Below are 72,089 nucleotides of genomic sequence, written 5' to 3'. Positions count from 1 at the left end.
TAGGTTCAGCGTCTACCACTTCCCAGTCAACATGTCTAACCACTTGTCTAAAGATTCCGTTAATGTTGCTTTCTTGTCCATAACTGGTAAAACATCGTGTTAGTGAGGACGAGCCCACGGAGCGGAAAGGGAAGTTAGACGATATTTCGGTCACTCCGAAACGTCTTCAAATTTTCGTGTGTGTGTGTGTGTGTACAGCACACTCCAACCCCTGAGTGGACCTTCAAGCCAGTGGAAGGCCTCGGTCACATGAATATTGGCTCCGTAGAGTGGGTCACCGTATTACCTTGATGATTCAGGTATTAATCTGTTGTGGGGAGGCATCATGGGGTCGGGTCCACGCTGCTGCACTTACAGCTGCATTTCCAGGAAGAGCTTCGTAAAGAGAGACATGACAGGTTGTATTTCTCTCTTGTGATACTCATCAGCAGGGACAGGTCAGCCAGGTGCTCGGGGACCTCCAACGAGCACCTGACAACAGACGGCTGTCGTAAGGTGCTTGGGAAGAGCCCAGGTGACTGAACCAAAGGCTAGACATCTAGGAGCACCCGACAACAAGTAGCTGTCCTCAGGTACCTGTTGTCGCCTGTCCTCAGGTACCTGTTGACGCCTCCTAAGTACCTCAGGTACCCGGGAGGCGTCCATGTGACTGAACCAGCAGCTGGAGACCTACAAGCACCTGAATACAGGCAGATGTTGTAAGGCACTTGGAGAGGGCCCAAGAGACTAGAAGAAAATAATAAAAGTCTCGTTAGCGACTTACAGATTATATAAACAATGCATTTACTAACAGAAATAGTAAGAGGACACTAAAAGTATTTCCCTGAAACTGAGACAAAGATCACAATTATCAGAGTAGATACCATAGCACCAGGTTAGGGAAGCAACTCCAATTTCTAACTCGTTGCTACAGGTAATGATACTCGGAAGCCTAAGAGTGACGAGATGCTTGACAGGTATAAGAGAGATACGAGGTTCGGGGCCCCCCCCCCCCCAAAAAAAAAAAAAGAAATGAAGGGAGCCTGCTCGTGTGAAACATTTGTCTTAATAAGTGACCAGTGGACGCGTATCTACAACAGTCAGCCTAAGCTACTGGCTGGGTAAATACTTCAAGGAAAAGATTTTACGGTTAGAGCCAATTATAAGGCAAACATGACGTGAAAGCAGTGACTGGGATGGACGAGTAAGACACATTGTCGAGAGTACAAATGCCCACCTGTTCCACACCTGTCTCATTATTCTACTTGCCACTACAAAACAAATGGGGTTCATTTATTTGGTGCTTGGGTTGCAGAGTTCAGCAGTTCTATCAGCCTTTAACCTGATATAAAATAGAATTATGGGTGCATAAGGCTTGAGAGAAAGATGTTAAACAATTGCAGGAGAATACGAGTCAACAAATCTGACAAAGACAAGGTCATATAAGAGCATTAGGACAAGTGACCCACTACACCTAATGCAGCCCGTCTCCATTCTTGTGTTCGGATCTTCTTGCGTCAAAGTTGGCAAGGTTAAAGGCCTATCAACCGCACAAGGGATATTTACATCACTTCTACTATATACACAATCAGAATAATATAATCAAACATAAATTAGAATAAAAACGAAGTATGGACAGAGAGGGATACGCACACCTCATCATATATACACTACTCAGTATCTACACACTCACGGATATACACAGTTAGGTGGAAACACATTACCTGGTGAATATACACCAAGCGATATACTCGGAGCACTTATGCTTAGGAATATATACTATATACACACACAGTTAAGATCTGTCTGCGATATATATATATATATATATATATATATATATATATATATATATATATATATATATATATATATATATATATATATATATATATATATATAAAACGTCTGGATAAAAACATCAAAAGAAAATGCTTTTTTATTTATGTCCTTCCGGCTGCGTCAGAGATAATAGTGACGTCACAGGCAGAGTTGCCAAATAGGTCAGGGTCCCCAGTATTGCCAACAAAGATAAATTGATAAAACATGAAGTCAATGTTTCAACATGTCGAAAAAAAAGAACATCACAGATTCTCTCAACACCCATATTAAAACATCACCGAACATTAGTGATATTAAAATGTTTTTAGACCGAGTGTTGTTTACTAGTTGGCATGTGTGTTGGACGTTGCCAGTTTGTGTGGGTGGTCAACACGTGCTGTCATGGCCTTTTTTTTAGGGAGGGGCGGAGAAAATAATATGTTTGGCAGAGGGTGTATGCACCTACACATGGCCAGAACATGGGGTGTAACTTGATAGCCCAGCACACTACGAGATGTAAGGTTACGCAGGGCAGTAGGACTAGAGAGGGGACAGGGTTCGATACGGCGTAAGCTGGTCAGTAGCCCTATAAACCCCCAACAAGAAGACTTAGAGAGGTCTATGTACATGCAGTTATATATATATATATATATATATATATATATATATATATATATATATATATATATATATATATATATATATATATATATATATTATATATATTATATATATTATGCTGAGAATTTACTTTCACTCATCTCAGAAATTAAAATTACGTGCAACCTCAATCACCCGATTGGTTAGAAACCCCATTAGCCAACCTACTCTACTCAAGTCAATGTTACTGATTTCCTTATGGTTGATTTCGTGGAACTGAGGGATTATCCAGGTGGGGTCGACTGGAGTGACCTGTGGCTGGTGATTATCCTGTGACTGGGTATATGGCTGCCAATGTGACATTTTTCAAAACATTGCACAAGCTGCCCAAATAGGGAAATTAGATCAAACGAAAATTACCCTAAATGGAAAAATAGCACATTAAAATATCTAAGTCAAAACTAGGGAATTTACAGGAGAATAAAAAAAGTAGAGTGACGTTTGAGTAGCCAATATATTCAGTTAAAGAGAGAAATAAGAAGATGAAATTATAGTCAAAAGAGAATCAAAGTTCAACCCAAAAGGTTTTAGATATACAGAATTAAGATTAGGGAGATAAGCCCACTTGAAAGTTGCTCTGGTCAGCTCACTGTCAGTGACAAAAAGTATGTACAGTCTTAAACACTTATCTCAGTTTTTATGCAGGTAGATACTAGCGAAATTCCAGAAATAAAAAATAAAATTATGTACGATCAGTCACTAGTAACATGGTTCTCACACAAATTAATTGTTCTCAGGGGTTATAAAGGAATGTAAGGAGAAAGTTAACATATCATTAGCTAGTCTTTTCAGCATATCACTACAAAATTGGTAAAGTGCTGGATAAGTGGAAAATGGCAGCAGATAGGGTGTTATCTTCGAATAATAGACTAATTAGCCTAATTTCCACTGTGGGGAATATTGATGGAATCGGTCGAGTCAAGTCGAAGCTACCTTGAAAAAGATAGACTTATCAATAATTCTCAGCACAGTTTTACAAAGGGGCGTTTCTGCCTTACGAATTTACTACTATTTTACAGTCATTTGAGTACATAGATCATGGTAATGAACAAAAAGGCACAATACTGTGATTGGAACAATACACAAGTAACCTGCATACATAGAGAGAGAGAGAGAGAGAGAGAGAGAGAGAGAGAGAGAGAGAGAGAGAAAGCTTATGATAATGTTTCGGTATGTCCTGGACTATTCACAAGTCACACAGAAGAGAGTTCGTGTTCATGTAGGTTTGCTAGGACGGGTCCTGACCCGGGTCTTCTCCATGCGGTGACCCGGCAGTGGCTCCCGAAGGAGTGTTTACACGTGATGTACCGTTGACAGCCCTATGGCTCTAGAGGCACCGTGAGCATTTGTCAAGTGTAGTACTGGTAGGTAAGACACATAGGCAACAGTTAGGCAACTTTATTCCGAAACGTTTCGCCTACACAATAGGCGAAATAAAGTTGCCTAACTGTTGCCTATGTGTCTTACCTACCAATCTGTCGGTATTGTATACCATTTTGATGTTCAAGTGTAGTACTGTTTACAGCCCTCTGGCGGGGACAGCCCTATGACAAAAGCACGGTGACTCAACTCCAACCCTGGCACTCAGTTCGCAGCCCAAGTGCCAGAACGACTCAGATTCTCTGGAGGTGTGTTGAACACCTAGTTATCACTGTTGCAGAAGAGAGTGAGCCAGTATATATATAGGCGAGGAGAACAGGGACGGCAGAAAGAGAGGAGGAAAAAGCAGCAGTGATGTTAATGCTGGTAGTGCAAGCAGTAGTTGTAGTAGAAAGTAGGGCAAGTAGTTTATGCCACAAGAGATAGAAAGGGGAGTGAAGGGGGGCAATAGTAGCAGTAATAATAGAAAAGGTAGAAGCAGAAGCGGTAATAGTTAAGAAGTTGATGAACTAGACACGTGTATTACTAGTAAAAGTTGGATAAGTCTAAAGACAAGAAAAGGAGCACTGCAGGAGAGCTAAGGGCCCTTAAAGGGTAGGACCAAGAACACAAGGTAAGGGGGGAACTGAAGGAGAGAACACAGTAGGCAGAAGAAAAGAAAAAGAAATGAAAAAAAGGAGAGGAGGAGAGGTAGGGGGAGAAGAAAGGATCATGTTAAGTAAAAAGACACAAGTGCAACTAATGTGAAAATTTATTGTGGCAACGTTTCGCTTTCCAGGAGCTTTGTCAAGCCGTAATGTCAAGTCACGGGTGTTCTGAAGTTTGGAGCAAAGGAGAAAGGAAGGCATTGCGGAGACAAAGCCAGGACTAAGATTCATACAAGGAAAGTTGTGTATGAGGGATGCTTCAAGAAGACGACGACTGTGAAGGCTAGAAGTAAGATAGTTTAAGCAGAGGACCAGTCAATAAGATGACTGTGATCTTTAACCGGATAGAAAAAGACATTACTAGTGTCAGCAAGCCTAACACTTATTTTGTACTCTTTAAGTCTGTCAGAAAGATAGTGGCCAGTTTCTCCAAAGTATTGATGGGGACAAGAGCATGAAATATAGACACCAGGGGCATTAACTGCGAGGGTAAATGGACCAAAACATCGCCATAAGCTTTTCTCTCTTCTGTGCAAGGATTGTGTGTGTGTGTGAATGATGGTAATGAATATGATATTGTGCATATGGACTTGAGTAAGCCGTTTGATAGTTCCACATCGGAGATTATTAAGAAAAGTAGTGGCACACGTAACAGCAGGGGATTTTTTTCCCCGGATCAGTTTGCAACCTGATAAAGCCCACTGCGTGAGGGAAACGTCGTCGGTAAAGGATTACATTATATTGCAACTGTGTCTTTATCCGTATGTTTTCATATTGGTAATCAAGACACATGTACAACAGTTGGGCACCTTTATTGTTGAAACGTTTCGCCTACACAGTAGACTTACTCAGTCAAATACAGAGATAGCAGATATAATAGTGAAACGAAGATGTAATCAGTCCCTTAACCACAAGTTGTACATGTCTTAATCATCAACTTGTCGGTATTTTATACCGTTTATCAACAATATTCTAATATTGGTTTGTCTTGTGATTAGCATGTTTGTAAACCAGCCTTGTAAACCAGTTTGTAAACCAGTTTGTAAACCACTGCTTTATGCACTGTAAACTGTATGACACACGCAAGATAGCGATTTACATAAATAAATCCACTGGGAAGGATTGCAATACGATTTTGGAGAGGGAGAAAAACAGAAATTTAAGCCACAGGAAAAAATAGGTCATAGGATACAAAACAGAGATGGAAAATTAGTCACGGAGACGAAGAATGAGTCGTGGATACCCCCAGATGAATGACGGAGATGCAGATGATTCACGGAGACCTAGGCTAGGTGATTCATCTAAGGTAATGACTATATAAGTAATCATCCCTGATGTCTACCTGGAGGGTATTCCGGGGGTCAACGCCCCCGCGGCCCGGTCCATGACCAGGTCTGGTGGATCAGGGCCTGATCAACGAGGCTGTTACTGCTGGCCGCACGTAGTGCAACGTACGAACCACAGCCCGGCTGATCCGGCGCTGACTATACGAGGTATCTGTCCAGCTCCCTCTTGAAGACAACCGGGTTTACATCACAGAGAATCGGTAATAAGAACGTAAGAAAGGAGGAACACACTAGCAAGCCTGTTCTAGTTTTTAGTTTTAATTATAATGCAACAAGCCTACTAGCCCATACTAGGCAGGTCTTTTTTAAAACCCAAACCTACTAACAAAAGATTTGCCCAACCCATTTTCAGTATAATGTAAGAATTTAAGGGAAAACTTTTGTATTTTCATCAGTTCTGCCACTGAAATTATAAACAGTAATACTTGCCATTAAAAAAAACATCTGTTTACAGTGGGTTTGTTTACACCACGACACCAAAAAAAAAAAAAAAGTTTAGTGCCATAGCAACTGAAAGACAAACGTAGTATACAAGGAAGGTCTAGAAATAAGTTGTCAGTATAGCCATACTCTAGACGAGACATATTCATCTTGTCACAACGTACACATCTCACTGGGAGACCAGGGTGCCAGCACCTCAGACTTGCCAAGGATGATCTACGCTCATGGTGTCGATCCACAGGCTCTCCTCTTAATAAGTTATTCTTTCACTGTTGCAAAAACTAAGTCACCTTAAACAGTGAAAATCTGACAGTTATATCTACCCACCTCAGTGGTTGTCTGTACGCACTGCAGAACTTTTTGTCGTACATGAATGGTATACAGTACCGACGAGATGAAAATTAGACACATGGGCCACATCTGGGACTCGTTATTGTAAACGTTTCGCCATCTAGTTTTTTTATCAATATAAATTCAAGGACATGACTGGAAGACAGTAGAACTATATACAAAAGATGAGATAATCAGTCACTCAACCTTGGAGTTGGTGTGAAGTTCACCGTAGTCGTGAAGATTCACGACTACGGTGAACTTTTTTGTCGCCTTTGCTTATATTTTTTTCGGTTATGATATAATTAGTTACGTTTTCCGGATAGAGACCAACTTAACTTAACCTTACAATATAGCCTAACGTAACCTACCATAGCGTAATGTAACCTAATGTAACCTAGTGTTACCTAACCTAACTGAAGAATTTTGTGTAAGCCTATGCGAGAAATACGCATAGATGCTTATCCACCAGCAAGACATTAACACCAGCTGCACTGCGTTGAATGCTACTTATGATTATTTCTTAATTCACTCTTGACAGTTGCCCGTAATCCCAGTAAGCTTGTAATGTATGATAACAGAGCCAGCCTTGACAACTGCATTCTTGTGTCTGGCAGCAGTGAAGGCTTCCAACACCTTGTGGGCGGTGATATTCTTAATGAACGGCACACTAACCTTGAGAAGATTCTGGGGTTACCACCCCATTCCCAGTGGCCCGGTCTCGGGCCAGGCCTACCAGTTGCTGGTTTGATTGACCAGGCTGTTGGTGCCAGCCACGTGCAGCCCAACGTACGCACCACGGACTGGCCGATCAGGACCTAGTTTGAGGAACTTGTCAAGACACTACAGCTCCAAGTGTTTTCCGGCAACATTGATGCGCCTTCTTTCGACATACCTATTTGTACTCGCCTGATTTGTGATTTCAGGGGTTGAGCTGCAGCTCCTGGCCCCGCCTCTTCGCTGGCCACTTCTACATGAGTGTGTGCACTCCCCTGCCTTGCCAGACCAGTGCCACGGAAGAGAAACTTTCACTTGATAAGTGTACAACCAGGAGTTATGATGAGAGTAAGACACATTTGCAACATCTGGGTATCTTTATTGTAGACGTTTCGCCATCCAGTGGCTTTATCAATACTGATTACCTCATCTTCTGTACATAGTTCTACTGTCTTCAAGTTATGTCCTAGAATTTGTATTGATAAAGCCACTGGATGGCGAAACGTCTACAATAGATACCTAGATGTTGCAAATGTGTCTTACTCTCATCTTGTCGGTATTATATACCATTCGTACAGGAGTTATGATAACGAGCGAACAATCTTGACTTCCTCTGAAGATTTTCTTCTTACAGTGTTTGTAAAAATATGGCTCAAGGAAAGAATTTTCTTAGTGCACTACATCACCAAGCTTCAACTGGTCATGCCACTCCTAACGTAGCATGACCAACTGAAGCTTTCATTCTCCCTCCGTCTGGAATACCAGTCTCACCAGTAGTACGCATGTTAATACATCCACGGAACAAGCGGTTTTAAAGCAAATAACATCTCATTTCTCTTTTACAGTCATTCAACAAAATAGCGTTTATGGAGCCTGGTGAAGATGACAGTCCCAACAAGATTTGTTACTAGCAAACTACAAGCGAATCTCAGCCACCTGTGTCAACATCACCATTCAGTCAACTGCTGTGCCACAACCGCAATGGCAAGGACAAAAAGTATACTAGCAAATTTATCCACATGTTACTTTGTATGATAATTTGTGTAACTATTTTGTGTATCTGTACCTAAATAAACTTAGCCAAGATGTTTAAGACATGGCATTTACTTTCAGTAAGCATCTTAGCCACTTAGCTCACATAACTGATTCTTTGAATAAGCAATTTTTTATTTACCAATGGAAAAAAGCTGTTGCTAGGATATATATAAAAATCAAACTTTGATCTGCTCACCTTGACACCGACATCGGCTGCAGCTTTTTTAATAGTTTTAAGATGCTGGCAACTTTATCCCCAGTCGTCTGGGGTGGTAGAAACAGCTGGACTTGGGCCAATATTCACTACCAGACCTCCAGCTCCAGATGGTCTCTCACTGTCGTGAGGTTCACTGTGAATATTCATAAACCGTCAGCCAACCGGTTAGTCATCCAGGCAGCCAGTCCATAAGGACCCTAATGGAAATAAGTCCCTTTGAGTTTTTTGGGTTATCCTAGTAATTTACACTATGATAATTGTGGCTACGTGTACCTGTGCCTAAATAAACTTACTAACCAACCAGCCAGACAGCCAAACAGTCAGACAGACAGCCAGGCAGCCAGCCAGTCAGCCAAGCAGTCAGTCAGTCCCCAGATCTCATTAGGGTTCCTTCATCTTGTCAGCGGTGGTGGTGTGGCTGCCTTTGATGCAGCCACGGTGGTTCCGTCTCCACACACTGCTCCTGACAGGTTTCCAGCACGCGGTGGGCCAACACCGGCTCTTCGGGACCGCCAAAGCAGGCTCTTTTTTTTTCGTGCTATATGGCCAGGAGGGACGCCATAAAAGAGGGAGAAAAGGTAGATTTGTCCGCAAGTGGCCCCCATCAATACCATTTCTCTTCGCAATACACCAGCGGCTAAGGTGGGAGGATGGAATATCTTTTAGGGCGGCGGTGTTTGGTAATGCTTAAGGAGTGGTGGAGGGGCGGGAGGGAAGAATGAAAAGGAGGGGGAGGGGTCGTCTGGATGGGTAGGAGCGACTGTTTGAGAGGAAGCGGGGATGGAGGTGAGGGTGAAGGTTGGGAGGGATATGAAGGAATCGTTTTGGAGGGGAAGGGGGAGTTTTGTGAGTTGTAGAGGAAGGAGGATGTGAGGGGTCGTTTGGAGGGTTTGAGGCGGTTGTTTGGGAGGGAGCGGGGGGGGGGGAAGGGAGGAATCGGAAAGGTCGTTTGAAGGGGAAAAGGTTTGATAGTTGCGAAAGGAGAGGGGATGGTGGAGCGAAGATACAAGTCGTTTACAGGTGGTGGGGAAGAGGTTATGCTAGAACCTGATACCTAGCACTGTTAAACCAATGGATGCTTCACTGATACCTTTGCATTGTTAAACCAGTGGGCGCTTCACTGATACCTAGCACTGTTAAGCCAGTGGATGCTTCACTGATACCTAGCACTGTTAAACCAGTGGGTGCTTCACTGATATCTAGCACTGTTAAGCCAGTGGATGCTTCACTGATACCTAGCACTGTTAAGCCAGTGGATGCTTCACTGATACCTAGCACTGTTAAGCCAGTGTTTACATAATCATTAAAACTAAAAAAAAAAACATGATACCATGACTGGAAGAATGCACAAATACCTCCAGGTAACCTCCAGGTATGTGCCGGTTATTTGCATATAATTTATCTTAGGCTTCTCTATATGATTTATGGAGTGAAAGTTGGCATCTTATTCCAGATGAGGTCTGACAAGAGCGTTAGTCAATGCTGTTTCTCTGCTCAAAATTCTGATCTCTTAAAATTTTGAATCCTGTTGGTTTTACTGGTCATGGTCGCCGGATGTTGTCCAGCATTCATGCAATGTTTACGTGGAGGTAGTAAAAGTTTATTTTATTGCGCATTTCGATGATTCAGAGCGGTTTAAAGCATTTTCTGACATTCTTCATTTTTTTAAGCTAAATTACGTTTTGTTTTTCGTTGATCTCCAGCAGTGAATTTAAATGTTTTACACTGTAGTATCCAAAATTTATTGCTGTTTACTTGAAAGCGTCGGCATTCATCTTCCTTCTCTTACCACTACCTGGAGTCTACCCGGAGGGTGTTCAGGGGATCAACGCCCCCCGCGGTCCAGTCCTTGACCAGGCCTCCCAGTGGATCAGGGGCCTGATCAACCAGGCTGGTACTGTTGGCCACACGTAGTCCAACGTACGAACCACACCTCGGTGGATCAAGTACCATTTCTCTCCTGGTTCATCTCAATACTTATAGATGCAGCCAATGAGGTATTTTTTGGGGGGGATTTCGTGTCGTTCGCGAATTGTATGTGTGTGTGTGTTCCGTTTCAATATTATTTATGTAAATTGTAAATTGTTAAAAGGACTGATTTGTGAGGACACTTTTCCGTTCAGTACCACTCGTTGTTTACTGTTGATGATCCAGACTCGGATGATCCAGACTCGGATGATCCAGACTCAGATCCAGACAGGAGTATTTCTTGTACTACGCTTTTTTATTGTCAGAAAATTTTCTTATGTTTTAAAACACACATTTCTGCATTTATATTTTGTGAACATAAATGCAGAAATCTCCCAAATGTTATACAGGATGTATTGTTTCAAAATCCACTTTGACTGCCAGTTATTAGATAATCTTTTATGAGTATTTTGTGATATTTCGAATCATTGTCTCTGTTGCTGGATAACAAGACATCGATCATCTTGTCGGTTTTCCAAAGAAATATTAATGTAAACTCCATTGATGGAGAAGTCAGCGTCTCTTCTCTCTCTTCTCGATGTTAGTCTTTGCAAGTTTCTCCATATACCTTGTACATGTACTTGTAGAAATATATTATCTTGTTTATGACAGAAATGGTAATCCCTCTGTTCTGGTTGTGGGATGACGCTGTGGTGGTAAGATTTGCTAGTTTAGGCTAGGTTAGGTTTGTCAGGAAACAGGACAAGTGTTTCCTGACGCGGGTCTTAGTCATGTGATCCAAAGCTGGAGCTTTTAGTCATCTGACCGAGGCTCTCCACTGTCTACTAGTTTCTAGTTATTTAGCGCCCTCCCATCCCTATCAGAAATACTGTTGTTGGAATGCAATTTGGTTTTCGTTCAGCATATACAAATCTAGTTTCTTACATTTCTGTAGACAGCCTGTACTGTCTGCTAGACATCTAAATTCATATCCCAGCACTACCGTGCTGCCCTCTCAGGCCTGCCCAGGTCAGACGCGAGCCCATCCGCCCTCACTCCACGGCCTACCCTCAAGGGTTCAACAACTTCCCTCCACGGACTGGCTATCGGTCACTCCCTCACTCTGCCCATCTACCTATGCGTCGATTAATAAAGTCAAACCTAGACTACGGCCGTAACTCTGCAATCTACGCTACCCTACTAGTAGCCTACAAGAAGGTTCGGCACTAAACCGCTGTTCAACAGCAAGAACAGCATTAACACTTCGATACTACCTGGAGGGTATTCCGGGGATCAATGCCCCGCGGCCGGTCCATGAACAGGCCTCCCGGTGGATCAGGGCCTGATCAACGAGGCTGTTACTGCTGGCCGCATGCAATCCAACGTACGAACCACAGTCCGGCTGATCCTGCACTGACTTTAGGTATCTATCTGTCCAGCTCCTCTTGAAGACAACCAGGGTCTACTGGTAATGCCCCTTATTGCTGGTGGGAGGCTGTTGAACAGTCTTGGGCCCCGGACACTTATTGCGTTGGGAGGGTTCGTGGAGATGTGATGGTTGGAGTTAAACACAGTCGTTGGATGTTAACATATATATTAGCAGAGTGTGAGAGGGGGCCCAGACTGCCTGTGTCGGCCGTAGACCTAAGCGTGGAGAACTGAGGGAGAGGACGAGCGCGCAGCGCTCACAATCACAACGGCATCACGTGACGTCACACAATTCAAGTTTATTCTTTAAAAGGGTTACAATGTGGGTTTACAGGTTTTGGGTATTGTGTGGTTTACATGTTATAAAATACTAATTACAGAGGGGCCACTAGGACACCTAGCATGGCTAGGCATTTCAAGCAGACTTAGATTAATTCTTAACATTAAATCCTTACAGATTATGGTATTAAGGCTAAGTGACTACATCATAATTTGTGAGTTTAGCACTGTGAATGCTTTTGTTTTGGCACAATACAAAGTATTTATATTGGAGTATCATAAGCAAACTTATGACTAGTTAGGATTTATTATTTTAAGATTAGTATTTCTGGGTTTATAGTCAGTGAGTGAGTGTAATTGTGAACCACCAGGTGGTTATCATGTAGTTAGTTGTCAGGGTGGATCAGGAGATAAGATGTTTTCTAACTGTAGTTTTGAAAGTGATGAATGTGTCTGCAGTTCTAGAGTTTTCAGGTAGGGTGTTCCAGATTTTGGGTCCTTTGAAATACACTGAATTTTGTAATGGTTTAGTCGAACACGGGAATGTCATAGAGATGTTTGTGTCTGGTGTTATGCCTGTGGATCCTGTCAAAACTATCAAGAAAGCATTTTAGGTCAAGGTTAATATTGGAATTTAAGACCTGTAGATATAGATCGCACAGTATTAAGTGTGGATGTACTGAACAGGGAGTAAGTTTAGATCTATGAAGAGTGGGGTGTTGCCAGGGATGGGATTTAGTGATTATTCTTACTGCGGCTTTTGTTGGGTTATTATTGGCTTTAGGTGTGTTGCTGTTGTTGAACCCCAAGCACAGATAGCATGGGTGAGGTATGGATACATAAGTGAATGGTATAGTGTAGAAGGGCAGTTTGCGGCACGTAGTATCGTATCTTGGAGAGATCCCCACCGTTTTGGATACTTTTTTGTTATGTGTTGGATATGGGTGCTGAAATTTAGGTTGTTGTCGAGGTATAGGCCAGGAATTTGCCCTCATTATGTCTGGCAATTAGAGTGTTGTCGATCTTAATGTTAAGTTGCGCAACACCTGCTCTGCTACCAAACATAATATAGTAGGTTTTGTCAGTGTTAAGTGTAAGTTTATTGGCTGTCATCCAAGTCGATATTTTGATCAGCTCCTCGTTAACAATGGTGTTGAGGTGGCAAGATTAGGGTGAGAGATGACATAAGTCATGTCGTCAGCAAGAGAGTGGGTTTCAGGTGTTGGGATATGTTTGGAAGATCATTGATGTAAATGAGGAAGAGCAGGGGACCAAGGACACTTCCCTGCGGAACTCCAGTATCAAGTGACCGTATTGATGAGGCTGTGTCTTTAATGGTGACATACTGATACCTATTAGAAAGGTAGGATTTAAAATATGCAAGCGCATGGCCTCTTATACCATAATGGTCAAGTTTGTGGAGTAGGATGCTGTAGTCTACTGTGTCAAACGCTTTTCTTAGGTCAATAAAAATTCCTAGCGGATATTCCTTATTTTCCAATGCTGTGTAAAGCAGGTCTAGCATTTTTATAATTGCATCATTAGTGCTTTTATTTTTCCTGAATCCAAATTGGCAGGGGTTGATATGTGCACGAGTTTCTCGAAGATTTTGGATAGCAATGGTAAGTTTGATGTTGGCCTATTGTTGTTTACGTCTGTAGGGTCACCACCTTTATGTATTGGTGTAACCCTTGCTGTCTTGAGTAGTGTCGGGAAGGTGCTAGTTTCTAATGACTTGTTAAAAAGTAATGTAATAGCATGGGAAAGGACATGGGGCCACTCACTTGTACAATAATGGTGGGACGTGAGACAGATTCCCCGAGTTATTTTTAAGTGACTTTATGATCGCGGTGACTTCCGTGGGCTCAGTTGGTACAAGATAGAAGGAATTTGGGAAATTCCCATCTAGGTACCCCCCGGCACGGGCATTGGTACGTGGGATTTTACTGGCGAGAATAGATCCTATGTTTGAGAAGAAGTCGTTTATCTTGTTAGCTGTATCAGTGGGATGCATGCTAGTCACTGAGCCTACTGAAAGGGAGCCTAAATATATACATGGATGAGACGATCTACAATATACTACACAAGTATACGTCTAGGGGAATTCAGTAGCTATACTGATAATTGCGTTTTCTCTTAGTGTACCAGTGACGCCCCTACTTTTCACTGGGCGTATGTTGGCATCGCCTAGTAAATCTTTTGCTTTAGTAGGGAGTGATTTCTGTGTCCATATTAGGGACCAGTCCCTCCAGAATGTTCCAGCTGTATATTATATCTCTTTCGCCTGCATTCCAGTGAGTACAAGTCAACTGCCCTGAGACTTTAGAAAACATACTTCCTGATATTCTTGTTTCTCTTTTAATCTGTGTTTTACGTATCTATCGAAGTTCTTTTATTTATTGAGAACATGAGAAAAAAGAAACACTGGGGCGGGCCTACTGGCCCATGCGAGGCAGGTCCAAGTCGCCTACCGGTTGTCCAAGTATTACGTGAATTCTGTCCCAGCCCGACCTATCAATTCTTTTAAGTATCTTGTATGTCGTAGTCATGTCTTCTCTACTCTTAGGATTTTTCAGGCTTATTTCCTTAACTCTGTTTCCATCTTTCTCCTTATGGCCATTTCAAAGTAAATTCTCTCTCACTCTCTCTCTCTCTCTCTCTCTCTCTCAATCCAGAATTATCTAAAAAAATCATAATATATATAGCGAAATATACAAATCTCAAAATAGTAAAGGAAAAATATCTTTAAACACAATATTTTTATATTTTTTATTATATACCTAAAATCGCAAAGACAAAAATAGTTTTTACTAAATAAAAAAGTCAAATAATTCGACACATCTGTGACGAATTATACATTAAATAAAAATAATCAGAAAGTCGCATTTTACAATTCGTAAACAAAAACAAAAATAACGAAAAAAAAATCTGCAGCTCTCTAAATCGCTTCCAATGTTTTGGAAAAATCTGGACGAGGAGGATTATATCCCGGCGCGGTAATCCTCTATGTACACATCACGGATTTAATTAGCGATGAGAGGCTGGGGTATCTGTTTGTGTTTAAGTGTGGGTGGGGGGTTAGTGAGGGAGAGTGGTGGAGGGGATGCTAGTGAGGGAGAGTGGTGGGGGGTTAGTGAGGGAGAGTGGTGGGGGGTTAGTGAGGGAGAGTGGTGGGGGGTTAGTGAGGGAGAGTGGTGGGGGGTTAGTGAGGGTGAGGGGTGGAGGGGATGCTTGTGAGGGAGAGTGGTGGGGGGGTTAGTGAGGGAGAGTGGTGGAGGGGATGCTAGTGAGGGAGAGTGGTGGGGGTTAGTTAGGGAAAGTGGTGGAGGGGATGCTAGTGAGGGAGAGTGGTGGGGGGGTTAGTGAGGGAGTGGTGGAGGGGATGCTAGTGAGGGAGAGTGGTGGGGGGTTAGTGAGGGAGAGTGGTGGGGGGTTAGTGAGGGAGAGTGGTGGGGGATGTTAGTGAGGGAGAGTGGTGGGGGGTTAGTGAGGGAGAGTGGTGGGGGGCTAGTGAGGGAGAGTGGTGGGGGGTTAGTGAGGGAGAGTGGTGGAGGGGATGCTAGTGAGGGAGAGTGGTGGGGGTTAGTTAGGGAAAGTGGTGGAGGGGATGCTAGTGAGGGAGAGTGGTGGGGGGGTTAGTGAGGGAGTGGTGGAGGGGATGCTAGTGAGGGAGAGTGGTGGGGGTTGTTAGTAGAGTGGTGGGGGCTGTTAGTGAGGGAGAGTGGTGGGGGTTAGTGAGGGAGAGTGGTGGAGGGGATGCTAGTGAGGGAGAGTGGTGGGGGTTGTGAGGGAGAGTGGTGGAGGGGATGCTAGTGAGGGAGAGTGGTGGGGGGTTGTTAGTGAGGGAGAGTGGTGGAGGGGATGCTAGTGAGGGAGAGTGGTGGGGGTTGTTAGTGAGGGAGAGTGGAAGGGGGTAGTTAGTGAGAGAAAGTGGTGGGGGATAGGGAGGGAGAGGTAGGGGATTGTTAGTGAGGGGGGTTGTTAGTGAGGGGGAGTAGTGTAGGGTTGTTAGTGAGGGAGAGTGGTGGGAGGTTGTTAGTGAGGGAGAGTGGTGGGAGGTTGTTAGTGAGGGAGAGTGGTGGGAGGTTGTTAGTGAGGGAGAGTGGTGGGAGGTTGTTAGTGAGGGAGAGTGGTGGGAGGTTGTGAGGGAGGGAGAGTGGCGGGGGGTTAGTGAGGGAGAGTGGTGGGGGGTTAGTGAGGGAGAGTGGTGGGGGGTTAGTGAGGGAGAGTGGTGGGAGTTGTTAGTGAAGGAAAGTGGTGGGGGGTTGTTAGTGGGGGAGAATGGTGAGGGTTAGTGAGGGAGAGTGGTGGGGGGTTGTTAGTGAGGGAGAGTGGTAGGGGGTTGTTAGGGAGAGTGGTGGGGGTTAGGGAGGGAGAGTGGTGGGGGGTTGTTAGTGAGGGAGAGTGGTGGGGGGTTGTTAGTGTGGGAGAGTGGCGGGTGGTTAGTGAGGCAGTGGTGGGTTTGAGCTGGAGGGTTTGTTGGAGTGAGGGGAGACGATCAGAGGGGGGTTGACGGGGTTGGGGATGCGTTGGATGGGATGGGAAGGGGGCTGAAGAGTTTGGGGATGCGTGGGATGAGATGTGAGGGAGGTTGAAAGGGTTGGGGATGCGTGGGATGGAATTGGTGGGAAGAGTTTATTATAGGAAGCGTGGGGATGGGTGGGTGTTGTGGGGAAACAAGAGGGGAAGAGTTTGTTGGGGAGAGAAGATGGGAGTGGAGGGTCCCAGACTAGGCTTCCAGCTTGCTGGCCTGATCGACCAAGCTATTGGTGCAAGCCGCTCGAAATATAGCAATAATAAAAATAATCCTTATTTCTACAAGTAAATGTACAACGTCTACAGACCATAGCTGACATCTGTGACATTATATACAAAGCTCCAGGTTATGTAGAGCATTTCGGGAAAATTAGGTTAATTTTGCCCCCAGGATGCGATCCACGCCAGTCGGCTAACACCCAGGTGCTTATTTTACTACTAGGTGAACAGGGACAACAGGTGTCTTAAGGAAACGCACCCCAAATGTTTCCACCCGCACCGGTGATCGAATCACGGACTTCAGTGTGTGAACCACATCCCGGCTGGTCAGAAACAGACTTTAGGAGGAACTAATCAGGTTCTTAAAGACAACTAGAAGTTATTAATGACTTTTTTTTATGCACGGAGGGTGAGTGTTGAGAATTCTAGGTCCCCTTATGCTTACTGAGTTCTCTCTACTGGGCCTCTTGCTTCCGAGTGTGATACTAATGTGCAGCTTGAAGACCAATTTCAGGTTGATCCTTGGCTTCATATCAAGAAGCATAAATAATAGGAGTCCTCAGGTTGTTCTTCAACTCTATACATCCTTGGTTAAGCCTCATTTAGATTATGCTGCACAGTTTTGGTCACCGTATTACAGAATGGATATAAATGCTCTGGAAAACGTACAAAGGAGGATGACAAAGTTGATCCCATGTATCAGAAACCTTCCCTATGAGGATAGACTAAGGGCCCTGAATCTGCACTCTCTAGAAAGACGTAGAATTAGGGGGGATATGATTGAGGTGTATAAATGGAAGACAGGAATAAATAAAGGGGATGTAAATAGTGTGCTGAAAATATCTAGCCTAGACAGGACTCGCAGCAATGGTTTTAAGTTGGAAAAATTCAGATTCAGGAAGGATATAGGAAAGTACTGGTTTGGTAATAGAGTTGTGGATGAGTGGAACAAACTCCCGAGTACCGTTATAGAGGCCAGAACGTTGTGTAGCTTTAAGGGTAGGTTGGATAAATACATGAGTGGATGTGGGTGGGTGTGAGTTGGACCTGATAGCTTGTGCTACCAGGTCGGTTGCCGTGTTCCTCCCTTAAGTCAATGTGACCTGATCTGACTAGGTTGGGTGCATTGGCTTAAGCCGGTAGGAGACTTGAACCTGCCTCGCATGGGCCAGTAGGCCTGCTGCCGTGTTCCTTCGTTCTTATGTTCTTATGTTCTTAAGAGTCAAAGCCCCCGCGGTCCAGTCCCAGACCAAGCATCCCGGTGGATCAAGGCCTGATCAACCAGGCTGCTGTTGCTGGTCTCATGCGGTCTAAAGGTGTGTACCCCGCTGATCTGTTCCTGATCAACGGGACTGGTACATAACTGTGAAACGAAAACAGGTACATCCGCACAATGCTGCTACCATACTATGATAGTTACACAGTGGGAACAAAGCTAGCTATGTTACTCTCGTATACCATCAGGCAGGATGGGTCACATTTCTGAGGTAATGAAATATCTCAGCCCAAGCCGGGAGATTTCAGTAGAGCGATGAGGTCATCGTCAGATATTCCATGGCGGCTGTTGCATAGATTTCCCCTATTGGAAACATAAGGGGAAAAAATGCCATCAACCATTGCTCCTATAAACTTTGATTTTGTTACGCAAAAAAAAATCTTTAGGGACAAAGCCGTAAAATTTTCAAACGCTAATATAATGATCGCAAAATAAACTGTTTCGCAATAAATGATGTTTAAAACAGTCGTAGAATTCAAGTTCATACATAAAAGTATATATAAAAGCTGGGTCTAAGAAGTCCCTCCCCGTATGTAGTTTACCATGATTTCCAAAACGCCCTTAGACTTCCACTAAGTCAAAGATTGGTGGGCAAAATAATGACGGTTGGTATGAGGGGGGGGGCTGGGCTGGGTTAACTTCAGTACCGAATCAAAGACTGGCTCACCAAAGAGGAAATAGCGTGTGGTTCTGAATGGAGAAGTGTCTGAGTGGGTAACTGTAACAAGCACGGAGCCCCAGGGATCAGGCCTCGGGCAAAGCCTTTTCACAATTTACATAAATGATCTCGAGACTGATATCTAACTAGAGTCGCAAACTTTGTGGGTAACGAGACGTTTGGAAGAGAGAGAGAGAGAGAGAGAGAGAGAGAGAGAGAGAGAGAGAGAGAGAGAGAGAGAGACACAGACAGACAGAGAGACAGACTCTGCCTCCAAGGTAAATATGGGAGAATTCGCGGGGACCTGTATAAGCTGGCACGGCACAGTAGCTGGAGAGGTGGAAGACGGGTTTCAAGGTACACTACGAAAAGTTAGACGTTTCGTTATTTAATATATATATATATATATATATATATATATATATATATATATATATATATATATAATGTAAAGTTTTGTAGTAGTAGTATTAGTAGCAATAATAAAAATAATAATAGCAACATTCGGAGCACTAGTATTAGAAGCACCAGCAGTGACATTAATATCAATAGTTCAATCAATACAGTTGATTAATTAGCGCGCGCGCGCACACACACACACACACACACACACACACACACACACACACACACACACACACACACACACACACACACACACACACACAAAGGACCCAGGAGAATAAGGAGAACAGTCGTAGAGCCAGAAACGAATATGCACAGATAAGAAGGGAGGCCCAAAGACAATATGAAAATGACATAGCAGCGAAAGCCAAATCTGTCCCGAAACTGTTGTACAGCCACATCAGGAGGAAAACAACAGTCAAGGACCAGGTAATCAGGCTAAGGAAGGAAGGAGGAGAGACAACAAGAAATGACCGTGAAGTATGTGAAGAACTCAACAAGAGATTCAAAGAAGTGTTCACAGAGGAGACAGAAGGGACTCCAGAAAGACGGAGAGGTGGGGCACACCACCAAGTGCTGGACACAGTGCACACAACCGAGGAAAAAGTGAAGAGGCTTCTGAGTGAGCTAGATACCTCAAAGGCAATGGGGCCAGATAACATCTCCCCATGGGTATTGAGAGAGGGAGCAGAGGCGCTATGTGTACCCCTAACAACAATATTCAATACATCTATCGAAACAGGGAGATTGCCTGAGGCATGGAAGACAGCAAATGTAGTCCCAATCTTTAAAAAAGGAGACAGACATGAAGCATTAAACTACAGACCAGTGTCGCTGACATGTATAGTATGCAAAATCATGGAGAAGATTTTCAGAAGAGTGGTGGAACACCTAGAAAGGAACGATCTCATCAACAGCAGCCAACATGGTTTCAGGGACGGGAAATCCTGTGTCACAAACCTACTGGAGTTCTATGACATGGTGACAGCAGTAAGACAAGAGAGAGAGGGGTGGGTGGATTGCATTTTCTTGGACTGCAAGAAGGCGTTTGACACAGTTCCACACAAGAGATTGGTGCAAAAAGTGGAGGACCAAGCAGGGATAAGAGGGAAGGCACTACAATGGATCAGGGAATACTTGTCAGGAAGACAGCAGCGAGTCATGGTACGTGGCGAGGTGTCAGAGTGGGCACCTGTGACCAGCGGGGTCCCGCAGGGGTCAGTCCTAGGACCAGTGCTGTTTCTGGTATTTGTGAACGACATGACGGAAGGAATAGACTCTGAGGTGTCCCTGTTTGCAGATGACGTGAAGTTGATGAGAAGAATTCACTCGATCGAAGACCAGGCAGAACTACAAAGCGATCTGGACAGGCTGCAGACCTGGTCCAGCAATTGGCTCCTGGAGTTCAATCCCACCAAGTGCAAAGTTATGAAGATTGGAGAAGGCCAAAGAAGACCGCAGACGGAGTACAGTCTAGGGGGCCAGAGACTACAAACCTCACTCAAGGAAAAAGATCTTGGGGTGAGTATAACACCAGGCACATCTCCTGAAGCGCACATCAACCAAATAACTGCTGCAGCATATGGGCGCCTAGCAAACCTCAGAACAGCATTCCGGCATCTTAATAAGGAATCATTCAGGACCCTGTACACCGTGTACGTTAGGCCCACATTGGAGTATGCGGCACCAGTTTGGAACCCACACCTAGCCAAGCACGTGAAGAAACTAGAGAAAGTGCAAAGGTTTGCAACAAGACTAGTCCCAGAGCTAAGAGGTATGTCCTACGAGGAGAGGTTAAGGGAAATCAACCTGACGACACTGGAGGACAGGAGAGATAGGGGGGACATGATAACGACATACAAAATACTGAGAGGAATTGACAAGGTGGACAAAGACAGGATGTTCCAGAGATTGGACACAGTAACAAGGGGACACAGTTGGAAGCTGAAGACACAGATGAATCACAGGGATGTTAGGAAGTATTTCTTCAGCCACAGAGTAGTCAGTAAGTGGAATAGTTCGGGAAGCGATGTAGTAGAGGCAGGATCCATACATAGCTTTAAGCAGAGGTATGATAAAGCTCACGGCTCAGGGAGAGTGACCCAGTAGCGATCAGTGAAGAGGCGGGGCCAGGAGCTCGGACTCGACCCCCGCAACCTCAACTAGGTGAGTACAACTAGGTGAGTACACACACAAACACACGCTAGAGCACCTCTAATACCTACAGTTTGACCTCCATTAATATCTTACCTCATCAATAACCGTGACTAGTCATACCATGACCTCGTTACTGAGAGGGCAACGAATGAATTGATTAACGACCCTTTACGATATAAGATTCTACAGCTCTTAATATTATCCGCAAGATTGTTATTGTGTACGTATATATATATATATATATATATATATATATATATATATATATATATATATATATATATATATATGTGTGTGTGTGTGCAGAACAACCACTGTGAAATAGTGAAATTCCAAGGGCTTTCGTGATTCTTCATATCAAGGAACTGTAAAAATAAAGATCAACAGAAAGTCACATAAAGACGAGACTACACCTCGCGGTCAACTTACAACACCTGACTTTTTTATTATGATGTAGGTAGTCAAGAACCTGTCACACACAGCTTATATTCTACCCAATAAACAACAGATATCTATATTGCCGTATTTTCATGGCATATAAGGCGCACGAGTATATAGGACACAGACGATGTTTGCAAGCAGTTGTAACATAACGTTAGTAAACAACTGTTAAAGCGTAACACAAAGCCGACCCTTGACCCTGACATTGAGCATATAAGACGCAGTGTGATTCTTTCAAAGACTGGGGAAAAAAAGAGCGCCTTATATGCCGGAAAATACAGTAACTGAAGCCCATCGACTAACGACAGCCATTACAAGTGCATTGTACACCTATACTCATGCAGTCAGGGACATTTTAGATAATGGGACTAATCGTACACGATTAGTCTCATGAGGCTAAGAGGAAGTGAATTTGGCAAGAGGCAATTTGAGGAACTCAGCCAGAAGCTAGAACTCGACCCTTGCAACTATCTTGGTTAATATGCGTGTGAGTACCTCTCGGAGTACATAACCTCTTTTAGCTGGGTAGCAATTAAGAGGTTGAGGGTTAATTATGGTCTTAGATATTTAGAGTATGGAGTTTTATTGGCTTGTGCTTAAGGTAAAAGCACCTGTCGAGCAAAATCGGAGGGGGGGGGGCGGCAAGACGGCGTGTATCTGGCCGAGACAACGTTGAGCTCTGTGTAGAGCATTATCGTAACTTGATGCAGCTCTACACCGAGCGAAACGTTCTTGTGACAAGGGGCTAGTTTCGGCAGCGTGTGACTAATCTTCATTAGTCCCCCAGGGGAGATGATAGGCTCCTGATTCAAGAAACTAGAGCTATCCTCCCTTTGCTTGGATCGATCCAGTTTCTCTCTCTCCAGGGGCTGAATGACCCATAGGGGCTTAGTTCTTGATATAAAGGAAATGCGAACATAAGAACATAAGAACGAAGGAACACTGCAGAAGGCCTACTGGCCCATGCGAGGCAGGTCCAAGTCTCCTACCGGCTTAAGCCAATGCACCCAACCTAGTCAGGTCAGGCCACATTGACTTAAGGGAGGAACACGGCAACCGACCTGGTAGCACAAGCTATCAGGTCCAACTCACACCCACCCACATCCACTCATGTATTTATCCAACCTATTTTTAAAGCTACACAACGTTCTGGCCTCTATAACTGTACTCGGGAGTTTGTTCCACTCATCCACAACTCTATTACCAAACCAGTACTTTCCTATATCCTTCCTGAATCTGAATTTTTCCAACTTAAAACCATTGCTGCGAGTCCTGTCTAGGCTAGATATTTTCAGCACACTATTTACATCCCCTTTATTTATTTCTGTCTTCCATTTATACACCTCAATCATATCACCCCTAATTCTACGTCTTTCTAGAGAGTGCAGATTCAGGGCCCTTAGTCTGTCCTCATAGGGAAGGTTTCTGATACATGGGATCAACTTTGTCATCCTCCTTTGTACATTTTCCAGAGCATTTATATCCATTCTGTTATACGGTGACCAAAACTGTGCAGCATAATCTAAATGAGGCCTAACCAAGGATGTATAGAGTTGAAGAACAACCTGAGGACTCCTATTATTTATGCTTCTTGATATGAAGCCAAGGATTCTATTAGCTTTATTGCGAACACTTATGCACTGTTGTCTTGGTTTCAGATTACTGCTAACCAGAACTCCTAAATCTTTTTCGCAGTCTGTAATATTAAGATCTACATTATTTAGTTTATATGTGGCATGGTTATTGTCCTGTCCAACATTTAGAACTTTGCATTTGTCTATATTAAACTGCATCTGCCACTTCTCCGACCACTGCATCAGTCTCTTCAAATCTTCCTGGAGTGCTCTAATGTCCTCGTCAGAATGAATTCGACGGCCTATTTTGGTGTTATCGGCAAACTTGCTGCTGTCGCTCTTTATGCCCTCATCTATGTCGTTTATGTAGATTGTGAACAGCAAGGGGCCCAACACTGACCCCTGTGGAACACCGCTCGTGACGCTTCCCCACTCTGATTTCTCCCCATTTATGCAAACTCTCTGCTGCCTATTTGTCAACCATGCCTCTATCCAGGAAAAAATTTCTCCTCCTATTCCATGTGCTTTAATTTTCCTCAATAGTCTCTGATGTGGGACCCTGTCAAAAGCCTTACTGAAGTCCATATACACAATATCATATTCATTACCATGATCTACCTCCTCAAATACCTTAGTGAAAAAAGTTAATAAATTCGTAAGGCAGGAACGCCCCTTTGTAAAACCATGCTGAGATTCGTTGATTAATTTATGCTTTTCAAGGTGGCTACGAACTGCCTCGGCAATTATTGATTCCATAAATTTTCCCACTGTGTTCCATGTTTGTGCTGATGTTACTTGTGTTCTGTTACCGGTGTTGCTGTTACTGACGATACTGATTTTCCTGTTACTAGTGTTATTGATGTTACTGATGTTACTGGTGTTACCTATGTTGCTGTTACTGGTGTTGCTGTTATTTGTGTTACTGATGCTGTTATTGGCGTAACTTATGTTGCTGTTACTGTTAATGTTACTGGTGTTACTGATGCTGTTACTGGTGTTACTTTGCTGTTACTAGTGATAATGTTACTGTTGCTAATGATACTAATAATAGTGCTGCTCTCTCTCTCTCTCTCTCTCTCTCTCTCTCTCTCTCTCTCTCTCTCTTTCTCTGTGTTATTGTCCTATCTATTTCTGATAGCGTGCTGGTGTTTTTGTATTGTTGTTATTGTTCTCTAACACTGTTGCTGCTACTTTCTTGTACTTGTCACTGTTGTTACTGTTCCTCCTTCCACTGTTACTGCTACTATTCCCTCTACCGTTGTTCATCATATTTTACACTTGCTCTATATAAATGTGTGTGTGTGTGTGTGTGTGTGTGTGTGTGTGTGTGTGTGTGTGTGTGTGTGTGTGTGTGTGTGGGAAATGCTTTTTAATGAGAATTCAGATAGCATTAAAAAACTTTAATTGCATTCGTATTTATCTTTTGAAAAAAAAAAAAAAAAAAAAAAAAACAGGAACAGGTTATGGCTGTCCTGTGACGCAAGACTTTCATTTTTTCTTCCTGTTGAAATTACGGAGACAACGTCACGTTGACGTCAGTTCGAACGTAACAAAAAACGGGAACAGAAAAAAAGCGACTAATGTGTGTGTTTTTTACACGATTAAAGAGAGAGAGAGAGAGAGAGAGAGAGAATTTAGTAATTATATGATTGATTCAATAATTACTGATAATTTGGTTAATTTATTATCTGGTATTTATACAAGTTTATACAACATACAAGTTTGTGTCATTGAAATATTGGAATAGAGTACAGCGCCTGGGTGTCTTTATTTGAAGATGTTTCGCCCATCGGTCCCTCTCAGCCTTGTCCTGCAAGGCTGAGGGGACGGATTACCTTCTCTTCTACCGTCTCTCATTTCAACACCTTCAAATAACCTCTGTAATGAATTGATAAATCCATTGATGGGTATTGTGCCTTTTATTCTCTCTTGCTTAGCCACGGTACTGTGCCTTTTATTCTCTCTCGTTAAGCCACGGTACTGTGCCTTTTATTCTCTCTTGTCAAGCTACGGTACTGTGCCTTTTATTCTCTCTCGTTAAGCCACGGTACTGTGCCTTTTATTCTCTCTTGTCAAGCTACGGTACTGTGCCTTTTATTCTCTCTTGTCAAGCTACGGTACTGTGCCTTTTATTCTCTCTCGTTAAGCCACGGTACTGTGCCTTTTATTCTCTCTTGTCAAGCTACGGTACTGTGCCTTTTATTCTCTCTTGTCAAGCTACGGTACTGTGCCTTTTATTCTCTCTCGTTAAGCCACGGTACTGTGCCTTTTATTCTCTCTTGTCAAGCTACGGTACTGTGCCTTTTATTCTCTCTCGTTAAGCCACGGTACTGTGCCTTTTATTCTCTCTTGTCAAGCTACGGTACTGTGCCTTTTATTCTCTCTCGTTAAGCCACGGTACTGTGCCTTTTATTCTCTTGTCAAGCTACGGTACTGTGCCTTTTATTCTCTCTTGTCAAGCTACGGTACTGTGCCTTTTATTCTCTCTCGTTAAGCCACGGTACTGTGCCTTTTATTCTCTCGTTAAGCTACGGTACTGTGCCTTTTATTCTCTCTTGTCAAGCTACGGTACTGTGCCTTTTATTCTCTCTCGTTAAGCCACGATACTGTGCCTTTTATTCTCTCTCGTTAAGCCACGGTATTGTGCCTTTTATTCTCTCTTGTCAAGCCACGGTACTGTGCCTTTTATTCTCTCTCGTCAAGCCACGATACTGTGCCTTTTATTCTCTCTCGTCAAGCCACGATACTGTGCCTTTTATTCTCTCTCGTCAAGCCACGATACTGTGCCTTTTATTCTCTCTCGTCAAGCCACGATACTGTGCCTTTTATTCTCTCTCGTTAAGCCACGGTACTGTGCCTTTTATTCTCTCTTGTCAAGCCACGGTACTGTGCCTTTTATTCTCTCTTGTCAAGCCACGGTACTGTGCCTTTTATTCTCTCTCGTTAAGCCACGGTATTGTGCCTTTTATTCTCTCTCGTCAAGCCACGATACTGTGCCTTTTATTCTCTCTCGTCAAGCCACGGTACTGTGCCTTTTATTCTCTTGTCAAGCCACGATACTGTGCCTTTTATTCTCTCTTGTTTCATTTTCTCCTTAGTTGCAGGTCGTTAGGTACTCGGTCCTTCTCTAATAATGTTTTGTATGACTTAATGGTATGCAAATTGGTGATTAACTTTCGTTACATTGTTGACCTCAGAGTTACTCTGTCCTGCTGCTATGTCTGCCTTGTTTTTGTTAAGTAACTTATCATAGCTGATGATTTTGCTGATATTTAGTGCGATTCATTACCTAGACAGAGATTTAATGGCCAGGTTAAATTGGTGTCATTGTCGATTGGTGTGTGTGTGTGTGTGTGTGTGTGTGTGTGTGTGTGTGTGTGTGTGTGTGTGTGTGTGTGTGTGTGTGTGTGTCTGTGTGCGCACTTAGCTATCTGCGGTTATAGGGAGCCTGATCCCGCCTCTTAGCCCATTGCTTGACAAATCCACTCGCTCCTAGCCCCGCGGGTAATGTGGTACCCGCCTGTAGGTTACTTATAGAGGCTTCCAGTTGTCACCGGCCCCGCTGTCTGGTCCCAGACAAGGCCTCCTGGTTGTTAGCCTGATCGACCAGGCCGCTGCAGTCCAACGCATGCACCACAACCCGCCTTCTCAGGAATTAACCCGGGGAACTTATCAGTTTTCCGCACGAGGACTGCTAAGGATTTGTTTATTATTTCCTATATGCTGGAAGGTAGGGTGTTAGAGTCGAGGTCCTAGTACACTTGTTAGCTTCTCTCATTACACTCTTCGTGTTCCTGTTCTTCACTGACATTATCGTGCACCGTCTGCTAAGGGTTTTTTTCTTTCTTTCACAACGAGTGATTTCGGCGTGCAGTTTTGGGATCAATTCCTCCAGTCTTCCAGGTTTAGATTACGATATAACTTTCTCGCCTGCGTTATAAGGAGTAGAGTTCGCCTGACTTCAGGTGCTCTCAGTAATTCAGGTGTTTGACCGAGTTTCTACGAGCTATGAAACTTCTCTATACATTCTCCAGTTCTTCAGTTCCGCCTGCCTGGAAGGGGATTCTTTGTACACATTACAATCCAGCCCAGAGACGGGTGACTGAAAGATCATCATTGTCTCGGCATCTCTTGTTTTCAACTATGTATGGAACTTCCACTCCTTCCAAGTCGTAGCACTTCCTGGCCACGCTGAGTACTTCCTAGCATCCCTGTGACTCATCTGTGCCTTTAACTTCTCACTGTGCCTTCCCGTGCTTGTTTGTCCGAACACAAGCGAGTGATCCTTGTTATCTCCTCTATCTCACCAGGGCATCTTGGCATCATCTCTTATCTGTGTACCACTTACCTTGGTAAACAAAAATATGTAAGTATTGACCATGCACCTCATCCAAGACTCAAACACGTAAACAAAACTTCGCTCCTTGTATACAATCTTCAATATTTAATACTACCTACAGCTGCTTCCATACTGTATTTTACACTAACTACTGCTGACTGTACGCCAGCTATTGTACTGCCTACTGCTGACTGTACGACAGCTATTGTACTGCCTACTGCTGACTGTACGACAGCTATTGTACTACCTACTGCTGACTGCACGCCAGCTATTGTACTACCTACTGCTGACTGCACGCAAGCTATTGTACTACCTACTGCTGACTGCACGACAGCTATTGTACTACCTACTGCTGACTGCACGCCAGCTATTGTACTGCCTACTGCTGACTGCACGCCAGCTATTGTACTGCCTACTGCTGACTGCACGCCAGCTATTGTACTACCTACTGCTGACTGCACGCCAGCTATTGTACTACCTACTGCTGACTGCACGCCAGCTATTGTACTACCTACTGCTGACTGCACACCAGCTATTGTACTACCTACTGCTGACTGTACGACAGCTATTGTACTGCCTACTGCTGACTGCACGCAAGCTATTGTACTACCTACTGCTGACTGCACGCCAGCTATTGTACTACCTACTGCTGACTGCACGCAAGCTATTGTACTACCTACTGCTGACTGCACGACAGCTATTGTACTACCTACTGCTGACTGCACGCCAGCTATTGTACTGCCTACTGCTGACTGCACGCCAGCTATTGTACTGCCTACTGCACGCCAGCTATTGTACTACCTACTGCTGACTGCACGCCAGCTATTGTACTACCTACTGCTGACTGCACACCAGCTATTGTACTACCTACTGCTGATTGTACTGCACCTTTTATTGTCTACTATTTCGTGTACACTGTCTTCAGTCTGTTATACTATTTACTGCCTTTTATATTATTTTCAGGTTTCTGTTCTTATCTAAGATATTTCGAGGTCGTTGGTGGAATCTTTGTTAAATTACCTATACTCTGAACCTTATAAATATCACTCATGTTTTAGGTAGAGGGGTTGAGGGATGGGGCTGACCAGGAGCCTGTGTAGTTCAAGGACCCTGGACTAGGCTCCTTGTGAGTGCAACCCTCACTAGAGGAGCAGGTTGGTGGGCAAGTAACACCTCTGACGTGGGGTGGGCAGAAGGCCGACGGGTGATGGATGGATGGCAGGTAGGATGACATCCCGGCTCCGATGTGATAACTTTTTCTCACCTTGGCAGTCAGGTCTGGGTCTCATGACCTGGGGAGTAGAACACAATCTCGGGTTCTAAGAACAGTACACTTCTCTTCCTCCGTGGAAAATCAGAGTTAGCTGATTTCCCCAAAATTGTTACCCCTCTATTCTACATATCAGTGGTTCTTCAAACTAAATTCGAACGGTGCCCCTGGCACGATCGCTTAAACTCTCGCTTCACACTGTGATATAGTCCAGTAGCCTTCTCCCGAGCCCTGCACCCCCAGCAGCAGCTCCGCTCGAAGTCTCTGCTCAGGAGCTCTGCACCCCAGCAGCAGCTCCGCTCGAAGTCTCTGCTCAAGAGCTCTGCACCCCAGCAGCAGCTCCGCTCGAAAATCTCGATCATGCTCTTCCTTGGGCTTTTATGGTGGTCCAAGCACCCTCCACAACCACGTGTACGACCTGACGCCTAGGTCTGAGGCGTCAAGAACAAAAGACCTCAGACGTGGGCGTGGCTACAGACGTTTGCCAAGGCAAGGTGTGACCATATAATTGGTTAAATTAGGTCTCCCCAGAGACCTCACAAGCCCAGCTGGACTACACAACACGGTGATGTCTGCGTTCGATTCCCAGCGAGGGTAGAAACATTGGGCGTGTTTCTTTACACGGGTTGTCCATATTCACCCATCAGCAAAATGGGTACCTGGGTGTTAGTCGACTGGTGTGGGTCGCGTCCTGGGACAAGGACCTAATTTCCCCGAAATGCTCAGCATAACAAGCGGCTTTTTATATAGTAGTACGTCACTGATGTCCGCTAAACCTGTATACCATGTACATGTACTTATAGTAAATACAGATATTATTATTATTATTATTATTATTATTATTATTATTATTATTATTATTGATAATGTGTAGAATAGAAAGGTAATGGTTTCAGAAAATTGGTTAACCATTGTTAACCAATTGTTAACCATTGTTAACCCTTCACTCTGCATTTAGTATAATCTTCTCGTTATAAACTAAATTCAAGAATAACTTTCATTTGTGATTATTTTGGTTTTATTCGCAAAAAATGTCACGAATTTTTTCTATGAAATTTAATTATATTTTGCCGCTCAAGTGGATAATTTATTGTCTCATATCCACCCTGTGGACGGCAGCACAAGAGCATATCCACCCTGTGGACGGCAGCACAAGAGCATATCCACCCTGTGGACGGCAGCACAAGAGCATATCCACCCTGTGGACGGCAGCGCAAGAGCATATCCACCATGTGGACGGCAGCGCAAGAGCATATCCACCCTGTGGACGGCAGCACAAGAGCATATCCACCCTGTGGACGGCAGCACAAGAGCATATCCACCCTGTGGACGGCAGCGCAAGAACATATCCACCCTGTGGACGGCAGCACAAGAGCATATCCACCCTGTGGACGGCAGCACAAGAGCATATCCACCCTTTGGACGGCAGCACAAGAGCATATTCACCCTGTGGACGGCAGCGCAGCACAAGAGCATATCCACCCTGTGGACGGCAGCACAAGAGCATATCCACCCTGTGGACGGCAGCGCAGCGCAAGAGCATATCCACCCTGTGGACGGCAGCTCAAGATCATATCCACCCTGTGGACGGCAGCACAAGAGCATATCCACCCTGTGGACGGCAGCACAAGAGCATATCCACCCTGTGGACGGCAGCACAAGAGCATATCCACCCTATGGACGGCAGCGCAGCGCAAGAGCATATCCACCCTGTGGACGGCAGCACAAGAGCATATCCACCCTGTGGACGGCAGCGCAGCGCAAGAGCATATCCACCCTGTGGACGGCAGCGCAAGAGCATATCCACCCTGTGGACGGCAGCACAAGAGCATATCCACCCTGTGGACGGCAGCACAAGAGCATATCCACCCTGTGGACGGCAGCACAAGAGCATATCCACCCTGTGGACGGCAGTACAAGAGCATATCCACCCTGTGGACGGCAGCACAAGAGCATATCCACCCTGTGGACGGCAGCACAAGAGCATATCCACCCTGTGGACGGCAGCACAAGAGCATATCCACCCTGTGGACGGCAGCACAAGAGCATATCCACCCTGTGGACGGCAGCGCAGCACAAGAGCATATGGACGCACAAAAGTCCTAGAACCCAACCTGAGAGTTCTAACTTTGAAAGTTAAAAATTCTCTTTTAAGAACCAACTGGGTATCATTATTAAGGAAATATCGTCGTATTGGTTAAAAGTTGAGCGAGATTCAACTTGGCACCTAAGTGAATGTGAACTGACCTGACTAGGTTGAGGCATTGGCTTGGGCCGGTGGGGGGCTTGGACCTGCCTCGTATGGGCCAGTAGGTCTGCTGCAGTGTTGCTTCTTATGTAGAACGAGGGTGGTGAGTACCCAAGACAGGAGCGGTAAACTTTTGTTTGTGTTAATTAAACACAATTTAATATCTCAGCAGTGTGCTGCTAACCTATTCTGTATGATAGTTAATAAAGGTAGGGATTTAAATTAGGGGGGAGGGGTATAGAAAACAGCGGAGAGATGATCGTAAAGGGAGTTAGTTGTTTTGTAAGTTCTGTCAAGGTGAGAGTAATAACAAGCACGGAGGGGGGGTTAGATGATTGGGGAGGGAGGGGAACAGCTTGTAATGAAGACAGGTCCGGAGGTCACGGATGGACACACACACACACACACACACACACACACATCTTCTTGGACTGCAAGAAGGCGTTTGACACAAGAGATTAGTGCAAAAACTGGAGGACCAAGCAGGGATAACAGGGAAGGCACTACAATGGATCAGGGAATACTTGTCAGGAAGACAGCAGCGAGTCATGGTACGTGGCGAGGTGTCAGAGTGGGCACCTGTGACCAGTGGGGTCCCACAGGGGTCAGTCCTAGGACCAGTGCTGTTTCTGGTATTTGTGAACGACATGACGGAAGGAATAAACTCCGAGGTGTCCCTGTTTGCAGATGACGTGAAGTTGATGAGAAGAATTCATTCGATCGAAGACCAGGCAGAACTACAAAGGGATCTGGACAGGCTGCAGACCTGGTCCAGCAATTGGCTCGTGGAGTTCAATCCCACCAAGTGCAAAGTCATGAAGATTGGGGAAGGGCAAAGAAGACAGCAGACGGAGTACAGTCTAAGGGGCAAGAGACTACAAACCTCACTCAAGGAAAAAGATCTTGGGGTGAGTATAACACCAGGTACATCTCCTGAAACGCACATCAACCAAATAACTGCTGCAGCATATGGGCGCCTGGAAAACCTCAGAACAGCATTCCGACATCTTAATAAGGAATCGTTCAGTATCCTGTACACCGTGTACGTCAGGCCCATATTGGAGTATGCGGCACCAGTTTGGAACCCACACCTAGCCAAGCACGTGAAGAAACTAGAGAAAGTGCAAAGGTTTGCAACTAGACTAGTCCTAGAGCTAAGAGGTATGTCCTACGAGGAGAGGTTAAGGGAAATCAACCTGACGACACTGGAGGACAGGAGAGATAGGGGGGACATGATAACGACTTACAAAATACTGAGAGGAATTGACAAGGTGGACAAAGACAGGATGTTCCAGAGATGGGACACAGCAATACGGGGACACAGTTGGAAGCTGAAGACACAGATGAATCACAGGGATGTTAGGAAGTATTTCTTCAGCCACAGAGTAGTCAGGAAGTGGAATAGTTTGGGAAGCGATGTAGTGGAGGCAGGATCCATACATAGCTTTAAGCAGAGGTATGATAAAGCTCACGGTTCAGGGAGAGTGACCTAGTAGCGACCAGTGAAGAGGCGGGGCCAGGAGCTTGGACTCGACCCCTGCAACCTCAACTAGGTGAGTACAACCAGGTGAGCGCGCGCACACACACACACACACACACACACACACACACACACACACACACACACACACACACACACACACACACACACACACACACACTATTCCATCATAGAAACACATACAGTCACCTGTAATTTATTCCAGACTACCCAGATCTTTGGAACAAGATTCTCAGGATCCTACAACATTAGTGCCCAAAAAGAGTGTAAGTAATAGCGTGGAGAAGGATTTTCTTAGTTTATGACCATAAATAGATAGGGAAGCAAGGTAGCACACACGATGCTCATAGAGAAACAAACAGTAAGGATCATTTTTTTTTGCACACCCGAAATGAGATTTTGCACACCTCTTAGACTACGAGGTAATTCAAGTTTTTTTCAGTTTTTTTTATTTTTTTCTAGCATTTTTACGAAATTTCAAAACTTTCACGAAAATTAACATATTTCTAAAAAAAAATTAATTTAGAGTAAGAGTGTGTAAACTTTAATTTTCTTTATAGTGTCAGTTTAAAGAGTGCAGCAATAATATCCTTAATGAATAAACAGCAGCCGGTGAAGAGTGTTAAATTATATAGAGATAACAGCCCATTTTCTTGTTTTTTATCCATAAAAAGTTTAGTTATTGCAGGATATTACAAAAACGTTATTATTGTTATTCACGAAATCGTAATACCACGATTGTCATTGGTTCAAACCCTTACCTGCTCAGTGGCTTATTTACGTCACATTGTTGCTTCTGCCTCCACTGAGGCTAGAGCTCTGAGCTCTCCAGAGCTCCCAACTCCTGCTCTCTCTCTCTCTCTCTCTCTCTCTCTCTCTCTCTCTCTCTCTCATCTTCCAGTACTCATCTTCCAGTACCCACAAATATCTCAAGTCAGGCTACACTAACAAAACACAAGCCAGAACTTCAAGTTCTTTACAACAGCCGGATACACCATCTAACATACAGGCTCTATTTTAATGTATATAATCCTTTACCTTGATATTATGGCTTACTGTAGCATAGGATATTCATTATCTGAGACTTACAGGTCACGTACGCCTGGTGAAACTAACAGGTCACATCACTGGTACGTACCCCTGGTGAAACTAACAGGTCACATCACTGGTACGTACTCCTGGTGAAACTAACAGGTCACATCACTGGTACGTACTCCTGGTGATCCTAACAAGTCACACCACTGGTACGTACCCCTGGTGAAACTAACAGGTCACATCACTGGTACGTACTCCTGGTAATCCTATCAAGTCACACCACTGGTACGCACCCCTGGTGAAACTCACAGGTCACACCACTGGTGAAACACACTGACCATGACAACTCCACAGTGTGACATTTTTTTGCGACAGTTTGCACTGTCCAGTGCTATCCACCCCATCACGTCTCTGCTTGTATCCCTCTTGTCTCTAATACAATTACGTGTTCCTGAATTACATTAGAAAAGTTAATGTAACATGACAATCTGTATCACAAGCCATTTGTATCATCTTTTTTATACTGTCTTCAGCCTTTTATAGGATCTTCAGCCTTTTACAGGATCTTCAGCCTTTTCTTCATCTACCGAGGATAAAAAAGTCTGTCCTTATCACAGCCAAGTCAAGCACGTCAAGAAATTAGAAAAAGTACAAAGGTTTGCAACAAGGCTAGTTCCGGAGCTCGGGGAAATGTCCTACGAAGAAAGGTTGAGGGAAATCGGACTGACGACACTGGAGGACAAGAGGGTCAGGGGAGACATGATAACAACATACAAAATACTGCGTGGAATAGACACGGTGGACAGAGACAGGATGTTCCAGAGAGGGGACACAGAAACAAGGGGTCACAATTGGAACCTGAAGACTCAGACGAGTCACAGGGATGTTAGGAAGTATTTTTTCAATCACAGAGTCGTCAGGAAGTGGAATAGCCTAGCAAGTGATGTAGTGGAGGCAGGAATCATACATAGCTTTATTAAGACGAGGTATGACAAAGCTCAGGAAGAAGAGAGAGAGGACCTAGTAGCGATCAGTGAAGAGGCGGAGCCAGGAGCTGAGTCCCGACCCCTGCAACCACAATTAGGAGAGTACAGCCAATCTTCCCGTGGGGCGAGAATATACGCTAAGAGAAGCAGATTTCTGTGTATATACACGGTGAGTTGTGCAATTCTCAGCGTATATACACTGATAGGGGCATACCAGGCGTATGTACACTGAGAGGGGCATACCAGGCGTGTGTACATTGAGAGGGGCATACCAGGCGTGTGTACACTGAGGGGCATACCAGGCGTATGTACACTGAGAGGGGCATACCAGGCGTATATACACTGAGAGTTTTCTTAACTCCCTATTTTAGAGATTAAAGTAAGCTGGTCAGGTGGTGTGCAGGTGTCATGCAGCCTTAATGACCATTGTGTAGTGGATAGGCTTTAAACCTAAGTTGTTCCTGTTGTCGTAGCGTCTATCCTCCTTGCCTCTTTCCCCTCGTTCCCTCTTGCCTTCATGGCCTCTTCTCCCTTGTCCCCTTCCCCTCCTCTTCCTGCTGCCTTGATGCCAGTGTAGGGCTCGTGATCCAAGGAATAGAGATACCCTCCCTCATTTTCTAGTAGTCTCGTCTCACCCTTGAATTCCAGTTTCCCCAGCTTCTGTTCCTTCCCTTCCCATCACCACACGTCACTCTTCCCCTCACCTCAGGTGTCCCTTACTGCTCACCTACGTCCCCTCGCCCACGTCTATTCTCTCCCCTCATTCACGTTCTTCCTTTTCCCTTATGCACGTACCTCCTCTCTCTTCATCCACCTCCCTCCTCTTCCATCTCCCACATCTCCATTTCCCCTCCCCCCTTCACCCAATGCAGACTCGGAAAGAAAAGGTCACGTACTGGCGGTGGTCTGAATAATGCACTTGTCGCTTGAACTAGGCCCCCCCCCCTTTCCCTTCTCTCCCTCCCCTTCCTTCTCTTCCCCCTGGGCAGCAACCACTCCCCACCCCCTATTTATAAACACTCATCCCCCACCCAATAATGGTCATAACTATGACCATAATTTTTAAGGGGTGGACCGGTAAGCCAGTGGAAGGCCACGGTCAGATAACCAGAAGCTCCTATGGCGGGTCATAATATGGCTAAGACCCTCGTCAAGGTCTTATGATAACTAAGACCCTAACCTAACCTATCCCCCACCCATCCATTCACACCAACCTGGTTTCAGACCGAGCCGCGGGGGCGTTGACCCCCGAAACCCTCTATAGGTAAACTCCAGGTTACTATTCACCAGTTAAGTCCGCCCATCTTCCCTCCCTCCACCACCCTTGGGGAAGCGCCGAACTCACATGGGTCATACAGCTCCTAGCAAATGGAAGCCAATCAGGCCTGATCCGAGGAAGGGGGAAGGGAAGCTTCAGTTCAACGAATCAAGAGCCTCCCTGGCAGCTTGAAGATCACTCTCTGGAAGAGAGACTGACGTGAGACCGGAGATCAAAGGCACGGCATCTTTATACAGCATCCTCGTCTGTACACCTGCAAGATGATTCGAGATGATTAACTTCCCTTCATTATTCTCTTTGTTGAGCTTGTTAGTGGTTAGTCTTAATTGTCGTTCTTGGTCGTTACTGATTGGTTAGTTGGTGTTGCTAGTCTTGTGGGGGGTAGCTGTTGGTTGTTTGGTGTTGCTAGTCTTGTGGGGGGAAGCTGTTGGTTGTTTGGTGTTTTGGTTTTAGCTGTTTTTCTTGTTGATGTTGTAAGGGGGTTAGTAGTGGTTCTGCTGTTATTATTGCTGTTGCTTCTGCTACTGTTATCAGTTATTACGTCTATGCTGGTGTGTGTGTGTGTGTGTGTGTGTGTGTGTGTGTGTGTAAGGGAAGGAGGAAAGAGTGTATTGGCTTTGTCTTTTCTTCTGTTGCTGATGTTGCAACTGACACTGCTACGGTTGCTTTAGTTGCTGCTGATGTTGTTATTGCTGTTGATATATGTGGGAGGGTACGGAACGGGTGTTCTCCTTTGCTCACGCTAACAATACTATTTTCTGTCACGTTGGTAACCTTAGCTGTCTCATAGACGGGTCTTATTCACGGGTTATTTATCCGTCTAGCCATCAGAGACGCCGTCTGGTTGAGTTCATTCTTATAAACAACATCCCGGGCGTGAGTTCGTCCATGTTGTTTCTGTGTACACTAGTACACTAGCCTCTCAGTGCAGTGTCAAATGTTCTACTCTCATCTTCGGTAGACCCGTGACTTGACCTGACCTTATCTGTCTTGTCCTTACTGGTGTGACCTCCGCTGGTGTGACCTCACTTGCAGCTTTCTCCCCTTTTATTCATTCTAATGGACAACAGCGAACATACATTTTGTCCGGTTTTCAATTCCAGTTTGTGGAGTGTTTATTTTAGTCGTTATATTGTTATTTCTGCACTGCCATAATGTCACTGGGCGTGCTCTTGTTGCTGTTGCTTCTACTGTTGTTCCTGCTGTTGCTTCTACTGTTGTTCCTGCTGTTGCTGTTCCTGCTGTTGTTGTTCCTGCTGTTGTTGCTTCTGCTTCTGTTGCTTCTGTGTCTGTTGTTGTTGCTGCTGCTGGCGCCTCTTCTGCCGCAAGCACTTCATCGGCGTCAAAACATCTCAGTTGAAGAGTATCGTTGTTGCTGCAGTTTAAAGGCTGACTGGGTAGCGTTGGGTTGGGCATGGACCTGCCTAGTATGGGCCAACGAGCCTGCTTCATTGTTCCTCCATTCTTATGTAATTTAGAGATGTATCTGATGTGAAAATTTAGATATCCGAGGATGCAGATGTATATGAGGATGTCTTCCTTATTTTGCGGATGTGGATGCGGATGTAAGAAATTGTGCGAATGTTATGCGGATGCGGATATCCAATACATCACTTTAATGCATACATAATATGTATGCATCAAATAGGAAAAATTTCTCCCTTAAATCCGCTCCTTAGATCTTCTGGTCTTTGGTTCGAGGCCTTCCATTGATAAGACTAGAGGGTGAACCAGTAATGGTTCACCCTATAGAAAGAATATCGTATCATAAGATGTGGTATACCTCTGATATACCCTAGATGAGTTCCCAGAGTCTACTCCCGGAGCCCGGATATGGGCCAGGCTCGTCTGGTCTTTGCTTGGTCAACCAGGCTATTGCTGATGGTGGCCCGCCAAATTTTTTTCACGACACTAAAAGCAAAACTTTATCCATAGACAGTTTAATTATCTCTGACTTCTAGAAATGCAAGATTTTTTTAATGTATACGTGAGTATATACTAGCTGGGTTGGGAAGTACGTGATTGTGTACTATCAGGGTAGGGGAGTACGTGATTGTGTACTATCAGGGTAGGGGAGTACGTGATTGTGTACTATCAGGGTAGGGGAGTACGTGATTGTGTACTATCAGGGTAGGGGAGTACGTGATTGTGTACTATCAGGGTAGGGGAGTACGTGATTGTGTACTATCAGGGTAGGGGAGTACGTGATTGTGTACTATCAGGGGAGGGGAGTACGTGATTGTGTACTATCAAGGTAGGGAAGTACGTGATTGTGTACTATCAGGGTAGGGGAGTACGTGATTGTGTACTATCAGGGTAGGGGAGTACGTGATTGTGTACTATCAGGGTAGGGGAGTACGTGATTGTGTACTATCAGGGTAGGGGAGTACGTGATTGTGTACTATCAGGGTAGAGGAGTACGTGATTGTGTACTATCAGGGTAGGGGAGTACGTGATTGTGTACTATCAGGGTAGGGGAGTACGTGATTGTGTACTATCAGGGTAGGGGAGTACGTGATTGTGTACTATCAGGGTAGGGGAGTACGTGATTGTGTACTATCAGGGTAGGGAAGTATGTAATCGTGTACAGGGATAATTTGAGTGTGACATCAGTGGTTTAAAAAAAAAACAAGTTGAAGAATGATACACTTGTGCAGTATGTGGGAATCTTTACAGAGGATACGTTTCGCCAACTAGTGGCTTCTTCGGTCTAATACAGAGAAGAACGGTGAAATAGGTAATCAGTCCCTCAGCCTGGAGTCGATATGTTCAGTCCATCTGTGTTGAGAAAAGTACAGCATATGCTTCGATAAGTGGATTATATACTGCAGTCAGGTGAATAGAAGCAGCAGGAAGCGAAGTTAGTGTGTACTGCACAGGTTTGACAAGCAAGTGCCTTCAAGTCTTGAACATGTACTCATTGAAGCGGAGGAGAGAGAGATACATGATAATATATACCTGGAAAGTACTCGAGGGCCTGATCCCAAATCTCCACACTGCCATAACAATATACTAGAGTGAGAGATATGGGAGGAAATGTAAAGTAAACACAGTGAGGAGCAGGGGTGCGGTGGGGACAACAAGGGAGCAATGTATCAACATCCGGGGTCCCGGATTATTCAATATCTTGCCAAAAGATATCAGAAACACGGCTGGAACAAGTGTAGAAGCCTTTAAGAGGAAACTGGACAAGCATCTTCACCTGGTGCCAGATCAAGCAGGCTGTGATGGATATGCGGGGCAGCGGGCCTCCAGCAGCAACAGCCTGGTTGACCAGGCAAGCACCAGACGAGCCTGGGCCATGGCCGGGCTCAGAGAGTAGAGAAACTCTCGAAACTCTTCAAAGGTATATCAAAGGTAAGTGTGTGCAGCGCAGTGTTGACAAGCAAGTGTGTACTAACAGAGTTGGGGGGAACAACGTACCTCGTACCTTCCTCCTAATCTTCTCATTCCCAATCGCTCATACTCTCATTCTAGTCTCCCTTCTCGGCAGCTTCTGTTTACCCTTTGTCCCCTACCCTTTCCTCACCTGTTCTCTGCCCTCTCATCCACTCAGCTGCTGATCATATTCTGCTGTGTGTTCTGAGGATGTCTTCAGTCTGGCCGGATCAACTAAAGCTTTATTGAACGTGAAGTGGATACCATTACCACACGGAAACTGCAAGATCTATAGAAAGAGAGATGTCAGCATAGTTGCTGATCCCTGTGTTGTATAGCATATAGAATCATCCATGTGCTTTAGATAGGAGATCCCTTTTAGGCCTGTGACTTGTGTGACGTCACGGGATGCGCATGTGCACGGTCGTACCTCTGCCTCCCCCTCAGTCGGCGTAGACATCCAGGCTAAGACAGGCAGAGGCTGGGCTCCACGTTCATCATCACAGTCTGACAATATATGTTACCATCCAACAAGTGTGTCTACCTTCAACCCTCGATATCTCCATTTAAGAACCCCTACGATAGAGAGAGAGAGAGAGAGAGAGAGAGAGAGAGAGAGAGAGAGAGAGCCTTCAACATAGGAGAGATGTGGGTGGCCTTACTGTTTTGTACAAGGCCAATATTGTCAAAATACCACACTTGGATCCACTTCGAGGACAGCGTGAAACAAGCTTTTATGCCACAAGACGGGCAGAAAGCAGCAACTTCACTCTGGCTGTACCCTTCTCCAGAACATCACTCCATCTGAGATCATACATACCTAGGATGACTCGAGTATGGAACACATTCGTACAGCATAATGATGTCAACGAGATAAAGTCAGTTGATCAAATGAAAATGCTGGCCCACAGATGGCTCCAACTTCATCCTGTTCCCTACTTGTATGTCTCATAACAATAAAAATGCTTTCAAATGAGCTGATGTAGGTAACAGCTCTTAGCTTGCCAATAAAGTTAGGAATCCTTAACCTGTAAATAGCTGTCAATAAAGCTAGGGATCCTTAACCTTGTCAAACCCTGTGTAAAAGAGAGAGAGAGAGAGAGAGAGAGAGAGAGAGAGAGAGAGAGAGAGAGAGACCGAAGTCTGTAACAAGACCGTGCTAAACCGTTTATCTCGTGACTCTGGTTCTGTTGCAAGACCGTGACTCCGAGATCTAGCAAAGGAAGACACGCTTTTTCTTAGATAATACGTATGTGTCCTGTTAGACGTGACACTCATGCATATTCACTAATTTTTTTATACACACCACTCCCCCTACTTTATTTAATCCACACTTCTGATTACATACCTCGTAATACAGGCACATACCTCGTAATACAGGCACATACTTCGTAATACATACTTTATAATATATACCTGATAACATTCTGCCAAAGTATATACCTCAAAATACATCAAGAAATGAATGGCATATATACGTAATAATACAACCTTGCAATGCAGGCGTTGCATTGCAACCTTAAAATTACATACATCATCATACTGCGTCGTAATACATATCTTTTATTACATAATGCAAAGAATTTATATTTAAAAATACTTGTAAAAAATACAGGCAAAAACTTGAGGAATCATATAATTTTGAAATAAAATTCTGACATCATTATATATATATATATATATATATATATATATATATATATATATATATATATATATATATATATATATATATATATATATATATATATATATATATATATATATGGAGATAAAGGGAGGAGTTATTGAGAAAAAATTAAAGAAAACTGTTTTAGTATATTAAAAATGCATAAAGATTGGTGAGATTTTCAGGAGTTCAATAGGTCCGGTTAAGCAGGTCCGGTTAAGCAGGTGAGGGTGAACAAGCAAGAACAGGATGAGAACCAAACATTTCGTAATGGAATTTACGTTTAAGAACTTTTATTTATATTAAAAAAAAACTTTTTATGAAGTGAAGAAAAAGAACATGAGAGAGGAGAGAAGACAAGGTCTAGAAACTGTAGCGGGAAGTGACTAGCCTCGGGCGTCATACTAGCTGTCTAACCTTGACCCAAAACTGTAGAGGGAAGTGACTAGCCTCGGGCGTCATACTAGCTGTCTAACCTTGACCCAAAACTGTAGAGGGAAGTGACTAGCCTCGGGCGTCATACTAGCTGTCTAACCTTGACCCAAAACTGTAGCGGGAAGTGACTAGCCTCGGGCGTCATACTAGCTGTCTAACCTTGACCCAAAACTGTAGCGGGAAGTGACTAGCCTCGGGCGTCAATACCAGGCTGTCTAACCTTGACCCAAAACAATTAGCTTCTAGGTGTGAAATCTCACACTGAACCTTTTCCCTGGCCAATACTGACTGGTTCATTTTCCACTGCCAACACAACCCCCGGTGTCCCACTATCAAATATCCACCAGTGACCGATTACCACGTATCCACCAGTGACCGATTATCACGTATCCACCAGTGACTGATTATCACGTATCTATCAGGGACTGACTGTAATATATCCTCCAGTGACTGTCACACCCGCCATCGACCAAGCATCACACCCGCCATCGACCGACCTTCTATCACTGGCCAAACACACGTCCATTCTTGGAAAGTTTCCTTGTTGAATGGTGAACACCGGCGGTCCATAATTGATGCTGACATTTACCTGCGACTCTACGCCCACGTGAACCAATAACCGGACCTTCCTTCCTCAGAGAGAGAGAGAGAGAGAGAGAGAGAGAGATTGTGCAATCACATCAGAGGTAAACACCAGCAGTCCGTATCAGTATTATCTACTGAGAAGGATTTGCTAATCTGTCTCGCATTCCTTTAGATAGTTGAGATACAATATAATTTCTGTTGCTAGTAACTACCACTATTATCCCCACCACTGCCAATTTTACCCCAATACTAGTATTCCCCTGAGTGTTGTATTGTCGACTGATCGTCCCAGTGTAGTTTTTATTTTGCGTCCATTGACGTAGAGGGTCTTGAGGTAATGAGATACTGGGCTGCTTCTCTCGGATCACGTAACATAACATATCCCCATAACATAGGCAAGCAGAAAATTCAGACACATGTGCAACATAAGAACGAAGGAACACTGCAGCAGGCCTACTGGCCCGTGCGAGGCAGGTCCAAGTCTCCTACCGGCTTAAGCCAATGCACCCAACCTAGTCAGAAGAAGTCTACTGTGTAGGCGAAACATTTCAACAATACAAATACCCAGCTGATGCACATGTCTTAATCTTCCTCAAGGGAGGAACACGGCAACCGACCCGTTAGCACAAGCTATCAGGTCTAACTCACACCCACCCACATCTACTCATGTATTTATCCAACCTATTTTTAAAGCTACACAACGTTCTGGCCTCTATAACGGTACTTGGGAGTTTGTTCCACTCATCCACAACTCTATTACCAAACCAGTACTTTCCTATATCCCTCCTGAATCTGAATTTTTCCAACTTAAAACCGTTGCTGCGAGTCCTGTCTAGGCTAGATATTATCAGCACACTATTTACATCCCCTTTATTTATTCCTGTCTTCCACTTATAAACCTCAATCATATCCCCCCTAATATGTCGGTATTTTATACCATTTTCAACACAAGTAAGCAAGTAAGCAAGTAAGCAAGCTCATTTAGGTACAGGTACACATAAACAAATTATTACACGGTAGAGCATTACAGATGATCTTCTGGCCCATGGTCGACAGGTTCAACTCACACGCACCCCCCCACACCCACTCGTGCACCTACCTGTCCAACCTATTTTTGAAAGCTGTACCAAAGTTTTCTCCTCAATAAACTCCCAAGTACTGTCACGGGAGGAAGAGCTCAAGAGAGTTTTTAGAAAATGGTTGAAAAGTTACACGAGTGGGGTGTAGGTGCGTGTGAGTTCGACCTGCCTACCTTATCTTTTATAAGAGTATAAGAATACAGGAAAGAAGGAGCACTGCAGCAGGTCTACTGGGTCATGTGATAAATGGTGTAGAAAACCGACAAGTTGAAGAATGAGACGCCTATGGAACATATGGGAATCTATGGTAGGTAAGACACATAGGCAACTTTATTCCGAAACGTTTCTCCTACACAGTAAGCTTCTTCAGTCAAGTACAGAAAGTGGGCAGGAGCGGTAGAGCTGTGAAGACGATGTAATCAGTCCATCACCCTTGATATGGGGATTTTTACTGAGGTAAGGTTTCGCCACACAGTGGCTTCATCAGTCCAATACAAAGGAATGGCTGAGGGACTGATTAACTCAAACTCCTCTCTATACACCGTTCTTCTTATATATTGGACTGATGAAGCCACTGTGTGGCGAAACGTTTCCTCAGTGAAGAGTCCCATATGTTGTATAATGTCTCATTCTTTCTACTGGCTCATGCTAGGCAGGTCCAAGTCACACCCGGTCAGGAAGTAAGGAGCACAGCAGCAGGGCCACTGGCCCAAGCTTGTCAGGTTCAACTCACACCCACCCACACTCACTCATGTATTCGATTAACCTTATTTATTTTTGAAGGAAGAACTGAGGAATTCCTTTTCCGTGAGAGGCACAGAGGTGAATGGTCCGCTTCTCATTAAAACCGCTCTTAGAGAAAGACAAGTGACAGCAACTGGGGTCGTACAAAGGTCATCTCAGGTAAAGATTTAATCTCCCCCTCCTCCCCGTGACCTAATTCTTCAACCGCAGTCCCTCCCTGGCTGACCTACGCCATGGCTTGTGCCAGCTCTCTCCCTCTCTCTCTCTCTCTCTCTCTCTCTCTCTCTCTCTCTCTCTCTCTCTGCTCATATCAAATGCCCAACAAAATTCTCGAGTAGGATGCTCTTAAAGCTGATCCTTCCTGGGATTGAAAAAAATATATAATTCGTCCTATTGTTAGACACATTGAGCGGCCAGAAAGACTAATATGACGGGTCTAACTTTGCTCCTCCCTGGTCTAACTTTGCTCATCCATGGTCTAACTCAGTTTTAAAGCTACTCAGACTATTTGCATCAGTGACGTTACTCTAAAGTTTATTCTAATCACGTACATCTTTTCTTATCACTGCTTTCCAATTTCCTATACACATGTGAAGTTGTCCACTTTGAACCTAATTCCCTCTGTTACAGTCGAGGTTCAAATTTATTTAGTTTTGTAGGGGATTTCTGGTACAGGCGATTAACGTGTCATCTTTTTCAAAGGTAATAAAGGGGAATAAATGGGATAAAATACCGACCTGGAGGTTATTCCGGGGATCAACGCCCCCGCGGCCCGGTCCATGACCAGGCCTCCCGATGGATCAGGGCCTGATCAACTAGGCTGTTACTGCTGGCCGCACGCAGTCGAACGTACGAGCCACAGCCCGGCTGATCCGGCACTGACTTTAGGTATCTGTCCAGCTCTCTCTTGAAGGCAGCCAGGGGCTTATTGGCAATTCCCCTAATGCTTGATGGGAGGCTGTTGAGCAGTCTTGGACCCCGGACACTTATGGTGTTTTCCCTTAGTGTACCAATGGCGCCCCTACTTTTTATTGGGAGCATTTTGCATCGCCTGCCCAGTCTTTTACTTTCGTAGGGAGTGATTTCTGTGTGCAGATTTGGGACCATTCCTTCCAGGATTTTCCAAGTGTAGATTATGATATATCTCTCCCTCCTGCGTTCCAACGAGTACAAGTCAAGTGCTTCCAAGCGTTCCCAGTAGTTAAGGTGCTTGACAGAACTTATACGTGCAGTAAAGGATCTCTCTACACTCTCTAGATCTGCGATTTCACCTGCTTTGAATGGAGATGTTAATGTACAGCAGTATTCCAGCCTAGAGAGAACAAGTGATTTGAAAAGGATCATCATTGGCTTGGCATCTCTCGTTTTGAACGTTCTCATTATCCATCCTATCATTTTCTTTGCACGTGCGATCGTGGCACTGTTGTGATCCTTGAAAGTGAGATCCTCAGACATTACTACTCCCAGATCCCTTACATTATTTTTCTGCTCTATTGTATGGCCAGAGTCTGTAGTATACTCTGTTCTAGTTATTATCTCCTCCAGTTTTCCATAACGGAGTAGTTGGAATTTGTCCTCATTGATGCTTATGTGTTTATTTTTTCAAAATACCGGCAAGTTGCTTTAGAAAGACAACTGAGCAATAAGTGGCACTAGGACACGGAAATAAATGGTATACCGACACAATGGAAAAATAAACACATAAGCAGTGTAATGTGATCCTTTGTTGACAACGTTTCGCCCACAGTGGACACTAGGATATATTGGAAAACGCTTCGGTCTTGGGACCTTAACCAAGGTCTCAGGCCTACTGGCCCATGCCGAGTGTTCCTTCTTTTTTATGTTGTGTTAATAAGTCCGAGTGTTTGCTCACGTGTCTTTCTAAACCATCAGTAACATTTAGGAATCTTTATTCTGGAAACGTTTCGCCACGCAGTGGCTTCTTCAGTCCAGTGCAGAGAAAGGTGGAAGATGAGGAGGAGTTTGAGGCAATCAGTCCCTCAGCCTGGAGTTGATTTGTTCAATCCATCAGTGTTGACAAAAGTGCACATTTGTCAACATTGAGGGACTGATTACCTCAAACTCCCCCTTATCTTCCACCTTCTTCATTGCACTGATGAAGCCAGAAGAAAAATACCCAATGGTTGCACAAGTCTCGTGTATCGACCAATATTTTCGTTTGCTTAGGTCGCTTAAATTCTCTTAGGTCTATATTGTTTATAACTATAAAAAAAATACATTGAAAACTTCAGATTGTCTTACATAAACGCATCTAAGATCACCCAGCAAAATCTACCATTTCCATTGATGTTCTTGCTTTTCAGAACTATTTCGCTAGGAAACAAAATCAATGATAAAAGCATTGTACTGACGAGGGAGTTTTTTATGGTTAAAATCATGAAAATAATACCTACGTAAAAAAACTTTTTACCAAGAGGAGAATGGCGGTCAATAACACTCGGGCTATTGCCAAGTCAAACCTTCACGCTAACGAATTTTTCGCGCGAAAAAAAAGTGGGTGTCGGCCGGTGCTGCCATCTGACGGTTCCCGCCAACTCTCACCAGCGCGCGGGAAATCTTATTGTTTATTCCTTTATCAAGTGGGTGCCAACTTATTGCTGGTTTTGTTTTGCAGACGCGTTTTTTTTTTATCAACACGAGTACCATTCGAGCGTTCGGTTGACAATGACAAGGGCACTGGTTGAATCCCTGGAAGGGGGATTTTGGGGTGCCGGAGAGACGTATGGCACAGTCTCCTAACACCTGCTGCACCTGTAACCTCCTTCAGGTCTTTCAGGAGAAAGACCTTAAGAAAAAAGGTCCCAATGGCAAGAAACAACAAGGAATGAATTTCTCGACTTATGATGGATTAATATAACTATGGGGTTGAAGAATGAGCAACGTATGGGAATGGTGTGTTTAGCGTTTCCTCCCTGGATTATAATAATAATGGAAATGATATGAACCTTGATGACTGATATCGTGAGTTATAATTGATCAAGGTCCCAGGGCCGTAATCAATATGCCCTAAGACACATGTACAGCAGTTGGGTATCTTTATTGTTGAAACGTTTCGCTTACACAGTAGTCTTCTTCAGTCAACTACAGAGACAGCAGGTGTAGTAGTGAAATGGTGATGATGTGACCAGTGGTCAGATAAAGATCCAAGGTTGATGGACTGATTGCATCGTTTTCATTTCACTTCTGCACCTGTTGCCATTGTTTTTGACTGAAGAAGCCTCCGTGTAGGCGAAACGTTCCAACAATAAAGATACCCAACTGTTGCACATGTAAACCATACCCCGGCCGGGATTGAACCCGCGGTTTGGGTATGGTTTGTTTGCAATCGTGTCATTACGATTTCGTGAGTCATGTTGCACATGTCTTAATCATCAACTTGTCGATATTTTGTACCATTTTCAACATAAATATGTCCTAGTGTTTCCTCGCGTGTCATTTTAAACCAAAATTTGGGATTCTTTTTATGGAAACGCTTCGCCAGCCACTGGCTTCTTCAGTCTAACACAGAGAAGGACGGTGGAAGATGAGGATAAGTTTGAGGTAATCAGTCCTAGAATCAATGTTAGCTAGTAACTAATCCAAATAATCTTTTTATTCACTTATGCCTGTGATAATGTCGTCAATAGACTCTTACTTCAGCCTTTGATCACTGTAAAGTCGTACACAGTGCAGCGAAAACGTATCAATCGTCACTGTGTGACAAAAACCACTCCCTATAAACCTGTGCAAAGTGGTGGGACCACTTAACCTTTCTTACCTCTTGTCTCTCTCTTCCTGTCTACCCACTACGTACCTCTTATTTTTTTTTCGCTGCTCTGTCCTACCCCAGTTTTTCCCACCCCCTATATTAATAAATATAGGGGGTGGTAGCAGAAAATTCTCAAACAGCTTCAAGGAGAACCTCGAGTTTTCCCTGAAGCAAGTTCATTCTTTTCTCTGAGGATGAGGGTCCCTAGAGGTGGTACCTCCCTAAATATATATATATATATATATATATATATATATATATATATATATATATATATATATATATATATATATATTATATATATCCCTTGATATATTACAATGGTCATTATAATGTTTATTTCTATAATCCTTCATAAGTCTATAATCAAATACAATGTTCAAGAAAATGATCATAAGGCTGGTCATATAATTTACATTTAGTTTGATCTGTGAATATACCAAACTACCAGAAGTACCCGTAGCCAAGAGTTCAGCCTAGATACTACAACATCAGTCTGTGTGGCAATATAAACACAAATGCAGTATAATGTGATCCTTTATTGACTACGTTTCGCCCACACAGTGGGCTTTTTCAAGTCACAAACAGAACTACCTGGGGTGGAAGGAACGCGAGTATTTATAGTCCGGCTGAGGTCAGGTGAAGAATGCTGCATCTGATGATGTACCGAGTTGGGTTGTAGAGTCTAAAAACTTGGGTAGCTTGGAAAGGAGACTGGACAAGTTGGTGAGCAGACCTTCTACAGTGTTCTTATGTGGGATAGCGATGAAGAAGTTTCTTGGCAAGTGGTTCAGCTATGTTATAGAAGCCACTATTCTGGTTGAAGTTGTCGGATATAGAAATAAGTGATGATTCCAGGATTCTTCGGTATTGAGTGTTGTCTTCTGTGGCGATAAGTCTTGAGTTTCTGTAGTTTATCAAGTGGTTGTGTGAATTACGGTGTTGTACGCAGGCATTCCTTGTGTCGTCAGACCTGCTTGCGTATTGGTGTTCTGAAATACGTGTTTGGAGGTCCCTTGATGTTTCGCCCACGTATAACTTGTTGCAGTCATTACAAGGGATTATGTATACCCCTGCAGAGGATGGAGGCTTGTCCTGCCTACTACTGGTGATGTCCTTGATGGTCGTGGTTGTGGAGGTAGATACTTGGAATGATGTTTTGGCAAAGATGTTGGAAACATGTTTGGCAATGGAGTTGGTGGGAAGGACTATGTATCTCTTCTCGGCAGTGTAGAGAAGAGATACATAGTCCTTCCCACCAACTCCATTGCCAAACATGTTTCCAACATCTTTGCCAAAACATCATTCCAAGTATCTACCTCCACAACCACGACCATCAAGGACATCACCAGTAGTAGGCAGGACAAGCCTCCATCCTCTGCAGGGGTATACATAATCCCTTGTAATGACTGCAACAAGTTATACGTGGGCGAAACATCAAGGGACCTCCAAACACGTATTTCAGAACACCAATACGCAAGCAGGTCTGACGACACAAGGAATGCCTGCGTACAACACCGTAATTCACACAACCACTTGATAAACTACAGAAACTCAAGACTTATCGCCACAGAAGACAACACTCAATACCGAAGAATCCTGGAATCATCACTTATTTCTATATCCGACAACTTCAACCAGAATAGTGGCTTCTATAACATAGCTGAACCACTTGCCAAGAAACTTCTTCATCGCTATCCCACATAAGAACACTGTAGAAGGTCTGCTCACCAACTTGTCCAGTCTCCTTTCCAAGCTACCCAAGTTTTTAGACTCTACAACCCAACTCGGAGCCGGACTATAAATACTCGCGTTCCTTCCACCCCAGGTAGTTCTGTTTGTGACTTGAAAAAGCCCACTGTGTGGGCGAAACGTAGTCAATAAAGGATCACATTATACTGCATTTGTGTTTATATTGCCATTGTGTCGGTATTTTATACCATTTATTTCCATCAGTCTGTGTGTTTACGTTGCAAGTTTTGAATGTGATTGTAAAGAATACCGACAAATTCAGACACATGTACAACAGTTAGGTATCTTTATTCCGAAAATTTTCGTCTACACTGCAGGCTTCTCCAGTCGAATATAGAGGCAACAGAAACAGTAGAAATGTGAAGACGATGTACTCGACTGAAAAAGTCTACTGTGTAGGCGAAACGTTTCCGAATAAAGATACCTAACTGTTGCATGGATATAAATGGTATAAAATACCGACACAATGGAAATATAAACACATATGCAGTATAATGTGATCCTTTATTGACTACGTTTCACCCACACAGTGGGCTTTTTCAAGTCAAAAACAGATCTACCTGGGGTGGAAGGGACGCGAGTATTTATAGTCAGGTTCTGAATGCTGAGGTCAGGTGGAGAATGCTGCATCTGATGATGTACCGAGTGGGGTTGTAGAGTCTAAAAATCTTGGGTAGCTTGTAAATGAGATTGGATAAGTTTGTGAGCGGACCTTCTACAGTGTTCTTATGTGGGATAGCGATGAAGTTTCTTGGCAAGTGGTTCAGCTATGTTATAGAAGCCACTATTCTGCTTGAAGTTGTCGGATATAGAAATAAGTGATGATTCCAGGATTCTTTGGTATTGAGTGTTGTCTTCTGTGGCGATGAGTCTTGAGCTTCTGTAGTTTATCAAGTGGTTGTGTGAATTACATTGTTGTACACAGGCATTCCTTGTGTCGACAGACCTGCTTGTGTATTGGTGTTCTGAAATACGTGTTTGGAGGTCCCTTGATGTTTCGCCCACGTATAACTTGTTGCAGTCATTACAAGAGATTATGTATACCCCTGCAGAGGGTGGAAGCTTGTCCTGTCTATCACTGGTAATGTCCTTGATGGTCGTGGTTGTGGAGGTAGATACTTGAAATGAGGTATTGGAAAAGATGTTGGAAACGTGTTTGGCAATGGAGTTGGTAGGGAGGACTATGTATCTCTTCTCGGCAGTGTCTTCTCTGGGTGTGTTGAAGATGTTTAATGCCCGTCGTCTGCAGTCTCTGATGAAGTGACGAGGATAGTGGAGTTTAGAAAATACTTGTTCAATTATCGCGCATTCTTCTTCAAGGAACTCATTGCTGCAGATTCTGAGTGCACGCAGGAAGAAGCCTATAATTACACCACGTTTGGTTTTGGTGTCGTGGTGAGAGTAAAAGTGGAGAAGGTCGTCTTGGTTGGTGGGTTTTCGATAGACTTTAAAACGAAGTTCGTGGTCAGCTTTGCAGAGCAGAACATCAAGGAAAGGAAGGGTGTTGTCGACTTCTTCTTCAAGTGTGAACTGGATTGAAGGCTCGATCTGGTTGAGCTTGTCTTGGAGAGCTTGAACGTTGAAGCGTTTAGGAGTTATGAGGAGAATATCGTCAACATAACGGAGCCAGGTGACAGACGAAGGAATAATGGTGGAGAAACGTTCGGCTTCTAGATGTTCCATGTATAGGTTCGCCAGGACTGCACTGAGTGGCGAACCCATGGGCAGTCCAAAAGTCTGCTGAAAGAGGTGATTTTCGAAAGAGAAACACGTAAAGCCAACACATAGTTCAACAAGGTCGATGAAATCGCTGGCTGGAATGGGAAGATCAAGTGAATCGTCAATTTTCCTGCTCAAGAGATCGATGGCTTGTGTAGTAGGTATTTTGGTGAATAGGGAAGTCACGTAAAGGCTGGAAAGTGTCTTGTTCCTGATGTTGATGTTGCGAATGCGATTGAGAAGATCACCCGAGTGTTTGAGATGTGCTGGACTGATAGTGCCCAAGAGTTTAGAGAGGTGTTTTGCGAGAATTCCTGAGAGCTGGTGGGGAGCACTGCCTATTCCCGAGGATATGGGCCTCAGTGGGATACCAGGCTTGTGAGTTTATGGCAGGCCGTACATTCTGGCAGGTCTGGGGTTGCTGGGCATGGTGTGCAGAAGTTTCTTCCCTTTTTCTGAGCTCCTCAGAATGCGGCGAGTCCTTTGAAGAAAAGTTTTAGTAAGGTTGTCCACTTGGTTAGTTGTGAGAGGTTTGTAGGTATCTGGGTCGTTAAGTAGATTGAGCATTTTGTTCCTGTAATTGTCAGTGTTCATGATAACAACACCACCTCCTTTATCTGCGGTGGTGACCCTGATGGTCGTGTCTTCTGCTAAACCTTTGAGTGCATTGATGTAACGTCGAGGTATGACTGGGGAGCTGCATGTTGAGATGGCTGCTGAGATGATGCCTTGAAGATAGCCTTTTTGGAAGTCGGAGTCATTGTGTCTGTAGTTTTTGGCGATGAAATTGAGGTCTTGTTTTGGTTTCGTAATTCCTGTTGTGAATTTGAGGCCTAAGCTGAGTGCTTCAGTTTCTGTGGTTGACAGTGGACGAGATGAAAGATTTTGAATAATTTCAGGTCTTCCTAAACTTTTCCAATTACTATTATCGCAGAGCGTTTGTAGTTTCCTAGTAAGTCTGATCTTCTGTTGAACATTCGCTGTGGTAACTCTGCTGCGAATGATTTCGGTGGTGCATCTGTTCATGTTCCCCGGAGTGGGCAAAACACCTCTAAACTCTTGGGCACTATCAGTCCAGCACATCTCAAACACTCGGGTGATCTCAATCACATTCGCAACATCAACATCAGGAACAAGAAACTTTCCAGCCTTGACGTGACTTCCCTATTCACCAAAGTACCTACTACACAAGCCATCGATCTCTTGAGCAGGAAAATTGACGATTCACTTGATCTTCCCATTCCAGCCAGCGATTTCATCGACCATGTTGAACTATGTGTTGGCTTTACGTGTTTCTCTTTCGAAAATCACCTCTTTCAGCAGACTTTTGGACTACCCATGGGTTCGCCATTCAGTGCGGTCCTGGCGAACCTATACATGGAACATCTAGAAGCCGAACGTTTCTCCACCATTATTCCTTCGTCTGTCACCTGGCTCCGTTATGTTGACGATATTCTCCTCATAACTCCTAAATGCTTCAACGTTCAAGCTCTCCAAGACAAGCTCAGCCAGGTCGAGCCTTCAATCCAGTTCACACTTGAAGAAAGAGTCGACAACACTCTTCCTTTCCTTGATGTTCTGCTCTGCAAAGCTGACCACGAACTTCGTTTTAAAGTCTATCGAAAACCCACCAACCAAAATGACCTTCTCCACTTTTATTCTCACCACGACACCAAAACCAAACGTGGTGTAATTATAGGCTTCTTCCTGCGTGCACTCAGAATCTGCAGCAATGAGTTCCTTGAAGAAGAATGCACGATAATTGAACAAGTATTTTCTAAACTCCACTATCCTCGTCACTTCATCAGAGACTGCAGACAACGGGCATTAAACATCTTCAACACACCCAGAGAAGACACTGCCGAGAAGAAATACATAGTCCTCCCTACCAACTCCATTGCCAAACACGTTTCCAACATTTTTTCCAATACCTCATTTCAAGTATCTACCTCCACAACCACGACCATCAAGGACATTACCAGTGATAGACAGGACAAGCTTCCACCCTCTGCAGGGGTATACATAATCCCTTGTAATGACTGCAACAAGTTATACGTGGGTGAAAGATCAAGGGACCTCCAAACACGTATTTCAGAACGCCAATATGCAAGCAGGTCTGACGACACAAGGAATGCCTGTGTACAACACTGTAATTCACACAACCACTTGATAAACTACAGAAACTCAAGACTCATCACCACAGAAGACAACACTCAATACCGAAGAATCCTGGAATCATCACTTATTTCTATATCCGACAACTTCAAGCAGAATAGTGGCTTCTATAACATAGCTGAACCACTTGCCAAGAAACTTCTTCATCGCTATCCCACATAAGAACACTGTAGAAGGTCTGCTCACAAACTTATCCAATCTCATTTACAAGCTACCCAAGATTTTAGACTCTACAACCCCACTCGGTACATCATCAGATGCAGCATTCTCCACCTGACCTCAGCATTCTGAACCTGACTATAAATACTCGCGTCCCTTCCACCCCAGGTAGATCTGTTTGTGACTTGAAAAAGCCCACTGTGTGGGTGAAACGTAGTCAATAAAGGATCACATTATACTGCATATGTGTTTATATTTCTAACTGTTGCATGTGTCTTAGTTAAAATCTGCTCTGTAAATATGTTTATGTAGCTGGAGGGTGCTCCGGGGGTCAACGCCCCCCACGGCCCGGTCCCCAACCAGGCCTACGTTCATGGTATCCTACTAAGTTATATAGTTTCATTATTTATTTCTCTCCTAATATTATTTCTAGTGTTGTATCATTTAGGAGTAATTATTCTTTGTGTGTACTGGTACCCATGTGAAATGGATGTAGATTATTTTATGATTTTTTTTTATTATCTGTATCTAGCTTTTCCAAAGGGCATGTTGTTAGGTTGGGTAAGATTTGTCAGGAAACAGGACAAGTGTTTCCTGAGGCGGGTTCTAGTCATATGATGACCCACGGCTGGAGCGTTTGGTCATCTGACAGAGGCCTCTTCTGGCTTACCGGTCCAACCCATGGTTATGATTATAGCCATTTCATCTCACCATGCTGTTAAAGTCATTATGTGAGTGAAGTGCCTTCAGTGATCACGCAGAATCAGTAATCAAGGAGTCATGCTTATTTTCAGACGTTAATTTCAGAGCCACTTTAAGGTTGGCCAACCATTCAGTTTGCCGAGTACACGCCCAGATACTGTTCTCTTTATTCCTGACTCGATATTGTTGCTGTAATTCCTGTCTAGAGAGGTGGCAGCAAGATGCAGCCTCCTGCCAGTAGACTCCTGCTAAGATCCATCAGTCTATGAAATCTCGGACAGTTAAGTGAGAGATTCTTCTTGATCAGTTGCCGTTGTAAGTAATTTAAGGAAGGGATTACCAGTGGTGAGCTTCTTGAAAGGGGCTTTGAGATATGTCATATTAAATGAATACAACTTCCACGGAAGAGTGAAATGCTCTTGTTAGCTAGAGCGATACAGTCAACGTAGGTTAGTTAATTGCAAATTGTGCGTTTCAACAATTAACTGAGATTTAGTTGTAAATATTAAGCGAGACTTACAGCCCCTGTGTCTGGTTCCTTTCTGAATATTTTAATACCACTTACAGTGTTAAGCTCAATTATCGTATCACTGATACTTGGAACACCAAGTTCCTTCCTCATATTAAGAATCTTGATAGTTATAAAATAGCCAAGAATAATTCTGAGGGATTCATTTTGCATTAGCACCAAGGAGAGGAAAGGTATTTTCTTGAGGTAATGTTAACATGGGCGTAGCATAATGAATTGAGGCTCTAATATAGGCAGGCTGCTTATTCTCACTATTCTTGCTATGACACCATAGTTGGGGGTTATAACCAGCAACATTACCATCATAGCTGGGGTTATAACCAGCAACATTATCACTATAGCTGGGGGTGTAACCAGCAACATTACCACCATAGCTGAGGGTGTAACCAGCAACATTACCACCATAGCTGAGGTTGTAACCAGCAACATTACCACCATAGCTGGGGGTGTAACCAGCAACATAACCACCATAGCTGGGGTTGTAACCAGCAACATTACCACCATAGCTGGGGGTGTAACCAGCAACATTACCACCATAGCTGGGGGTGTAACCAGCAACATTACCACCATAGCTGGGGTTGTAACCAGCAACATTACCACCATAGCTGGGGGTGTAACCAGCAACATTACCACCATAGCTGAGGGTGTAACCAGTAACATTACCACCATAGCTGAGGGTGTAACCAGCAACATTACCATCATAGCTGGGGGTGTAACCAGCAACATTACCACCATAGCTGAGGTTGTTACAAGCAACATTACCACCATAGCTGAGGCTGTAACCAGCAACATTACCACCATAGCTGAGGGTGTAACCAGCAACATTACCACCATAGTTGGGGTTGTAACCAGCAACATTACCACCATAGCTGGGGTTGTAACCAGCAACATTACCACCATAGCTGGGGATGTAACCAGCAACATTACCACCATAGCTGGGGGTGTAACCAGCAACATTACCACCATAGCTGGGGGTGTAACCAGCAACATTACCACCATAGCTGGGGGTGTAACCAGCAACGTTACCACCATAGCTGAGGGTGTAACCAGCAACATTACCACCATAGCTGGGGTTGCAACCAGCAACATTACCACCATAGCTGGGGTTGTAACCAGCAACATTACCACCATAGCTGGGGTGTAACCAGCAACATTACCACCATAGCTGGGGTTGTAACCAGCAACATTACCACCATAGCTGGGGGTGTAACCAGCAACATTACCACCATAGCTGGGGTTGTAACCAGCAACATTACCACCATAGCTGAGGGTGTAACCAGCAACATTACCACCATAGTTGGGGTTGTAGCCAGTAACATTACCACCATAGTTGGGGTTGAAGCCAGCAACATAACCACCATAGTTGGGGTGTAACCAGCAACATTACCACCATAGCTGGGGTTGTAACCAGCAACATTACCACCATAGCTGGGGTTGTAACCAGCAACATTACCACCATAGCTGAGGGTGTAACCAGCAACATTACCACCATAGCTGAGGGTGTAACCAGCAACATTACCACCATAGCTGAGGGTGTAACCAGCAACATTACCACCATAGTTGGGGTTGTAGCCAGCAACATTACCACCATGGTTGGGGTTGTAACCAGCAACATTACCACCATAGTTGGGGTTGTAACCAGCAACATTACCACCATAGTTGGGGTTGTAACCAGCAACATTACCACCATAGTTGGGGTTGTAACCAGCAACATTACCACCATAGTTGGGGTTGTAACCAGCAACATTACCACCATAGCTGGGGGTGTAACCAGCAACATTACCACCATAGCTGGGGTTGTAACCAGCAACATTACCACCATAGCTGGGGTTGTAACCAGCAACATTACCACCATAGCTGGGGTTGTAACCAGCAACATTACCACCATAGTTGGGGGTGTAACCAGCAACATTACCACCATAGTTGGGGGTGTAACCAGCAACATTACCACCATAGCTGGGGGTGTAACCAGCAACATTACCACCATAGCTGGGGTTGTAACCAGCAACATTACCACCATAGTTGGGGTTGTAACCAGCAACATTACCACCATAGTTGGGGGTGTAACCAGCAACATTACCACCATAGCTGGGGTTGTAACCAGCAACATTACCACCATAGTTGGGGTTGTAACCAGCAACATTACCACCATAGTTGGGGGTGTAACCAGCAACATTACCACCATAGCTGGGGTTGTAACCAGCAACATTACCACCATAGCTGAGGGTGTAACCAGCAACATTACCACCATAGTTGGGGGTGTAACCAGCAACATTACCACCATAGTTGGGGTTGTAACCAGCAACATTCCCACCATAGTTGGGGTTGTAACCAGCAACATTACCACCATAGTTGGGGTTGTAACCAGCAACATTACCACCATAGTTGGGGTTGTAGCCAGCAACATTACCACCATAGTTGGGGGTGTAACCAGCAACATTACCACCATAGTTGGGGGTGTAACCAGCAACATTACCACCATAGTTGGGGGTGTAACCAGCAACATTACCACCATAGTTGGGGGTGTAACCAGCAACATTACCACCATAGTTGGGGGTGTAACCAGCAACATTACCACCATAGTTGGGGGTGTAACCAGCAACATTACCACCATAGTTGGGGGTGTAACCAGCAACATTACCACCATAGTTGGGGTTGTAGCCAGCAACATTACCACCATAGTTGGGGGTGTAACCAGCAACATTACCACCATAGCTGAGGGTGTAACCAGCAACATTACCACCATAGTTGGGGGTGTAACCAGCAACATTACCACCATAGTTGGGGGTGTAACCAGCAACATTACCACCATAGTTGGGGGTGTAACCAGCAACATATCAGAGAGCGCTTATTCTGTCATTGTATTTGTCTTTTCCCTCCCGTACCTTGAGGTACAGGGGGCGAGGCTAATGGGATTTGAGGATCTCTTGGATCCCCCCAGCGCCTGAAACTTGTTTTTTGCCGTTTTACCCCTGTGTTATTATGTTGTAAACATAAGGCATTTACACCTCGGGCATGTACACTTAAGATTTACACGTTTACAACCATATGTGGCTACTCAGAGAAGGTGCGTGAACAATCAGATGTTTGTACTCTGAGGCAAGTCGGAAACCCACAGGTTTGTAACCCGGAGAGAGAAAGAGAGAGGGGAGGGGAGGGAGGGAGTGGTAGGTGGGGGAAGGAAGGAAAGTGGATAGGAGGAAGGAGAAGCGGGGGAGAGGAAGAAAAGAAAGACTGAGATGAAAGGAGAGAATTAAATGAATAGAGAGGGGAAGCTGCAGCAAGAGAACGAAAAGGGAAGAGAGAGAGGAGTGGATATAAAGAGAGAGAGCAAGGAATGGATAGAAACCTAACTGAAACACTTTGGTAAGGGATTAACGAGGGAAGTGAAGGAAGAAGGTAGGAAGAGTGTAAGAATAATGGCGGAGAGACTATGAAGACTGTAATGAAAAGGAAGAATGTAGGAAGAAGTAAAGAAAAGGCAGGAATAATGTAGGAGGTAAGGAAGAAGGTAAGAATGTAGGAAGAAGTAAGAAGGAAGGCAGGAACAAGGCATGAAGAAAGGAGAAAACGAAAGAATATGAGAAGAAGGCAATAAAGACGTAAAGGAAAGAAGCAAGAAAGTAGGAGGAAATAACGAAAAAAGAAAGTAGAAACAGGAGAGAGGGAAGAATCCAGAACGTCGGAAGTAAGAAGAGAGAAAGAAAGAATAAAATAAGTGGATAATAAGGAAAAATATTTTCTCTCCTAGTAGTTACTAGAATCATTCTATTATCTTCTGTTATCTATCATAGATTATCCCAAACCACGGTACGGGTGGTGACTGAACTCGCGGCAAGTGCGTCGTAAAACTCCAGGCCAGCGCGTAAACCACTGGGCCAATTGACCCAGCTTGCCATTTACAACAATTAGATTTAACCACTTTTACACACGTAATAAAATCTTGAAGGTAAGTAGCTGTCCTCTGATAATTTTTTCTGCATATTAAAATCTATATCACAAGCATACCCGGTTTAATATTTCTTTTTGCTCTGGTATTACAAACATAATATATATATATATATATATATATATATATATATATATATATATATATATATATATATATATATATATATATATATATAAAGAATAATACGACATAATACCGTCTCTGGAACAATACATAAATATCCCGCATATAGGAGAAAGAAAAATCTGACGATGTTTCGGTCTTAAGGGCACATGAATGTTATGGGCGCATGAATTATGGTGGATTATGGAGGGGGAACTCAAGAATCTCTGGGAATCGATAAAGTTGTAGAAGAGAGACTGTGAATGGAAGGGAACGAGGTCATAGATCTGGAGGTACTTACCTAGTCAGAGGATGGTTAACACGTGGAGTGAAGTGTGTGAGAAAGTGCTGGAAAGTAAACTCCACGAGCAGTTGATTCCACCATCAAAATTAGATTAGAATATTTAGTTAAGTATACAAATTTATTTATGTATTCGTCAGGGAGAACTCCTGACAGTTTATTTTTCCTCTCACAAGGACGAGGCAGGACCGTGTCTAACACCTTGACACGGGAAAGGATGGGCGAATCGAATGCTGTGAGGCAAACCAGAGCAGCAGCGACCAGTGCTTGCTGCTGCTGGAGCGCACGTACACCTGCACGAACAAATATACACACGAAGAAGCTCGAGAAAGTTCAGAGGTATGCCGGCAGACTGGTCCCGGGGCCGAGGGTCGTAACCTACGAGGAAAGGGTAACACAGCTCAACCTCAAGTCACCGGAAAGTGCAAGGTCAGGAGAGACGTGATCAGCACCAACAAAACACTCAAGGTTAATGACACGGTAGGTAAGGCCAGACTAAAGTCACTAGACCGAGGAAGCACCGGCAGGAGCTGAACGCCCAAATGAGACAAAGAAACTACAGGAGAAGCTTTATCCTGTGAAGGTAACAGGAGAATGAAAAAAAAATGGAAAAAGAAACTGCATAAGAATATTCAAGAATTTGAAATTAACGTCACCACAGTTAAGAGAGGAGACCAGGAGCTGGAGACTGACCACCCGTAAGATGAGTAAAGGCTTTAATGATGTAGTTATGACCCAGCACCGGAAACCCAGTGATCCAAACTGCCGTAGCTAGTTATAGGCCCTGTGATTATAATGCACACCGTGTTGCAGTGCCCCTGCTCTAACACCGTGTTGCAGTGCCCCTGCTCTAACACCGTGTTGCAGTGCCCCTGCTCTAACACCGTGCTGCAGTGCCCCTGCTCTAACACCGTGTTGCAGTGCCCCTGCTCTAACACCGTGTTGCAGTGCCCCTGCTCTAACACCGTGTTGCAGTGCCCCTGCTCTAACACCGTGTTGCAGTGCCCCTGCTCTAACACCGTGTTGCAGTGCCCCTGCTCTAACACCGTGATGCAGTGCCCCCGCTCTAACACCGTGATGCAGTGCCCCTGCTCTAACACCGTGTTGCAGTGCCCCTGCTCTAACACCGTGCTGCAGTGCCCCTGCTCTAACACCGTGTTGCAGTGCCCCTGCTCTAACACCGTGTTGCAGTGCCCCTGCTATAACACCGTGATGCAGTGCCCCCGCTCTAACACCGTGATGCAGTGCCCCCGCTCTAACACCGTGCTGCAGTGCCCCTGCTCTAACACCGTGCTGCAGTGCCCCTGCTCTAACACCGTGTTGCAGTGCCCCTGCTCTAACACCGTGCTGCAGTGCCCCTGCTCTAACACCGGTACCACGGATCTGAGGTGGACTCGGGGCCACCTTAGACCAGTGTCTGGCTATGTTCTCCCTAACCAATAAACTACAACAAGAGCCTAGGAGGAAAGTAACTGCCAACGTGAGTGTTGTATCAGGCTAGGATACACATACACTGCCTGACATCAACAGCACATGCAAGGCTAGCAAGCGTAGCAAGTGCTTTCAGGGACCCAGGCAAGAGCTAATCAAAACACTTTACACAACACATGTCAGGTCAATTACAGAGTAGACAGTACTAATATGAAGTTCATGCATAAAGCATTTATAAACGCTAGAAGCTACGATGTTAGTAGACTTGTCCAGTGGATAAAAAGGGAAAAGAAATATGAGGGAGAATTAAAAACTAAACCACTTTACTTCAATGAGATATGTTATACATTATTTAAATTCTTTCCTAATACCGCGCTTTCATTACGTGCAAATACTAGCAATGTGCAAACTAGCGTTGAAAATCTCATTCGACTTTTCTTGTGTCACAGATTCAACTCGACTCTTAGAGTGCGGATTTTTGTAGCTCGACGGCAGCTTGAAACTATTTCCACAGCTTGATTCTGAATTGGCTTAAGTTTCTTAAGTCACATTTTACACAGAATTAAGAGTAGTTGCAGCATGGTCTGACTCGCCTAACGTATTGAATATGTAGCACACATGTATAATGTTGTACCTCTATACTATGATATTGCTTTAAGAAGTCTCAGCTGCTATTACAATATTGTACGATTTCATCTATCATACTTTTTTCCTAAATATATATATATATATATATATATATATATATATATATATATATATATATATATATATATACTCGCACAGGACAAGCCACGGGATGGGGGGTGGAAATCTTTAGTTCAAGTACTTTCACACTTCTCAGTGCGTCATCAGAAGCTGTGCAATGTTGCAAGGCAGCAAGATATCAGAGTAGCGTAGGTGTCACCGTCCACGGTTACCCTTAGACAATATGCTAAATAATGAATGACTTGACTCGTTCTTTGAAATTCCTTCCTGATTTTTAACATGAAAGAACGTTTTTGTTTTTCTTTTCCTGATACTGATATTCAGTGCTACTTTTGTTTTCGTCACTGCGTAAGGATTGAATAACATATATCATTTGCTAAATCTACATGGCTCACACTAGAAGCTTAGGCGATGTCAGTGACTGTGTACAATCATGTATATCTTGTTGAAAATGGTACAAAATACCGACAAGTTGAAGATTAAGATACATGTGCAGCAGTTGGTCTGGAACGATATCGTTCTAGACCATGGAAATGAACTCTTCTCCAGGCTGAGGGACTGACCACCTCAAATACTTTTTCTCCAAGGGTGATGGACTGATTATATCATCTTTATTTCATTACTACTGCTCCCTCTGTATTTGACTGAAAAAACCTGTGTAGGCGAAACTTTTTATCAATGAAGATACCCAGCTGTTGAACATGTGTATACCTTGCAGTACTTCCCTTGAAATAGGAATTCAGTTTTCTCGTCTGCTAGATATTCATTAATCCACATCGACCGCTTGTCTTGAACGTCATCCTTTACTATTTCATCGAGACTAGCGATACTTCGGTGTTCGTTGGAGGATCCTTTCCAGCCAAAGAACGTTGAGTCCTCTGCTTCGCTCCCTGCCATTTAGGCTGTGATGCAATGCTCACTGCATCTGCCTCTCTTGGCTCTATTCAGGGTGTAATTCCCTTCTGTCTTGTACAATAATCTGATGAATATCCCTCCCGACACTGTACATTACCTCGACGTAAGCGACATAATACTAAATCTTCCGAGTTTTCAGTTGTAATCTGTTGTTTTGTCACGAACTTCGCCTTTACATTACCTTACCACTTGTTAGTGTTTTTCCCACAATCTTTCCTTCTGACACGCTTTCGCACTGTCATTGCTCTATTCTACTGTTCCATTTAAGTCTCAGCCACTTGATCAGTGGAATCAGCTGACAAATAGTTTTCACACTCATCAGTAATACCACTGATGAAGGCATTTGTTTTCTCTCCAAGTTCTTACCCATTGCAAATTGGAACTCTGGGCACTACATCCACCACTTCCGTGCGCCCAGTGATTAGAGATCAGCGATCCATCATCCTCAAAGGAATCATCCCCACACATGTCTTGGAAGAAACTATGAATAATCAGTGGTGTCCCCGCGGGTGTGTGGGTGGTTTTCCAGCTGCTCACGATCCTCAGAGTCTCGCATGTGTTTGTAAATATGCGAAATTTCATACCGTTGGCACTCTTGATTGTTTCTTTCGATCCAGGCATGGGACGTCTAGCACTGTGGTCTCCCACCAAGAGAGTGAAGTGTCCTACCATGATAATGTAGTCTCCCACCATGAGAGTGGCTTCAAAGATACAGGCATGGGATGCCTAACATGGTAGTTCACACCGTGAGAGAGGGCTGCTCATAGACCCAAGCATGGTATATGAATGACTGCAGTCTCAACCACGGTAGTGCAGTCCCCCACCATGAGAGTGGGCTCCTCGAAGAGCAACAGTGGAACCTACTCAACCCCCGAGAGCCCCAATATGAAAGTTAAAGTTGATAACATTCAGCGCATGAAGTCTGAAGTGTAGTTGTAATGGGACATTCTCAACTCTGCTGCCAAGTGAATATCCCACCTTTTCAACGAGAATATTCTTCATGACATAAGGTACACGGCGGCGGCGGCTGCAGCTGCTGCTGTTGCTGTTGTTGTTGTTGTTGTTGTTGTTGTTACTGCTGCAACAGCTTTTGCCGTATTCCCTAAACCTTGGCTTGCAGGAATCGATACCCACAGTTTACTATAGTGACGATATATCCATGGCGTCGTATAATACCTGTTAGGCAGTGTCGGTTGTGTGTGTGTGTGTACAGTCGCCTATTTGTGCTCACGTGTTTGTAATTACAGGGGATCGAGTCTCCACTCTTGACCCTGCCTCTTAACTAGCCGGACGTGACAATTGATTGGTTACGCCTCTGGTGATATGTTTGGTAACATGCTCACCCCGGGGTCCTCTTTTATTGAAATCTTCAGCCTCTGTCACCCGAGCATGTACTCTATTTCCGGTCTTGATTTTACTTTTTTTTTTTGCTGTGTGTGTACTCACCTAGTTGAGGTTGCAGGGGTTGAGTCCAAGCTCCTGGCCCCGCCTCTTCACTGGTCGCTACTAGGTCATTCTCCCTGAACCGTGAGCTTTATCGTACCTGTGCTTAAAGCTATGTATGGATCCTGTCTCCACTACATCGCTTCCTAAACTATTCCACTTCCTGACTACTCTGTGGCTGAAGAAATACTTCCTAACATCCCTGTGATTCATCTGTGTCTTCAGCTTCCAACTGTGTCCCCGTGTTGGTGTTCAGTCTCTGGAACATCCTGTCTTTGTCCACCTTGTCAATTCCTCTCAGTATTTTGTAAGCCGTTATCATGTCCTCCCTATCTCTTCTGTCCTCCAGTGTCGTCAGGTTGATTTCCCCTAAACTCTCCTCGTAGGACATACCTCTTAGCTCTGGGACTAGTCTTGTTGCCAACTTTTGCACTTTCTCTAGTTTCTTTACGTGCTTGGCTAGGTGTGGGTTCCAAACTGGTGCCGCATACTCCAATATGGGCCTAACGTACACGGTGTACAGGGTCCTGAACGATTCCTTATGAAGATGTCGGAATGCTGTTCTGAGGTTTGTCAGGCGCCCATATGCTGCAGCAGTTATTTGATTGATGTGCGCTTCAGGAGATGTGCCTGGTGTTATACTCACCCCAAGATCTTTTTCCTTGAGTGAGGTTTGTTGTAGTCTCTGGCCCCCTAGACTGTACTCCGTCTGCGGTCTTCTTTGCCCTTCCCCAATCTTCATGACTTTGCACTTGGTGTGTGTGTGTGTGTGTGTGTGTCACTGTGTAAACTGGAATACACACAAACATATACACAGTACAAACATGTACAAATTATAAACACATGCCTTGCAGTACACAGACAGACAGACAGGCAGACACAGACAGGCAGGCAGGCAGGCAGACAGAGGCTGACTGATACACATGAAACACAGCACATGCAAATTCATCTACTTTCCTCTTTAAACACTGAGTACATAAGGCTCAGTGTGGGTTGCCTCAGCCTAGCTAGACCCTTCAAGGGGGTGAACTGGGATGCTCTGATACTGGTGAAGGGCTCTTGATTCGAGGTACTGAAGTTAACACCTCACCATTTCCTCGGATGAAAGCAGTTTACCTCCTGTTTCCAAGGAACGACATAATCATTAAGTTCTTCCAGTAACGTTGTTACTGCTGCTAATAGTTGAAATATTATTATTATAATTAATGTATTTATATTAATTATTATTATTATTATTGTTTATATTTCTGTTATTATTATTATTTATATTTCTATTATTATTTATTTGTTACATTATTATTATATTTCTATTATTATATTTCTATTATTATTTAATATTCTCAGAGCAGAATATGCGAGTAAATATTCCTGCTGGAGTCTAAGTATTAAACCGCCTGACAACACGCACTAAAATGATAAAGAATTCCGTCCCACGCGCGGTTTGTTTTAGGAATTTTACCGAACACATCCCGGTTGCTATACTACTGAGAAATCGAACGCATGCGTCCGCTTTTCCTTGGAATTCGAACAATTGTTTTTTTTTTTATTAAACGTGCTTTTTTTTAATAGAAATTGAGGATATCAAGAAAGTTTTAAGTCCATAAGTTTAAAATTTTTAGACAAAAATCCTACCACGTTCATTTTCTAGGTTATTAAGAAATCGGACTAATCTGTCGCGGTTTTGAGAATCTGAAAAATACTGACGCTGTAAGAATTCAAGCACAGTGAACCCCATCTAGTTTTTTTTCTTTTAGTTGATGTGAATTTACGCTGTTATTAATTCAACCTCGAACCCTGACATTCACCCCACTAAGGAATCGAATCCTCAAATTCGGGTCACGAGAGGATCGAACTCACATATTCAGTCCCGTAAAGGATCGAACCCTAACATTCAGTCCACTAGAGGAATGAACCTTAACATTCAGTCCACTAGCGTAGCGAACCTTAACATTAAGTCTACGAGAAAATCGAACATTTATATCGAGGTCACCAGAGAATCGAACTCTCACAGCAAGAGAGGTAAGGCAGCCGTCAACAAACGAGGCTCAGCTATTCCAAACAAGATTAATTGGAAAACTGTTGTGCACTCCCACACCAAATACAAGACACGCAAATTGAAAGTTCGTCTTCTCTTTCTGTCTGTCTGTCTGTCTGTCTCTCTCTCTCTCTCTCTCTCTCTCTCTCTCTCTCTCTCTCTCTCTCTCTGTCTCTCTCTGTCTCTCTCTGTCTCTCTCTGTCTCTCTCTGTCTCTCTCTCTCTCTCTCTCTCTCTCTCTCTCACTCACACACACACTCACTCTCACACACTCTCTGTCTCTCTCTCACACACACACACACACACACACACACATAGGACCAGGAGACGAGTCTCGACCCCTGCAACCACAATTAGGTGAGTACACACACACACACACACACATAGGGCCAGGAGCTGAGTCTCGACCCCTGCAACCGCAATTAGATAAATATACACACACACATCAATATTTGTGGACGGTGCGAAAACGAAAGTAGCAAATTTTACTGTATATCACTGGATAGACTGAGCAACTGCCCTGATTGTTTCCTGACGAACCTAACCTAACCTAACCTAACCTAACCTAACCTAACCTAACTGCCCTGATAGATGATAAAATTTAATAAAGACAAATGTCTCGTTATACATGTGGAAGAATTTGTAAACAAGACACAGGGAGACTGTAAATCGAATGATAAAAATACTGAAGATATCAGAGATAGAGAAGGATCTAGGAATCATTAACGATACAAAAAAAAATCTGCACCAGGAATAAATGAATCAGAAATAAATAAATGAATCAGTGGAAAACTTTTATGGATTTTTGGTCAATTTTAAAATGCCGTTAAGAAATTTGGATTAGGAATTCTACACAACATACGTTCAGCCCAAACTAGAACGTACAGGCGGTGTCTACCTGGAGTCTACCTGGAGGGAATTCCGGAGATCAACGTCCCCGCGGCCCGGTCCACGACCAGGCCTCCATGTGGAATCAGGGCCTGATCAACGAGGCTGTTACTGCTGGCCGCACGTAATCCAACGTACGAACTGGATAGAAAAGTTCAAAGAGGAGGTTTAAAATGGTGGCCAGAATTTAAAGATGTGAGTTACAAAGAGAAAGCTGAAGAAAAGAATGAGGAAAAAGCCGAAGAACATATGAAGAAAAAGCCGATGAAAAATATGAGGAAAAAGCCGAAGAAAAATATGAGGAAAAAGCCGATGAAAAAGCCGAAGAAAAAAAAAACGAAGAAAAAGCCGGTGTTAGACATGACTTCACTGGCTAGTAAAATGAGAGGAGACGTGATAATCACAGATAAAATTATCAAAGGATACGAAAGAATTAAAAAGGGGATGTTTCCAGCACCAACAACAGGGAAAACAAAGACGGTGGATATAAACAATGAAAGAAGAGATGTCGTGGGAATAATAGAAAACTCTTGGTAAACAATATGAGAGAAGATAGTGTTACAACCACTGAAATATATATGTCGTGCCGAATATGTAAAACTGGTCAATTAGCAAGAACTCATTTAAAATTAAATCCTTTCTGAAATTTTCTCTTATACGTTTAAATATATATTTTTTTCATTAAAGTTGATGTAAAAATTTTTAAATTTGCACCAAAAGAATCTTAGAAAACTTACCTAATCTTATTATAACAAGAACAATTTATTTTAGCCTAACCCAACTAAATATATTTTAGATTTGTTTACAATAATTTAATACTAAACAAACACAGTGAAATGTATTTTTTTCGTTAGGTTCAGAATGATTTTGGCGAAATTATTGCATACACAAATTTTCACTTGTCCTATATGGCAAGATGAACGTTGCTATTTAAGCCAAGATCGCAAGTTCTGCCTATTCGGCACGACATTATATATATATGTCGTGATGAATAGGTAAAATTGGTCAATTAGGAAGAACTCATTTAAAATTAGTCCTTTCTAAAATTTTCTCTTATACGTTTAAGGATATATATTTTTTCATTTATGTTAATGTAAAAACTAATAATTTTGCTAATTAAACCAAAATTGCAAGTTTTACCTATTCGGCACGACATGTATATATATTGTATATATATTGTATATATATATATATATATATATATATATATATATATATATATATATATATATATATATATATATACACACACACACACACACACACACACACACACACACACACACACACACACACACACACACACACACACACACACACACACACACACACACACACACACACAACAGGTATACACAGAGGTGAGGCTGTGCAGAGGTTAACAACAATGTTGGTACCAGACCTGATGAAGCGAAGTTACGACAGCTGTAACTCGTATCAAGAGAATGGAAGAAACAGAGGTGATATGATTACAACGTATAAGATACTCAGTCTCTCGTGGGAACTTTAGACTCTTGTGCAACAGCTAAATACCTTCTTCACATTAAAGTTGCACAGCTGTTGCACATGACTTACTCATCAGTTTGTCTGTGTTGAATATTCATGCAGCTTTTCAACAAACTGAATACATCAGCAATGTGCTGTTCTATGACAATTCTCATAATTCTCACAGAAATGATGTGAACGATAAGAAACAACTGGAAACTAATACCTCGAGTAAGAAATAATTCTCAGAAAGAACAAGAACGGTACACTCGGAAGAGCTGCAGTTATGGCTAACTCACTGCTTGGGTTCTGAAGCACGAAAGACAATTCTAAAATGGCTGGGTGTAAGTTACAGCAGATAATCGATTAGCAAAGGAGGAGCCCAAGAACTGGCGCTCAACTCCCGCAAACACAAGCGAGTGTACTCACGCACACAACAGGAAGCTGTGGGTACCACAGGGAGAGGAGAGAGGCGGGGGGAACGCGTGTGGAAGGCAGCCACGAGAATCAACCACAACATCCCCCACAATAACCCAAACCACGGATGACGAGGTCACAGCATGAGGCGGAAGAGTTTCCAAGGTGAAGGGAAGATGGAAAGACCTGGATGAAGAAACTCCGGCGAGATCTGCCATTCCTCCTCCCCCAAACTATCTCGCAACCACACCACCTTACCTTTGAACCTTCGAAGAGTTTCGAGTTTAACTACTCTCGGAGCCAGACCATGGACCAGACTCGTCCGGTACTTGCCTGATCAACCATGCTGTTGCTGCTGGAGGCCAGCTGCCCCACATATCCATCACAGCCTGGCTAATCTGGCACCTAGTGAAGATACTTGTCCAGTTTCCACTTGAAGGCTACAATCTAAGTGGGTTCGCTGACACTGACTTAGTTCAGTTACTAGCAAAATTTCACGATTTGTGTGAAAGTTGACTGTAAATTAAGGTGTTACAAATGCTTACACCTAGGCGGAAATTCCAGAAATGGTCGTGGTCACTTTTTTTTCCTCTCAGGTGTGTGTGCGTTAATGAGATACAGAACAAAAAGGCACAACAGCGTGACTAGAACAATACACAAATAACCCGCACACAGGAAAGAGAGAAACATCCTAGTAGACGCAACTATCTTGCCTCAGGCTAGGAGGGAGGCCTGCATCCGACTCTCAGCTGCAGTGATGAACACAAATCTCTGTATAACAGACAAAATTTGGGTTTCATGGTGTCGTCTGCCATAAGTCAGGTGCAGCCGGGAAATCAGGGACCCCAGAGAACCAGCTTCCTTTTCCAGAAAGTGTTGCAGCCTTCGGTCCGTCTTGGACTATTCACAATGATCCAAGACGGATCGAAACTGTCACAAGCTTTTCTTTCTCCTATATGCCAGTTATTTGTGTATTAATAAGATACACTGTTCTGTTTATGATAATTAACTTTAAGAAAAATACATCTGGAATAATGTCTGACATTAGGGTGGGCTGCTGAAGGTAATTCCTCTTAGGGCTGCGACACTGAGTCTCTGCAAAAGGAAGCTGGTTCTCTGGGGTCCTTGATTTCCCGGCTGCGTCTGACTTATGACAGATGACACCATGGAACTCAAATTGATGAGCTAACGCACTGCCCCAGACACACCTGTGTGCAGTATCATGAAAGGGGCCATAGCTGCTAATCCCCTTGCATAAACACTGGTCAGTATCACAAACGAACCCACGTTAAGAAATTAAAGCAGAATAAAAAAGCAGAGCACCGTTCAGTTAGGTTTACTAGATAGACTTAAATTTATTTTTGTTCTTGTGCAGCCAGCAGTAACAGCCTAGTTGATCAGGCCCTGATCCATCGGGAGGCCTGGTCATGGACCGGGCCGCGGGGGCGTTGATCCCCGGAATAACCTCCAGGTAACCTCCAGGTATGAGGCATCATGGTCGTTGTCGGCTCCATTTCGTATTCACAAGTGTTAATCTCTGACATTCTGTCACTGGTATAGTACCCTCTCTCTTATGACTTCACCTGGTGATAGTTTCCCAAGAGAAACGTCTAAGGATGGGAGGAAGGGTGTTCAAGGCCAGTTGTATAGAGTCAAGGAAACAAAGAAGGAAGATTCAGTGTGAGAACCTCTTGAAAATAGGAGTGGTGAGCTGCAGAGAGCTGTGTGGAAGCTGGGTTTGGGTCCATTGAAGTAACTTGCTGGGCAGAAGGGCTGTGTGTTTGTGTGGAGGCTAGTTGTAACATTCTGGTCCTCAGTTGGAACTGTTTGCTGGTTTTGGTAATACTGTATTTATTGCCCTTAATTTCCCTGGTGTTAATGTCGCTATACAGTATTCCTTATTTAAGTAACTGTAAAGATCCGAGTTCATTAATATAACTTCTAATTGAGAACTGAGCCTTCGGTAAAGTACACTGCACTCCAGGATCCTGCCACATGCAGTGTAAGTAGCGTCTCTGTGTTGTAAAGTAACTTTTTTAATAAAATTTTCTAACATTTAAAATATTTCATTCTCTTCCACAACCATGGCTGCCTTAACTAGCAGAGATAATCCAAAATGGTCCCTCCAGCGAGCAGTTTAATTATTTCCTCTAGTTGAAGGAGCGTTGGATGTGGAAACTGTACTCCTCTGCTGGCAAATTAGATTGTTTTTCCAGCAGCTCTCGAATCAGAAGTACTTTGTTGCTGCATTGTCCTGGTTCTCAGTCAAGTGTTAATGGTGAAGAGATGGCGACTCTGCCAAAGAGCCCGAAAGAAACTTTTTTTTATTATCTAACAGAGAATTCATTTTTCGATGAGGGATTTTGGCTGTTATGCAGAGATTTGTGTGTTCAACACTGCAGCTGAGGGTCGGATGCAGGCGTCCCTCCTAGCCTGAGGCAAGATAGTTGCGTCTACTAGAATGCCCCGAGCAATAAGAGCTGGCAAACTGTAGTCAACGAGGGTGCTCTAGCTGCGTGTAAAATAGTTCTAGATTTGATGAATTTTACCCGTTCAGGAAATGGTACCAATTTTTGTGGTCAGTCTGTAGGCCATGATATTGATAGAATGATCCCTATTCTTATCAGACAGTTTTTCTATGTATATTATGGTATCTGATCCTTGTTTCTTGATTATCATGATGGATTTTCGGCTGATGTCTTAAACTCAACTGCCCTGAAACTACAATATTAAATAAAAGACACATGCAACAGGACAAGCTTTTATTGGGACAATGTTTCGCTGTGTGTAAAGTTTTTTTAATCAGTGGTATAACTTGACTGATCTCTAAATAAAGCAAAACGTTATTACAACAGAAGCTCTTTCTACAACGTGGTCTTGTCTCAAATATAACTTAAGCCTTCCTAATTCAAAGACATGCATCAGTTCGGAACAGGACGGAACTCTGAACTCTCTCGCTTGTCAACACGGATAAGACTGCAGATGCAGTGCTAAGTTCAGTAGATTTTTTCAAGGCCGAAGAATACTACTACTCTCGAAGGCTTGCTGAGTAGCACATCTGGCTTAAACAAATGTACTGCGTTTATGGACTCGTCAGGAACAACGTCCTGACACGGGTATTAATCAGATGGTGATCGGTCACTGGCTCCCGAAGGAGTACAGATGGCGCGCACGTGGGGGGTTACCGTTAATGGGTTAGCTGCCTGGTGATTCCATCCTGTGGCCGGGATGGGCTGATCGCAATCCTGCAGTCGTGGTTCCGTACGTCCAATGGCTGGGCCACGGCAGGTCTTCCAGCACTCAAGTACTGTAGCATTTTAGCGTCAGTGATGCCTCGTCTGTGTCTTCTGTCCTAGGTTCTCGGTAGTGCTGGTCTTCTCAACTTCAACAGGGCCAACTAACCCCGGCTTTTGGGCCGCAGCCCCTGCGTCCGGACGGCTGTTGGTTTGAACACTTCTAGTCTGCAGACAGTGGGGAAAAAGTGCGCACAAAATGCAAAATATATGCAGATATCACCCCGAACCTCACATAATGTAAGTCTGGTCCAGGAACTAGGTCAGGTACAGTAACACCAGGTAAGTCACTGGAAGACTTGAGAGAGAGAGA

This window comes from Cherax quadricarinatus, chromosome 30, assembly GCF_038502225.1.
Source record: "Cherax quadricarinatus isolate ZL_2023a chromosome 30, ASM3850222v1, whole genome shotgun sequence".
NCBI lineage: Eukaryota > Metazoa > Arthropoda > Malacostraca > Decapoda > Parastacidae > Cherax > Cherax quadricarinatus.
This window is presented reverse-complemented; position numbering follows the sequence as displayed.